Source organism: Amblyomma mixtum, chromosome 3 (assembly GCF_055824585.1).
Source record: "Amblyomma mixtum isolate Tamu chromosome 3, ASM5582458v1, whole genome shotgun sequence".
Classification (NCBI taxonomy): Eukaryota; Metazoa; Arthropoda; class Arachnida; order Ixodida; family Ixodidae; genus Amblyomma; species Amblyomma mixtum.
The window spans coordinates 267,399,619-267,471,707 of record NC_143014.1 but is presented as its reverse complement, the minus strand read 5'-3'; the positions used below and the strand labels follow the sequence as shown (position 1 = coordinate 267,471,707).

The 72,089-nt window shown below is 47.8% G+C and overlaps 1 protein-coding gene across 1 annotated transcript; it reads right to left on the bottom strand.

Annotated features, from left to right (window-relative positions):
- Positions 1–27,363: 27,363 nt before the first annotated feature.
- LOC149354674 (uncharacterized) lies at positions 27,364–71,813 on the bottom strand. Its single transcript, XM_089577538.1, has 8 exons — positions 71,709–71,813; positions 69,262–69,327; positions 44,290–46,199; positions 39,625–39,666; positions 37,878–37,943; positions 36,598–36,773; positions 32,383–32,476; positions 27,364–27,509 (listed from the first exon to the last, which is right to left on the bottom strand). The coding sequence occupies exons 1-8, from the start codon at positions 71,717–71,719 to the stop codon at positions 27,439–27,441; spliced, it is 2,436 nt and encodes an 811-aa protein (XP_089433664.1). The 5' UTR covers positions 71,720–71,813; the 3' UTR covers positions 27,364–27,438.
- Between the last annotated feature and the right edge of the window lie 276 nt (positions 71,814–72,089).

The following is a 72,089-nucleotide window of genomic DNA, read 5'->3' as shown; positions in this document are numbered from 1 at the left end:
GAAAAAAAAAAAGAACATTACTGTTTACGAGCTTTCCTTTCAACATGGCCCCTGACTGTCTTCTGGGTCTGTCTTCTGAGGTACATGTTTTCAAGCCTTGTGCTGGAAAAATTATATACTCACGGCCCTTCCACGCATGGCTTCTTTTTTATATTGTGTAGCTTCAAGTGAATTTAAGCGGTGTTCAGAGTAGGCTTCCCAGTCCTCAAGTGTTGCTGCTGAAGGGGCTCTGCTACTGTCACCCATCTGTTATGTATTATCGCGTTGATCGAATAACATCGATTCAGACAAAACATTACTTTGATAATCAGGGACTTTGACCTCTTTCCTCGTGGAAAGATTGTACTCCAATGAAAAGTCCCCCAGCAGTGTCGTCTGCTCTGTTGCACTCCTTGGGCAGTGACTACCGATCTGAATCCGCAAAGGTCCGGCGTCTGAAGTGGACTGCTGTACCCAGTATTTTTCCTGGATACCCGATCTACACGCAGCCGAAGACAGCAAAAAAACGGCGAAAGTTGGAGCGGGAACAACCACCTTGCGCAGATCCTTCCCCGCAACACACACCAAATGTTACGTGACGGCAAGCCGATGAAGACAGGACTACATGACCGATGGCGATGGATGGTATGATCTTAATGGCAGCGGGGCTAGTGCGAGCACTCCGTGCCGCGCCACTGCCCACTTTGTCGTCGTCTAGTCCGTGACAATATCGTCCCCCATAAACGTTCAGATGTAAGAGAAATAAAGCACTTAAGGGTGCACTTTTTCAGGAAAAGTAAAGCAAATTAAAAAATTCGCACAGAAAATGAAAGCTTGAAAAAACGCAGTGATTTTAAGTCCAATACAGTGCAATCTGCATTGAGCAAATGCTTGCAAAAAGTGGACGCAGCAAAGTTTCGCGTGGAAGACTGTATAGTTGAGCAGCTAGGAAACGCTTCAAGGAAGCGCTCTTCGTCAGGAGGAACCGTGATGAGCTCGTGTAATGACCATAAAAAAAATTGATAGCTCAGCGTGCAACATTGCTTGCCTATTTTCATAATAGTACAATTGCCATTTTCCTTCCAGGCCATTTTTGACTGGTAAACGCGTTCTGACCGAGCTAGTACGTCATGGACAAACGTTCATTAATTCACTGGAAAAAAATTATTTTTGCGTTGCCTCGTCAGTCGCGGCCCTTCTTTAATAAAGAAGCAATGCATTTATGTACTTTTATGCTTTCATTGGCCTGCTGTGCCCAAACCCGCAGATATGACTGTTTTCCGGGGAGATCTCGTTTCCTATAGCATCATGACTGCCCGCTTCGGGCAATATGCGGCCGCAGCGTCTGGAGCTTAGTAATAAAAAAATTACCTAGCCGCTGGAGGCATTGGTGTTCTTCTGTAGATTTTCTTCATCGTGGTTTTCCACCCCTTCTCTTCACGCCGCAAACCACCTCGTGCAAAGCCATAGCAGGGGAGGCGAGGAGTCGGAAACGCGCGCCGCGGTGCGGCGAAAGGAGCGGCTACAGGCGAAATTCTAGAGGCCCGTGTACTGTGCGATGTCAGTGCACGTTAAAGAACCCCAGGTGGTCGAAATTCCCGGAGCCCTTCACTACGGCGTCCCTCATAGCCTTAGTCGCTTTGGGACGTTAAACCCCATTACACACCCGCACACGCGCACACACGCACACGCGCACGCACAGACACATGCGCACGCACACGCGCACGCACACGCGCACACGCACACGCACACACACACGCACACACGCGCGCACACGCGCACACACGCGCACACACACACGCACGCACGCGCACACACACGCACCAAGTTCGGCACAGTCAGCGACGCCGACCACGCAGAATATTCACCACCTCTTCATGGCCCTCACTCTTCCCCTTACGCAGCCGAAGCCTGCAGGGCGCGTTAAAAAGCGCTGCGCGAATGGCTTCAGCCGGGCAACGTGAGTCCCTTCAGTTCGCGCTGAACAACGGCCGCTTGCCGTGAGACGCGCTATGCAGTAATTGAGCTCTCTAATTTGCTCAATAAAGACATAAGGCCCATCGTAGCGGCAGAGCAGCTTCTGAGGTTATCCCCGCTTTTTGATAGGCCGCCACAGCAATACTAAATCACCAGGCCAAACGTAACTTGACGGCGGTGGGCATGGTAGCGTGATTCCTGGTAGCGTGATTCATGGGAGCATGGTAGCGACTTCACTCCATAGTTACGGACTAGTACTGGGTACCCCGGAGCGAAACTCCAGCTGGCGTCGTCCGAAGTTCTCTTAGCTTCTCTGAACTGCACAGCTTTGTTCCTGGGAGAAAAACACATGTCGATCGAGTCGAGAGCGTAGTCAATAACCTAACAGTGTTTCTGAAGGGGAAAGGCTGGACTGCCGCGGGGCATTCCTGTAACGACACAAAACTCGCGCGAGTGCGGTTGAGAGATCCGCACCCGACATTTTCTTTAATACATCCTTCACCGTTCTGACTGCACGTTCTGCGAGCCCATTGCTTTGAGGATGGTAGGGCGGTGTCCGAATGTGGGCAATGCCGTTTCTTTCCATGAATGTGGCGAAATCCGACCCCGTAAAGGGCGTGCCATTATCGGTTACTACAATGCGCGGTAGTCCGAGCTGGCTGAAGAGCGTACGCAGCGCGTTTATTGTGCTGCTTGACGTTGCACGCGCTAGTGGAATTGCCTCGATCCACTTACTGTGGGTCTACCACGATGAGCAACATTTTATCTCTGATATGTCCAGCAAAATCCAGGTGGAGACGGTACCACTTTTCTTCGGTTGCTGGCCAGTTCACTCGCTCACGAGCTGGTGGCATTGGTAAAGCCTGGACAGAGTTTATGCATTGAGCGGGAATTCGGCAAATATCAAGGTCAATCTCGGGCCACCAAAATTTAGACCGCGCTACCTTCTTCATGGTGCAGACGTCCTGATGGGCTTCGTGCAGCATCAACAACAATCTAGCGCGTGCCTGTTTGGGGATCACTACACGATGTCCCCACAGTAGGAGACCATCCTGAACAGATAACTCCTGCAGCTTTTTGTAGAAAGCCTTCATCTCAGAGTTACCGGTTGAACATGCGTTGGGCCAACCCTCACGGAAGTGCCTGCATACAAGGGATAGCACCTCGTTCGTTGCTGTAAGTGACCGCATTTCTTTTATGGTGATGGCCGACAGGTCCCACTGATCGATGGCGAGAACAAATTCTGCGTCGCCTTCCGGTGCAGTCTCGGTTTCCTGCAAGGTTTGAGGTAAACGGCTCAGGACGTCCGCGTTGACCATCATTTTACCGTACTTGCAAAGCTGCTTGTATTTGTACGCTCCCAGTAAGAGCGTCCATCTCTGTATTCTGGCGGCGGCCATGACTGGGGTCTGGCGATCCATTCGCAGAAGGCCAGTCAGAGGACGGTGATCCGTGACCAGGGTGAACTCCCTGCCAAGTAGGTAGTCACGGAAACGTGATACACTGTAGACAAGAGCTAACGCTTCACGTTAAATCTGTGAATACTTCGTTTCAGCCGAAGTCAAGGTCCGGGACCGAAATCCAATGGGCCTGTTTTCTCCATTTATGCGATGGAACAGTGCCGCTCCTACCCCGTGAGGCGAGGCGTCGCATTCCAAAAGTAGCTCGAGCTTTGGATTGAAATACGTTAACACAGGAGCTGCGCAAAGCGCCTTTTTCGCCAGCTCGAATGCAGCTTGCTCTTTTTGCTCCACATCCACGTGGCTCCCTTCGTCAGCAGCTTGTACAAAGGAGCAAGTAATGTGGACAGATGTCGAGCTCTGAGGGGCGATCGCCAGCTGTGAAACGTCGCTGAACGGATGGGCTTTGCGCGCGTGATGAGCGGATGACACGACAGGTGTTCGCGCGGCCGAGCAACAAACTCCAGGAATGTGTCGGGCTTCTCGACGAGACACCCGTGTGTGTGTAGCGTCATTCTCATTCCTTTTGCATGCATGCTGGAAATGACTTTAAAACAAATGCAGGATGCATGCTGCGAATCCGAAATTTTTATTCGGCATTTCGTGTTTCTTTTTTGATCATACTGTTTTCAGGCTTTGCACACGGCTCAAGTTGAGAAAACAAAGTCTAGCATGCTAGTACGTTGGTCGATTTCTTTGTTTTTGGTGTTGATGAATGTGAAAGGCAGCATAGGTGAAATCAGCTGGAAGGCGTCGTTTCCTTAAGTGTGGGAAAAAAATTGTGTGAAACTCTAAAAGAACGCTATACCCTGGCTTAAGCATTATTAGTGAAGCACACAAAAGTGATTTTTCTATTCAAAGTAAAATTTTCATAACAGTGTTACATCATCAGTTACACAGCAGTCACGTGGAAATTTCAATTTCAATTTCATTTATTTTCCAGAAAATTCTGGCGGCTGCCTGGACTAAAAGCTGTAGGTATACAGCTTGACGAGGCCCAGGCAGCCGTTACAAGGCATAGGAGCAGACTTTGTTGAGAACATTGACATACACACAAAAAAATAAAAACGAACACATAGTCAGGTTACAGTTTTCACAAAAACAGGACATCCAGAAAGCACAAAATCATCAATAAATTACAATAGGGAAATACAGAAAACATCTTTGAATAAGATACAAGGGAGCAGCTGTATTTGGGCGCGAATTATACGTCAGGAATTATTTTTGAAGAAATAATTCACGCAATGCTTTCTTAGTAGGGTTATTTATGTCTTTATATCTATTTAAAATTACTGGAAGATTGTGCTGTAATGCTTGGAACTTATAGTCTGTGCGAAAATGGGCAACAAACCAAGTGTCTGTGTTGCGAGTATTAACTGTGTGACCGTTCTGTTTCAATAGCGCAGTGCCTTCTATCATAGACCTAAAGGATGACGACAGATGAAATGAAAGCAATATTCGGAATTCATACATACTTTGAATTTTTAACACAGTGAATGTTTCAAAAGCTTGCCGTGTGTGGCTTAGGTAATCAAGACTGGCAATGTGACGTAAAGCTTTCTTTTGCAGAAGGTAAATTTTTTCTAGGTTGGCCTTAGTTGTTGTCAACCAGACTAATGAGCAATAGCTTATTTGCGAGACAAATAATGCATTATATATTTGTAGCTTTAGTCTATCAGGAAGGAACGCGCGGCAACGAGCAATTGCACCTGTTACCAACGAGAGGTTTTTTATTATCTTCTCAACATGCGAATCCCATGTAAGGTGTGAAGAAAAAGTTACACCTAGTATGGTGTGTTCGTGAACAATTTCAATTTCTTACCACCACAAGTGATCTTTTTTTCTAGACGAAAAGTTTTGTTTCTTGCACAAAATAACATAACTTTTGTTTTTGCAGGATTAATTTTTAGTAGATTAATATCAGACCATTCATGAAGCCGATTAAGAAGTTGATTGCACTTGGTGACTAGTTCATTCACATCAGGACCAGAGAACAAAATCGTGCAGTCATCAACGTAAATAATGAATTTTAAACCTTGGTCAATGTTCACAATACTGTTGATGTAGACATTAAATAGCAGAGGGCCTAGTACACTTCCCTGAGGTACGCCTCTGATTATAGGTAGTAGAGATGATTGGTGGTTTCGAATACATACAGACTGTTGCCTGTCAGCTAAGTAAGATTTTATTAAAGATAAACGGTTGCCACGAATCCCATAGACTGAGAGCTTATGAGTTAGGATACTATGATCAAGGGAATCAAAAGCCTTACTAAAGTCTATGAAGAGGCCAAGGGTTATTAGTTTCATTTGTATATTATGCAGCACGTGTTCCTTTAACCCCAATAAAGCTAGCTCAGTTGAACGTCCTTTTCTGAAGCCGAATTGTGCATCAGAAATGAGATGATTCTTCTCAAAGAATCGGTTAAAACGATAGTGCATTATCCTTTCGAAACCTTTAGCAAACGTAGGTATTATTGATATTGGACGGTAATTTTTTGGTAAGTTTTTATCGCCTCCTTTATATATAACTGACACTCTAGACTTCTTCATTGCGGCGGGAAATTCTCCCGATTCAATAGATAGGTTGAAAATATATGTAAGTGGAGCAGTTATGTACTCTAAAATATACTTAATGGGTTTAATTTGGATATTATCAACATCAAGCGCTTTACTTTTGTTCAGGGACATAAACGTTCTGTACACTTCTGCCTGATCTGTTGGCTGAAGAAATATACTTTCAGCCCGTGAGTGTCCTATATCTTCGCTAGTTATGTAACTGCTAGAGTGTGCAGAAGATCCGATGAAATGTTTATTGAAAAAGTCGGCAAGAGCACGACCGGTAACTGGTAAAATGACTGTAGGAGGGTGAAAAAAATCATTTCTCTTAGGGCGCGCGAAAAACAAACATGTATGACTCTTGTACATTTTATTTACAGTGTGTTGTTCCTGCCGGTGAAGGTTCCAGCTCACATGAAGTCTGTGCGGGATCCATCCGTGACCAGTTTGTGTGCAATCTCTCTTCATGGGATGCCCGCATGGAAATCGTCAAACTGGTGAGGACGTGCTTAGTGTGTTGGGGCAAGCATTAAGGGATAACATGGTTGCCTTTAGTAAGATTGCGTACGGCTAATGATATGTGATTGCATTTATATATAGTTTATACAGCAAGCAAGAACTGTGTAAATAGAACCACATATGAAAATAACGTAAAATAATCACGTCTGTACTTTTCAGGTGACAGCGGAGATAGGTGGGCGTGACACGCAGTGTTGTTCTGTGGTTTTGAATTTCTCTCAGTGACCACAATGTCAAGGTAGCCCCATTTCGATTGTTGCAAAATGCGAAAGCATGCATATACTAAAAAACTCAAGGTAGTCATAAACAGTTAAACTTGTGCCCTTTCTTGCAGTGCATTGAGAATAAAAAGACTCTAGTAATTATTTCTGTGCATCAGTTTGGGAAATCTGCCATCAAGTACCTCTAGCTATATAGAAACAGTTTTCTTTGATACTAATGATTGGTTTTGCAGTGAGCGTATTTTACATTTGTACGTAAAACTAGACTATTTTTCCTGCCACTGAAATCGTTGGGAGATTTCAGTGCACAGCATAGATTAGTGTGCAGATGATGGTGTGCATCTTATGCAGACGTGGCAGACCACCCTCACCATGGGGTCTCATGTGCTCTGGAGCCAGGATACCAGATTCATGTTTGGTCACCTCCCAGCTGGTCTGGTTACCCAGCTGGGTGGCCATACCGGGCTCCTGAGGTGTCTGAAAAGGCCATGGTACAGCATGATCAAGAGTCCTCTGTGAAGGTCACCACAGCTTGCATTGTGCAACCCAACATGTTCATCTACACTCAGCTGCAGGACCATGACACCCCTGGCAAGTGGTGATAATAGCAGGAGCACCAAAATCTACAACAAGGAGGAGGACACAGCACCATTTGGATTCTGCCTGACAGACCGGAAGTGTATGATCAGCAGCTGCGTGCGGGAATTGCATTCACTGGCGCGGTTTTCACGTGTAGCTATGCCACAAGTAATCAGTGTACATTTGCTCTGCTTCAAGTTTGATGGCATACTGCTAGGAAGCCGGTGAAGTCTTCATCATTTTGGTGTTCTTCATTAAACTGGACCATATTGGTGGTATCCATGACAGTAGAAATCAGTTTTGTCTAGCGCTGCATTTTTTTGTGAGTCAGGAAGTGTCCCAAGTGTTTTCAGCCTACCGTCTGCCAACTTGCTGAGTGCGTGCTTCAACACATGCTTTGGTGATTGTGAAGAAGTGCTGTTCCTTCGTGTGGTGCCTTCCTATGTGTTCTGCTTGTACACAACGCACATTTTATTTGGTGCTTAAGTTCAGTGAAAGACAGGAAGCCATCAAAATGTTTTCCTTCTAGCACCAGGGTGTTTTCTGCACATGCGTTCACCAGTGCTTTTCTGTTTGCTTTAGTGTTTGTTGAGAGCCAGCAGTCCACAACATCCTCAACATACAGCATTGTCGCTGTGTCTCTAGTCATTCACAACATCTGTTCTTCAGGGTGCAACATGCCTTGTGTGATAAGCCGCCGCGGTGGCTCAGTGGCTATGGTGCTCGGCTGCTGACGCGAAAGACGCGGGTTCGATCCCGGCCGCGGCGGCTAGAATTTCTTTGGAGGAGAAATTCTAGAGGCCCGTGTACTGTGCGATGTCAGTGCACGTTAAAGAACCCCAGGTGGTCGAAATTTCCGGAGCCCTACACTACGGCGTCTCTCATAGCCTCAGTCGCTTTGGGACGTTAAACCCATAAACCATAAACCATGTTTGTGTGATAAGATCGCAACATGCTTTGTCTCATGGCATCTCGTTGCCTCTGTGTCCTTGCTTTCGACTGCCTCTTTCACACGCTGCAAGTAGTTATACAGCGGTGAACTATTTTTCCTGAAGGAAAAGTCACGTAATTGTTTCATGGTCATTTTACCAGATGAAAACGCAAAGCCTGGCCAGTGTCTTCACACTTGTACCCAATCCCATCTTCTAGCTGAAATTTGTACCCGTGACTAAAACCTACAAATTTTACACTAATTAATTTGAAGATAAATGTAGGTATAAATTATGCAGCTGGACGTAATTTGTGTTTCAATAATAAAGCTCCAAATGGCATTTTGTAGCTGGAAGGGCATGATCTGGTTCAATAATTCAACTGGAAATGGATCATAATAGTCGCAGTAGTAGTAGTAAACTTTATTGATCTTTCTGGGTTACTCAGGCGGTCTTCCCAGGTTTGGGATCTTTTTCTCTTTCCAGGATTTGTGGTCTGGGTTCTTTTTCTGTGCTGGGCCATCAACCTTGAATGCATGCACTGGAAGACCACTGCCCACCTGTCCTCCCAGTGAAACTCTGTTAGATCCCATTTTCATTGACTTGTCTCCTTGCACTTTGCTTCATGCAAATTGGGGTTGCTGTTTGGTCATTTTACGAAAAATCCTAGACAACCTGTTCACCCTCTGAACCCTTTGTGTGACTGGAACATATCAGTGTACGTGCTGCCATTTTTCTGTTTAGCAAAGGCGACTGCTGGCTACTTAAGTTTGCGAACTAGGCAACAATATGTGCTTGTACACCACTGTCAAATGGTTATGAAAGACGGGTCTGTCCCGAAAAAATTGTTATCTTTGTAGACAAGACATATTCGTCAATATGTAATGTTAGAGTAGGTAATGATTCGCAGTTAGGCTGTATAATGAATTCTAGGATGCATGAAGTTCAGTGATGAAAATAAATTATTTTGCCAGTAATGGCTTCCACAAACTTTTCACTGTGCATGTAAAAGACACCTCACGTTTTTAAGCAAATTGCAACACCTAAGAGGCAATGCAACTTGTCTCGCTCCCCAAAAATGTAGGGGCACACTTAAGCTCAGCATTCATGGGTATGACACAACAGTGTTTATGGCTCCCTGCAGTGGTTTCTCTTCACACGCACAGTCACTGTTCTTCATTCGTGTTCACAGATTTATCACAATTGCCTCAACACAGGTTCCACATCTTGTCTTTGAACTCTTCCACACTGCAATTCACGTACATAATGTTACTGTAATTAGTTTCTCACCAATTGGCACATCTCTGGTTCACTGCAGTGATTACATTACTAAGTTTCAAATTAAGCCAACAGCACCCACATGTCACTCCCCCCCCCCCCCCCCCCCCTTTTGTACCTCAGCAAAGTCAATGTGCCTACACTGCCTAGTTGGTAGCGTGCCTGGCTGGCGATGCAGGGGTCATGGGTTTCAAGGCAGACAGAAATTTATTAATTTTTTGTACGTAAAATATAAAGTAGTTTCAGACATGTGCTGTCGTTTGATTCAGATTACAAATCCTCTTTTCAGTTACTTTCACTGCGGACATCCACGCGTGAAGCTTGTTTTTGACACAATGCCGGCTGGATAACACTGGGTTTTCTGCTGAATGGCAGCCTCTCTCCTTGCCAGTGGTGTGTGCAGGATTTCCGTACCTTTCTTTCCTGGTTGTACAGGGTCGTACACTCTTAGTTAGAACACGCTAGCGCATGGCCGTGCTCTTTGGAGGGTCACTGCGTCCGAAATGGCTGCGCATCGAAGCGAAGCGGCAGATGACGCGAAGCACCACGTCCAGGTACACCTTCTCGTGCGCCTTTGTGCTGCGATGAGCGACTGTGTCGCACGTGGTGGCCCTCTGAAGAGTGCGGCCATGCGCAAGCATGTTCTAACTAAGAGTGGACGACCCTTGTAACTAAGAGTGTACTTCTCACCCAATAACTTCAAAGCACTAATTGAGATGCCATCACATACCATGCAGCACTAATGATATTACTTGGTGGTAATCAGAAAAAAAATTATTTTATAGTGTGAAAAAAGAATAGCAGCCTGTTTCCACCTGACTTGGTTTGGTTTCATACTTCTGCTTTAACTTGAAGAGAAATTAGCCAGCAAAGCTGTACAAGACGATAATTTTTCAGGGGGCTTAATTTTTATACACAGGCACTTGCAATGACTCCGATTTCATCAACATTTTGCAACCTGTTCTATCATTATATTGGTGATGAATAGTTCCGGCTCATTAATTTAACACTCTCCTCGTGGAAACTCTGAGTTTGACTTGCTTACTATTTATCAAGCTGCTTTAATCATGCTCAAAAAACCAATTTACACTCCATGTGCACACACCACTAGGCATTTTAAGTGTTCTATTTTTTTTTTCATGCAGTGAAGGTGTGTAATACATACATAGAGGGGAGAAATCTCCAACCTGTCACTTATGCCCGAGCACCAGAGCGGATTTTAAACGCACCTATCAGGCTTGCCCAAACAAACCGAAACCTCCTTTCCAAGGGATGAAATCACAGGAGCGATGGGAGGCTGCTCTGCGCAGCTCACAGACAGGGCTACAGCTGTGCACCATGGCCTGGGCCTTGAAGATCGTCGCAGTCAAACAGTGCCTGGTCACCTAGAGTGGCCTGAGGGCCGTCGCCGACCTGTTCAACACCCCTTCACCCACCCTCACCTGATCCAATGAAGTGAGACTAATAAAGTTATTACCAACCAAGGGCTGTAATAGCCTTCTTGCCAACGCACTTCATTACGGTAATTTTGAACTGGTCCGTTGAACAAATAATCTCTGAGCTGTATGCAAGCTTTGTTCTCAGTACAGGTAGGCCCTTTGTTATTGGAATGTGGTACTAATCTACTGTTGGAGAGCAACTTCGATTGGTCCTCAGTGTCCTTTCAGACATTTGCGCCATTTCAGCACCTACATCTGGTATAGTGCCCTTCACTGAACTGTAGACGTCATGTTTTTAGTGTACATAGAGGGTTGTCTATTTTAGTGCACAGTAAAGGAAACTACTTTGAAAGTGAACGCATTTCATTGAACATTACTCTCCTGCAGTGCACAATAGTGGCATCACAGGGTCTTTATTGCATCAGTGTATGATGTAAAAGTTGCCTAACGACATTGTGATCCACCGCTCAAAGAGAACCAACAATGACCCTGATATGTATGTGGTCAGGAGTGTGCACAGAGGGAAGGTCATGCACTTGCACATCAGGCAAGAAACATGACTGAGGCCTCTTGCAGATTGCTCGTGGAGTGCTAAGGCTTGCCAAAACCAATCCACATCATCCAGTGTTGTCATGCTGCATTAATGGACCTTTTGCCAGAATACGACTGCTTGTCTGTGATGCTGCCTCCCTCAAATACTCTGGGCCATGTTAGCCTTGCATTTCTTGCCCCCTTTGTGTGTTATCTTGCTGGTGTGCATGCTTGTGCTTTTCTTGTTGTGTTGCTGTTCTTCCTTCTTAACTCACCATTGTTTTTATTCTCCTTCAGCTCCTTGACCTGACCCTGAGACATGTTCAGGCTTAATATGACATGTGCACTAGATAATACGCTTGTATGTGCAGGCTATGACAATAACTTGCATGAAGCTAATAAAGCAAGTGTCTTGCACACTGCATTAAGCTGTTTGTAATGTGGCATCACCCTCCACCTTCACTATCCACCTCTATATCCGTGCCGTTCCCCAATGTTGGGCAGCATATATGTGAAGACATTTTTCGCCAGCCAACTTCACCTCTTGAAATCAAACCTTGCCCTCTTACAAGGAATCTTGCTGCATTGCAAAGGATGTGCCTGGTGCTGCTGTAGATGCATTGCTGTTGTCCTACAGCAAAGGAATTGTAGGGATGGGCATGGCAAATTTTGTTTCACCTCTCACATTTTGGTGCGTACTTGCATCACACGAGTGGTGTAGCTGCCTATATGCCTTTGGTAAGTGTTATGTACTCATTGTTAGACAGAATTAACGAGATTGAGGGCATTTTCAAACATTGAAATTAAATTGCATTATTGAGAGCTTTTTTATATGAATGAAATAATGTTCCTGCCACTACGCCATGCATTCGTGAGGTGCTTTTATATAAAGTCCGCGAAGTCTGCTTGCAGGCAGACTTCATAGTTAATGTTCACAAAGCAAAATATGAGTGCCTCAGAGCATGCGAATGAGGTATATGTCCTATTCAGATTAAGTGAAACGCCAACACTGAAATACATGCTTCTGTCGACAGCGGACTTTTAGCTGTGTCTGTTTTTCTTTAAGTACTGGTGGGAAACAATATCTCCCTATTTTGCTTTCGCATTTGACGCTTTTGATAATAAGACGTACGCGCTCATAGCGCTGCGCTTGCAGCGATTCACAGTCGCGTTTCGTGCGCGGCCGCTTGCAAACGTAACCAAGGGTAGCGTTAAGTTCTATGCACCTCGATTCCTAAAATGTATAACGGATTGCCGTGCTAGGCATGGCTTTTTTTCGCAGCCAACACTCGCTGTGTAAGGCCCCGAGCGCTACGCCGCTGAAGACGTGACACGGTGAGGTAAAGCTTTCCAATAACGCCACTGACGCCTTGAGGTTACGATCGAGAGCCAGTCGTTTCTCCCCCAATTCCTCTCCCCCGTCACGCTGATCGCATCTCACAAGTGCGGAATCACCGCATGTGATGGCTTCGGGCGATAAGCGGTCGCTTCATGCAGTATAATTACCGCTAAACTCTTATTTCCGTGACGACCGGCCCGCAGGGTCTTTCGCGTCGCATTCAGCACAATCATTCAGATAATGTGTGTGGCGTGCACGCCGAGACCGCCACCGCAACGCATTTCACCGTCCATCTCTACGGCGCTACTGTGCGACGCGTACACACCTACGCGCCGCAGCTCGGCGGTGTTTTTTGCACTTGGCGCCAAGTAGCAGACGACACTGTTTATTTTTTTCATACTTTTTTCTTTATTCTTCAATGTCGTCATTCTATTCTGCTGTTACACATTTTCGCACCGCCCCGATTCACACGTCACGGGTACGCCCCGCTCATGGCGGATTGGCGAATATCGAGAATCGGGCCCCAGGTTGCATTCAACTGTCGCTGCTTGATAAGACACGTCCATGCTCATTACCCCAAGCACGGGTAGCTTGCCGAGATAGCGCGACAACTTTATCGGAGATTTCGCAAGCGGAGGCCATTCCTTACGATGCTTGTCATAGATAGCTTTTGAAATGACGCAGACTGGGGATCCGGTATCAATGTCCATTTTTAGGTCAACGCCGTTCCATGTGAATGTTTTCTGAATTGGCGGTAGCAGTGTCTGCTTCGTGCGGAGAGACCAAATCTGCGATGTACTGCTATCACTCTCCTCCGATTCCTGCTGCGTTTGCGCTTCCATGGTACCGGTTCTGTTAATGACATCCTCGCTAGATGACCGTACTGTCTGCATTTGAAACATTGCCGTCTGTGAAAGCGACACGCTGCCGTCTTGTGGCCATGGTTCCCGCAGCACTGGCATTGCTTTTGTGGCCTGAACTTCGGCTTTTCTCTCTCTGGTTTGCGCCGACGAGTTACATTGAGCACGTTAGCACCCTGAGCTTGTCTGGTTATGCCCCGTGAATCAATTTCGGCGCTTTCTGCAGCTATAGCGAGCCTCTACTTCCTTTAGCGACAGGTCCTTTTTCGCCAGAAGCTGCTTTTGCAAACTTTTCGATCTGACGCCGCACACGATGCGGTCTCTGATCATTCTGTCTAGCATAGACGAAAAATTGCAGTTCTGTGCTATTTGCCGTACAGCAACAATAAATTCTTGTACGGATTCCTCTTCTTTCTGCTAGCGGTTGAAGAACTTGAAACTTTCTGCTATTTCGTTCCGTGTAGGATCATAGTAGCTGTTCAAGGTGTTGACCACCTCATCGTAGCTCAGCGAACTTGTTTTTGCTGGCGCTACTTTACTGCATAAAACTTGAACTGTCTTTGTTCCAAGGGCGGCTACGAGCAAGGCCCTTTTCTTTGCGTCAACTGTGATTTCATTGGCCTCCAAGTACGCTTCAACTTTCACTAGGTAAGCTTGCCACTTATATTTTTCATCATGGATGTCCGGTAGCCTGTGACCCATGTGTGCCGCTCTCCTGGGCCCGATGTCCTGCTTCAGCCTCGTCGCCAGTGTTGTAACGGCGTTGTCTGTGGACAAGCCGCTCCCGGTCGATGCATCAGACAGCGTAGCCAGGGCGGAGAATGACGCTTTATTCTCGGATCAAGGGGTATTATATAGGCAGAGGGGCGAGGGAAAGAGGGAAAGAAAGAATGAAAGATCGTTGTCGGCACGGGTTCATAGTTGGTGGCTTATCGCTTCTGCTATCAGCAGCAGTTAACCATCGTGCTAGTTGCACAGCTTAGCTCTATTCTGACGTACTACACCACTGACAATGTTATGCCGAAAAAAAGCGCTCTTCTAACTCAAAAAGCCTATTTTTGAAAATTGTGTAAAATCTTAGGTGAGATACCCTGTATATCGCATATGTGGGACTCTCGGGCTAGTAGCGCTTGCTAGTTAACTAGCGCACTTATTTGGTTCATTTTTCACTGCAGAGATAGCAGAAATGATTTATGCAGTTCAGCAGATTAAGCTGCTGATAGTTCTTATTATAACCTAATTCATTTTGCCTTGTTTGTCAAATATGTAGGTGTTCACATGAACATATTGGGTACAGATGGTCACATCAATTGGATGCGATTGGTAAGAACAGTTGAGCTTACCATTTCGCAAAGACTGATCGAACTGAGTATCCAATTGTAATGTTACCTACCAATTAGACTGCTGCTGTATCTAACTGGCACTCGATTTAGACTATCTAATTGGAGCAGGATTTCCAATCAGAATCTGTTGCAAACTCATTGGTCCAGTTGAGGGCCCATTTCGACTGTGCAAATGGAACATCATTCCAATTGTAACCACTTGGAAACTGAATTGGTCTAATCGGGAGTCCATTTGGACTATCTAGTAAGAACACCTTTACAACTGGAACCGGTTGGAAACTCATTCAGTCCAGTTGGGGCCAGTTGAAACTAGTTGGAAGCCTAATTGGCTTCATTTTTTTTTTGACTCGGCGATGTTTCTGAATGCTTTACGCACGAACCTCAGAACATGACTGTCGATCACATTGACGTCAGATTAGGGCTATCACAGGTTCAACACCACGATTTGCGTGCCTTACTACGTCAATACTCAGCCTGCTTCGCGACTTCTTCGAAATTTCAACAGACGGACATTAGGAAACACCGCATCATCACGTGCGACGATGCCCGCCCCATACGACAACAGCTGTACCGTATTTCACCTATAGAACGCGAAGCCATCCAAACGCAAGTAAAGGAGAAGCTTAATGACGGCATTATTCTACCATCTCCGTGGTCCGTGGTAGTCGCCTGGCGTTCTAGTTAAGAACGAGGATGGAACACTGCGCTTTTGCGTAGATTACAGGAAGTTGAACGCCATAACTTAAAAGGACGTATGCCCACTCCTCCGCATCGACGATTCGAGCGACAGATTTCGCCACGCCAAATATTTTGCCTCGATTGATTTAAGGAGCGGGTACTTGGCAGATTGAGGTTAATGAACGGGCCGGAAAAAACTGCCTTCATCACTCCCGATGGATTATATGAATTTAAGGTGTTGACCTTCGGTCCCTGTTCAGCGCCGGTGACGTTTCAGCGAACGATGGATACTGTACTAACTGTCCTCAAATGACAAACCTGTTAGTTTACCTGTATGACGTGGTCGTGTTCTCTGAAACATTTGACGAACGTCTTGAACGCCTGCGGACTGTGCTCTGCGGTCGGCCAGTTTAATGCTCAAGCCTGAAAAATGCCCCTTCGGCAGCGATCAACTAAAGTTTCTCAGCCACCTTGTGAGCGCCGATGGTGTCCAACCCTATCCCGACAAAACTGCCATTGTAGCCGAATTTCTGGTTCTCTACTACAAAGAAATCGCTCACACGCTTCCTTGGTCTATGCGCCTACTGCCGTCGCTTTGTCGCCGACTTCTCCATATTGCCGATCCCTTGACCCGTTCAACGCGTGACGATACACCGCTTGTCTGGACTACCGAGCAACAGGAGCCTTTTCACATAGTTCCGCCGACGTCTGCACGCAAGCCCCGTTCTTGCTCACTTTGATGAGGACGCTACCACCGAGATCCACACCGACGCTAGCAGCATCGGCCTGGGTGCATGCTGACCTAGTCCAACACCAAGATGGCGTGAAACGAGTGACTGTGTATGCGAGTCGCGTTCTGTCTCACGCCGAAATAAACTACTCTACCTCGTAAAAGGAGTGCCTCGTGGTTGTGTGAGCCACGATGAAATTTCGACCTGATCTCTACGGCCGCCATTTCAAAGTCGTGACAGACCACCATTCCTTGTGCTGGATGGCCAATCTACGGGATCTATCGGGCCGCCTAGCAAGGTGGAGCCTCCGCTTCCAGGAATTTGATTAAACAATTGTGTATAAATCTGGACGCAAGCACGAAGATGACGACACGCTGTCCCGCGCACCGGTCGAGTTAAATGATGACAGCACGGAGGACGACAGTCGTTTCCTTGGAGTGGTTAGCTATTCCGGCGTAATGGCGAGGCAGCGAGCTCACACTAACTTACGATTTACCATTGACGGTCCATTTGGAGGGCCGCACTGCTACCGTACCCCGAGAGTTTTCCCGGAATCTACAGGTCCTCCTGTTGCATGTGCAGTGGCATCCTGTCGAAGAAAAACTCGAGCCACAGTGACCGCACCTACCTCCTCGTCGTGCTGTCAGACGACCTCCGTGCCGACATCCTTTCTGCCTCTAACGACGAGCCCATATCTGTTCATTTGGGATTTACACCCACCATTGCTCGAGTGCGCCAGGCCTATTATTGGCCAAAACTTGGTGTCGCCATCCGCCGCTACGTCCGAGGTTGCCGTGAATGCCAGTGCCAAGCCCGCGGGTTTGCTCCAACCAGTTGCATCGCTTCGCACATCCTTTGATCAAGTAGGCATGGATCTTCTGGGCCCCTTCTCTATATCATCGGCAGGTAATAAGTGGATAATTGTCGCGACTAACTATCTGACACGTTACGCACCGCATTGTTTTATGACATGGCGCCCCGTCCTACGTAATCACTGATCGAGAACGGCTTTCACGGTGTAGGCTCACCCACGAGGTATTCAAGTTGAGTCACACGAGCCATCGCACGACTACTGCCTACCACCCGCAGTCAAATTGGCTCATTGAGCGACTCAACAAGACCATAGCGGTTATGCTAGCAATGCACAGCGTTTCTAAAAATTTGGAGCCCAGGAGGTTTGCTTCTGAGCCACACTGTGTGGTTCGTAATGCATCTTCAGCGCTCCAAATTTCCTGAAGATAAGGAGATTTCTGTTCCTGCCTCCTACAATGGGTAGGACATCCATGAATGCGTCAGGAGTCCCACAACAACGCTTAGAAACAAACCCCTCGGGCTATAAACTTTTGACTAAGACTGCACGTAGACGTCCAGCATAAGACTTGGGAAGAGATCCTCCCATGCGTGACTTTCGCGTACTACACGGCCGTACAAGAAACAACTAAATTAACGCTATTTCGCCTCGTTTATAGGCTTGATGTACACACAATGCTGGGTGTCATGTTTTGCGTGCACTGCCCACGTCGAGGCGCTCACGCCACACGCCGAGGAATTTGTCCAAAACCAAAACGCGGAGGAAGCCCGCCAACTCGTCCGCATGCACATCAGGCGACAAAAGGGGACAGTATGCATGTCGCTAAAATCAACGACATCGAACCGTCGAGTACCAACCCGATGGCGAAGTGTGAGTGTGAATCCCTGTTCGTCGCCCAGGCTTGTCGGAGAAACTCCTATGCCGCAACTTTGGACCCTATAGAGTGTTGCGTCGCATCACGGATGCGGATTATGAAGCCCTGCCCTACGGTTCTGTGCATAGTGCGGGCCGTCGACCCCAGCTTGAAGTAGTGAACATGCTACGTATTTCACGCAATAAAGAACAGCGCTTCTGCAGTTCGTTTGCTTGTGTCGCACGGAGACCGTTTGCCTCCTGTCTCTCCTGTCATTTTCACCTTTCGTTTGTTGCCCCCTCCAGCGCATTGTGGCTGCTCGGGCGAGTTGGTATGTCATGACAAAAATTTCAGCGCATGCAAAGGAGGACGAACATGAAGAAGGCAACACGTGCGCTAACCGTGCTCTGCAGACAGCGGTTGCTATGTGCGACGCCGTGTCACTGTGTCGCACATAGCAACAGCTGTCTGCAGAGCAAGGTTAGCGCACATGTTGTATTCTGCATGTGCGCCCTCGTTTGCATGCGCTTAAATTTTTGTCTCTCCAGTTACCTCGTAGTGCCCTAATGGTTTTCAGTTGTTGTTTTTTTCCGGGAGGTGGAGGGGGGGATAGTGCCACCAGGCACAGGTCGCACCAAAAGACAAACAAGGAGGCTGAAGTTTGCTTTTCTAGGAACGCTTCCGGTGAACGGCGTCTCGGTCCTTAAATTGTTCCGTGACCGCATATGTATACATACATGCACATACATACACATAAGGCAAGGCAAGTATTTTATTGTTCCAGTTAGGAAACCCCGCTTCAAACTAATTCTATTTACACTTACAAATTCAGTTCTAGTCTTCTTTCTAGACAATCCTAAGTTGCGACGACGTGGGGTTTTCGCTCCAACGAGGCCTCTTTGCTAGCTATCGCACAAAATGGTCCGCAAGTCTCACTCGTGCGTGCACCATGGACCTAAATCTGGATGACAGCCTCTTCTGATAGAAACACAGCTCCACACAGGGCTACCGGAATATGAACTAGCTGCCGGAACCAAACAACTGCACAGTCAGGTAAAGAAGAACTTAAACCAAAACACTCACTCAAAATAAAAAAAAAAGGCTGAAGCGACAAAAAAAAAAGACACTTGTGGCGTCATCTATTGTCAAATAGCTAATTCCTTTTGTCTCATGGTACGGGAAGTGTGAAAAAAAAAGTATTGGCTCTTATTGCCTCTCACAAGTGTTCATTTCCCCGCGCTGTTTCCGAGCCGAGCCGCTAGCGCCGCTAGTGGCAACAAGATGGGGACAGCAGCAGGAGTCATTGTTCAGATGGTTGGGCGCTTGCAGGTAGTTGTGTATAGTGTTCTGTGGGAAATGGGGACACGCCGCGATGGCTCAGTGGTTAGAGCGCTCGTCTACTGATCCAGAGTACCCGGGTTCAAATCCGGCAACGGTGGCCGTATTTCGATTGAGTAGTGACGCGTCACATTCAGCAGATAGAGATGACAAGTTAATCTAGCTAAGCGGAAAGACGCGTCGAATTACCTCTCCAAAAACAGCACTTTCTGGCCGTCTTCACCCTCGGCACGGATCTTGGGCTCGCCCGCTTGTCAAGCAGTTGCGCACTGTCATAGATATATGTACGTTTCAATTTCTTGGCCTGTCGGCAAACTTAAGCCGTGCACAAGGCGGGCCTCGATATCGGCGAATTCAACGCGCGGTAGCAGTCCTGTACGTCGCACACCACGCCGGCGCCTCGGCGTTCCTTCGGGTCAACGTTTTCACAAAGTGGAACCTTTTCAGCGTGCCCGCTTTTTTCTGTGTCGCGCGGTTCATGGCGTATCCACTCAGCCACATGGTTTACGGATCGGACAGGAATTATCTGTGGCGAGACGCGAAATACACGCATATACCATAGATAATCTGCGAGTTAAATGCTGCGGCTGGACGCGGTGGCGGCCGCGCGCACGGCCACTAAAACGGCGAATGTCGCCCCGACCGCTAGCGTCCCCTGCGGATGATGTCACGCGCCACTCTAGGCGGCGCGTGCGTCCCCGTCAGGAAGGCGGTGGTGGTCCGACGGCTCTGGCCGCGTTGTGCACGTCGTCACGTAGAGGCTGCACGCCTTCTTCTTGGTCATCTATAGCAATAAAAAATAGGTGGACGCATTCCTCTATTACAGGGTGCAACCATACGTTCAAAAATTCGCTCAGAAGCGCAATTGACGGGTTACTACCCGACAGTAGAAGACACAATCGAGTGCTGGATTCTACTCGTTCGTTGTCGGAATCAATTTTCCGTTGTAATTTTATCCTCCATATAACTTTAAGGACATAGATATTAGCTAGATTTCTAAAATTTTTCAGTAAGCTAGCTTGTGGCACTACAGGGGGGGTACGAGTGCGCACCTTCAGTCTTCAGCTGTGTGCAGACGGCTAGCCGCTCGCTCAATCGATCCTTCCCACTTGGGTCCCTGAAGGCAGCATAAAATCTTTTTTAAATTCCAAATGTCCGCCTTCTATTCATAGCGAGGAAGCAGCTTGGAACAGCTGCCTTTCTTCCCCTGGTCGCGACTGCCATACGTGGCCTACTATAGACGGATGCACAGCCGCCGCGGTGGCTCTATGTCGTTCGACTGCTCACCCAAAAGACGCGGGCTCGATCCTGGCCGTGGCGGTCGAATTTCGATGGAGGGGAAATTCTAGAGGCCCGTGTACTGTGCGCTGTCAGTGCACGTTAACGAACACCAGGTGGTCGAAATTTCCAGAGCCCTCCACTACGGCATCCCTCATAGCCTGAGTCGCTTTGGGACGTTAAACCGCAATAAAACAGTAAAATAAACAATAGTCGGATACAAGTTAAATCTGCATTGACGCTCCGCACACATTCAAGACCACCGCAAGGAATTACTCCACGACAAAAACGTAGTCTATTGCTAAAACTTTCCTTGTTCCCGAAACAAGAGGCTAATCACAATAAAAAAAATTATAAGCTCTAGAATTCTGATACCTGGCTTGTTTAATAAAGTCAAGCATTAAAAAGCTGATTTTGTTTGCTGTTGTGGTTGGCTAGTGGAGTAATACAGGAAGCCTCGGACCCTGGCCCAGTGTTAACTGCTGAATTTTTTTAGTTGTATACTGATATAGACTGCAATACGCACCAGGAATGTGCAGAAAATACAGGATCCGTTATTCCTAATATCCTACTCCAGAACGCTTTAGCGCTGCAGCCGTAATTTCCTCCCCCAAAACAAGCAAGGTCGCTACGGAGAAGGAATTTTTTTTTGCACAAGAAACGTAAACAAAACTTGAGCACGCTTTCATTTTAAGCTCGAAGCACTGGAAACCCCAAGAATAATGTTACGACTTCAGGGCCGATCCAAATTTGCCTCTGCGCCTTAGATACGACGGTTTTCTCATCTCATGTGACGCGAGTGTTTTTTTCTCGAGAACGTCGAATAAACCCGTCATGCAGCTTCTTGCAACGGAGAGAAAGCTATCCAAATGCGATGCAACGCGCGAGGTAAACGAATTAGCTACACGCACTCCTCAAAGCCGACGGCTTAATTGCGCCGACTCGCAAAAACTTCGGTGCGCAGCATGAAAGTGTTAGTTGGAGCATTAGACCCTCTTTAGACCCTCAGTCGACTTGTGGGCGGCTGGTTTCCGAAAGAAAGTCACTGGGCTCGAAGATGGAAAGAGCGGCGACGTGCTGGAGCTACGCGACACCTGCATTACCGCTTCTGTTCGTACCATTAAAGTGGCTGCAGGGGAATAGCTGCGACAACAAATGATAAATATGAGGTGTGAGCGCTTACAAAATGGCTTTGACATGTTTTCATTGCCGTGAGCTTATCTTCTTTGACGGAACACTGTTGCGTGTTTTCGCAACACACCGGTCGGACGCATCACTCCTGGGATCTGGGTTTCGACTTGAGTAGCGTCCACAACGTTCTGCCGCCTATGAGCATCTCCTCGGGCGAACGACCAGTGCGCTACTCTACTCTTCACACTGCCACCGTTCCCTCCATCTCCGCTTTCATCCTCACGCTGTCTTCGCTATCGCAGTAGTCGGAGGGACCAGACCATCGTTAGTGGAATGCTCCATAAGTTTCTGCACGTGCGCCAGAAAAAAAAAAAGCATTGAAAGAAAGACTAAATAGAGATGACGCGTATCATGGGTATTTTTATTTTTAATTAAGCTGGCTCTCTTTATTTAATTTTTGTTTTTTCTCACATCGGCTGTCACTAAACTGGCACATCTCCGATCGTCCCGTCATTATGAGGCCGGCTACATGAGACCCGTGAGTTACTTGCGTAGGCCAATCTGCCTTTTCTCGATTTCTCTAAATTCGCTCCTCTGTCAATGAAAAAAAAAATGTAAATTTCAAATGGAATAAATTGGACATTTCAATCGGCTCCAGCTCTGTTTTAGCCACCTGACCAATTGGAACCAAGCGGATCCAACTGGACTAACTAACTGGACTCATTAGGCCGTAGGCACTCATTGCATCCAGAAAATATTCACAAAATATATCTCACAATTATGTTGCGCAAAATACGCAACGTGAGAAATATTTCTACAAGTTATCATATTATTAATGTGCAAAAGGAAAACTGATTTGTGAGGTGTGCAGGGAGAGACTCTGCCTGGTGCCAATCAACATTTTTACTACAGAATTGAAAATCACACGCTTTTACGGAAATCAAGGCCAAAAAACACGCATACTTAACGCAGGAAACACTAAACATTCAGACACTAATCGCATATATTAGCTCAATATATACATGCAGAGAACACACCTCCGCTCCAGCTTATATACCCCATTTATGAGGCTCTCATGTTGGGGCCGCGTTTTGGCTCGCGAAAACGGAAAGAATAAAATAAAAATAAATTAAATTGGTTTTTGAGGAAAGGAAATGGCGCAGTATTTGTCTCGCATATCTCGGCGGACACCTGAACCGCGCCGTAAGGGAAGGGAGGAGTGAAAGAAGAAAGAGAGAAAGGGGTGCTGTAGTGGAGGTCTCCGGAATAATTTCGACCACCTGGGGATCTTTAACGTGCACTGACAACGCACAGCACACGGGTGCCTCTTGCGTTTCGCCTCCATCGAAACGCGGCCGCCGCGGTCGGGTTCGAACCCGGGTACTTTCGCTCGGATGCCCATTCTTTTTTTTTGTCTGTCCTCCGCGCAACGGCAGAGAAGGGAGTGAGTCGCAGTCGCTACATGGCGCGATATGGGAAGCCTGAAAGCGGAGGATTTCGATAATACGGGAAAGGTCAAGCTCCTCCAGGAGTGTTTACATCAGGTCGCATCCCACTGTGCACGTTCTTGCGGCGAGGCGGGCGTACGCGGGCGGTGACGAGCCATCATAATCCGCGTAGCATCGCGTGGGTTTTGCCCCATGTCTGCGGCGCCGCTGCTCAAAGCGTAGGGTGCAGTGCTCTACAACCTTTGGCACTGTACGTAGGGTGTCTATGGCGGCGCCCGTTGACAGCTTGAGGCGCAGTCAACATGACATTGTCCCGCTAGCTGGAGACATAGAGGATGCCTGCTCATTAGCACGAGTCAACCTCAGTTCACATGCACAGGGAAAGGACACGTGATAGACGCTCTTTGTACGAGAGTTTGTGTCCGTCCAACTACGGTGCATGATGACAGCTTATGAGGGATGGCGCCGAACAGATGGGCCTTGAAGAGTGCCTTTCTTCGAAACTGGGTTTACAAGAGGTTGAAACAACGCGTACCGGTGGGGAAGCGAGAATGTTCGCGAAGCTCGCGGGAGGTAGGGACAATCCTCTGAAATCTCTATGGTGGAAAGTGTACATATTTGTACAGTGTTGGTCGAGATAAGTCATCTTCTTTCCCCAATCATTGACCGGCTGTGTTTTCCTTTCCCCATTGATTTATTGGGTGGATGTTCGTGTAGTTCCTAATTGGTTACTCTCCCCATCGAGGGCGGGGACATTGGGTTTAAAACCATCTGTTTCGGTTGGACCGAGTACTGGTTTCCTCAGGTAAAACTACGAGTAAGTAATATCTATAACTTTTCTCTGCTTGTATCTTTCTTTTTTTGATTAATTGTTAATAAAGAGTTACCCTCTCTAGAAGTGTTCTTGAGCAACGTGATTGAGCAATAGCGAATCTACAAGACGTGAAGCACTCCTTAACCATCTTCATCAACCTTATTTCATCAGCTTTATTAAACATACACGCACCTGTCATTAAAATAAGGCTTGACAACCCACTCATACCCACAGTAAAAGAAAAACTGATTATTTGGCCTGCACATATAGCTAGACACCAAGGCGACAGACACCGTACATCTCCTAAGGACTCAAATAAGTCAAATAACACACCTCATCAGACGCATATCCAAACACATTAACAGACGCCAGGAAAACGACACCTTGCGCATCATTGACGCTCTAAGACTGACATACCACCTGCCATATCACAACCTTAATAAAACGCAACTGACTAAACGCAACACAAATACTCCGAACAGCTGTCAAGGCCGTGCTACACCTACCCCGACACGCTAACACCACGAAACTGCTACAGCTGGGGTTACATAACAAGGCAGAGGAAATAAGTAAAGCCCACCTAGTGAATCAGCAACGCACACTCAAACACCCACTGGGCTCCACTTACTCAGAACACTGATTGTAACAAGCCAAGTAACAGGAGTAGGTATTTTTATGTAGAACGTTATCGAACGCTCCTTTCAACTCAAGTGCCGGGATGGCCCTTGTCTCTGTCTTGGGAGGTGTCTCAAGGAGGTCTTTGTACAAGTACAAGAGGGCGTTCTTTGTCGATAGGTGAGGGCGAAAGCCGAATTGAGTGTTAGGAGGTTGTTATCTTCTAAGTATCTACAGTCTCGTGTTGATGACCAACTCTATGAGCTTCCCCAAACACGAGGTCAGAGATATCGGTCTTAGATTATCCAGTTTAAGGGGTCTGTTCGGCTTCGGAATGAACCGAACCTCGGCTGTCTTCCAGGATATTAGTAACGTTCCTGTAGCCCAATGCTGCTCGTTGAAGCATTCCACTAGCGAGGTGATGGTGTCATCGTTGAGGTTAAATAAGAGCTTCGCTGTTATTTGTTCTGGACCTAGAGCTGCATTTTTTCTTATTTTTTTCCCCTCGGAGGAGCAGAGGGAGGCTATTCTGCTCAGCGATGATCCTGACCGTCAGCACTGGCTGGTGGGGAGGGCCAGCGCAGCAGCAGCAGCCAGTGGACTACCGGACTAGGCGGCCCACCCACATGTTCTAAGAATATTAGGCAAATAAAGATGTTTTTAATCAATCAACACGAGTTGAACAGGGCAAGCTGATTGACCGGGCGAGACTGGAGGGGAAGTCCAGATGGCTCTTAGACTGAGGAAGCCTCCCGGGAAGGTAATCTGTATTACTAAATAAAGTTTATCATCTTCCTCCTCCTTCTTCTGGAAGATCAGTGACGCCTGGTGGATTGGGCGAGAGCTACTGCAGTCTCCGTAGGGGTCCTTGACTGGGGGTTCCACCCAAACTCCATAGAAGGCGTCTGTTTTTTATAAATTCATTCACTTCGTTCGCGCGCACGGAGTGCAGCGACAGCGATGTAGACAGGCGAGAGTCGCAATACCACTTTATTCCATTCTAGTACATAGGCTCCTTCCTTCACCGTATCGGGCCGTAAATCAGAGCACCAGATCCCCGTTCACTGCAAAACCGCTTTCTTTCTCTCCTCCCACGGTGCGCACATGTTAACTAGCGCCTTATACACAGACACGGACAGAGCGGTGGGGCAGGACGCACGCTAGTTCTGTACCCTTCTGTCCCACCTCTTTGTCCGTGTCTGTGTATAAGCGCTAGTTAACATGTGCGATAACAACAACCAACTAGCCTTGCCACTCACGGCGCGGAGGGAGGAGGGGGGGGGAAGGATCGGTCAATCGGTCAGCACGGCGGCAGTGCTGCAGCGCAGGCGCATCTCCTCGGTTCACTACAGTAGTACTTCTGTCGTTTCGCTGTGCCCTTTAGTGCTGAAATAATTCCTTTGGTTACTTGGAAATTGATTTTATGGTGAAATTCGTACATATGTGACTTAATTTACGGGACATTTTCGAAAAAAAAAGAGCAGTTGCTCAAGAAACATCGCAAACATTTCATTATGACTCACCATTGGCCAGGTTAAGTCCACCGCAGGACCGAGCCTTTTTAGAGAGGTCCAAACAGCCCCATCTTGCATGGCGTCCTCAGCCTGCGCCATTGGTTGGTAACAACTTTATTCATAGTCCTGCAGAGCTTTCGCCGACGGGGCCTTAGGTCTCCCACGTGGGGACGTCGAGGCGCTGCCTCGCCGTCGCCTCGCGGGCCTGCTGGACGGCCCAGAGTTGGTCCCCGAGGCTGGGGCTGCGCAAGGCAGCGGCCAACCGCGGCTGGAGGGTTCCGGAATTAGCACTGTGAAGGTTTTTGTTACAGTCCCAGAGCATGTGAGTTAAAGTGGCTACATTGGCGTTGCAGGCCTTGCATATATTTGTCGGGTATGTACCGGGGTAAAGCCTGTGGTATAGCTCCGGGTTGGGGTACGTGAGCGTCTGCAGTTGTCTGAGGGTCACCGCGTGCGCCATCCTGGGTTTTATTTCACTTTTCTTGAGCCCCCCATCGAGAGAGATCAACTATATGCCCCTGGCATGTGTTCCATTACGAGAATCACCATTGTATGGAATTCACAATAGCTATTCTCTAGTGAGCAAGGGTAAGGTCGATACAAGTAGATACATGTACAATTTACGCCGCCTCTGCTAGCGTACTGCACCCAAAACATGTGTGAATTTTTCATGTTCGCATAGCATGACGCTGAAAATCCCCCAATTCAAACTAGGCTAATAATTGCAAAGGTCCACTAGCATGCTTCAGTCAGAATCAATGATCCGAATTTCCGTTTAAAAGTTACAAAATGTGCATATCTGTGCAAATGTGCATAGTGAATTTATTGCTGGAAATTATTTTCTCCTGAAGTCTGTTGCTAAAGGCTTAAAGTTCACATAAAGTCAATATGCCATATCCTCATGCTTCTGTTTCCTGTTTCATGAGAAACGTGTTTCAGTATCCTCATGTTTCTCTGGATGATGTTGAATAGATAACTACCTTGTCATAAGAAACAGCTATCTAAATACAAGCGTGCAGAAAATGTCCTGTGTAAGAAAAAAAAGACTATCGAACAGATTTTCCTATCATGAGGCGTGTGTTGCTTCCGAAAATAAACTACACAGACTCACAGCCGCAGCAGATTAAATTACCCCCATTTAATGCTCACACACAAAAAAAAACTGAGCAGTGCATAAAAAAAAAACTTGGAGGCATTTCAGCGATTCTCCCAGATTCAAGGATCTGAGAGCACATACAGGACCTTGGCCATGGAGACCCCCACATTCTTGAGAGAAAATGGCATGCCTGCATAGAAATGACAAAAAAGTGCTCTGAGCCGCTGGTGCATCACTTCTACAAACACAAAAAAAAACGCGCTTTCAGGAATGAATAATTGAGTGCGAAGAGCTTAGCATTGCAATTGCGAAGGAAAAAAAAAACAGCGAATTTAGCCACTGCAGTAAATGGTTCAGTGACTAAAGGGCAATCAAAGTGTTTTTATAATGCTGTGTAAACAAAGAAAATGTCTGGCGCTAAGTCCCTGTAGGCGCGACGAGTGATTAGCGCTCGCTGGTTAGCGCCATCACCGATGTGACTGCGTCAGCAACAAGACATTGTGTTTACGTTATCCGAGGGTTACAATGAGTGGCAATGAATTCGACGATGTAAAGATGATTTAGTTTATTTTGTTTAACGTCCGAAAGTAACTCAGGCTATGAGGGGCGGCAGAACGGAGGCCTCCAACTAATTCTGAACGCCTGGAGTTCTTTTAACTTGCACTGACATCGTACAGTACAACGGTCTCTAGCATTTCGCTCCATCGAAGAGCGACCGCCGTGGCCGAACCACTGAGCCACCATGGTGGCCTCGACCATACGAATTACAGGCGCTGCTTAACAAATGGACGCATTCGTGGCTGAGGGGAGGTATAACGGTACTGCTGTACTGTGCATCATCGTTACGGGTAGAGTCTCCGGTTCACATTTGGTTGCCCGCTTTGGCCTTCGCCTGGACGCGGAGACCAAGGGGCCGTCTTTCTTGCGTTGTCTACCTATGCTGGTGCATTCCTAAGCTGGGGGAGCGTACGGACGGGACGAACACACCAACGATGGCAACGAAACGAAACCAAGGGAAAGAGGCTTAATAAAGCTAGCACTGACAAAAACAATTGAGAATGCGGAAAATCGACGCTAACAGGTACACGATGATCACCTACAGAAGGATGCATCCCGTGCGGGATGCTCATGCGGAGTCCCTGTCCCCCTCACCCCAGTCATTCTAGGATACATGGATTCGAAATGACTGCAACCACAAACATGGCTCGCCCGGAAGCCTGTGCTCTCTGTTGGGAAAGTTAACGCGAGGGGCAACGCACAGGCTAGGTTCAAGGGGTGGTCACGTGATCGCGCCCCCTAACCCCGCCTGTTCCCTGCGCCCCCGCCTCTCGTTCACGCTCGGTTGCACGGAAGCATTTTGACTATTACCACTACGACGACGATGGCGACCTATGGAAACATTCACCAGGGAGCTAACGCCGCAATTAACAGTGTTCCGTAATAGGCAATAAAAAAAAAGCTCACATATCCTCACTATGTAGCAATTTCAAACTAAGCAGGGAAACTATAGTGAAATTGACCGCGCCCCCTTCCGTGCCGACTGTGTCCTTTTATATTTATTTCTGACTCTTGCTGATAGCAGCGGGGATGAGAAACATGCAGCCGCGACAGAAGACCGTCAAGAAAGGTAAGGTTTGGGTCACTTGTTCCGAAATGCTCGTATAGAATAACCATGACTTCAAACAGGACGAAGACGAGAACTGCACAGGACCGCTCATCCAGAGCACTTTTCGTCGTCGTCCTGTTTCAAGTCGTCGTTTTTCCCTACAAGAAGTACGTCACGGGAGAGGCGACGTGCCGTTGTCTTCGTCGACCGGAGTTGCCTAATCAGGCCACTTTGGCTCATATGTGCAGCAAATAAGAGCTGTGTGTTGGCATACGTGAGCAGCGCGTACTACGGTATCTATGTGCTGGAGTGACTGTGCGGCCATTCCCCCGGTTCCAAATGAAGTACATTGCCAGAGTAAATGGGTAAGGTACACGTGGCAGTGAGCCCCGTAGTGCGAGCACGTTACTGCGGCGAAGTCGGGCCGTAACCATTTAGCCAGAGTGAGGTATATGCGGAGTCAGAGTAAACCTTATTGATGATGACCTCTTGGGAACGTGCAAGGCGGGTCCTACACGAAAAGAGAACCGGTGGAATGAGTTCTTTCAGGCGGGAACGACTTCAAGTACGGAGAGACGCACGGGCATAGTGCACGATAGCTACTTAGGAGATCGTACGGGTTTGCCCTGAGGGGTGGGGGTAATGAAGAATTGACTTCCCACCTGCGGAAGCAGCAGTGGCATTCGCCGCCATAGTGCCCACAGGTAAACCCTTATGCCCCGGAGTCCAAATGACTTAGATCTGATTAAGCAAACAAGGGAAGGGGAATGAGGAGCTCGTTATAAATATGACAGAAGCCAACAGCCACAGAAACCAAGGGGCACAGGGGAATTTTTTTAAACTAATTTATTTATTTTGTGGTGTTGATCAATTCAGAATATTACTGAATATGTTATCGCTTAAAGCTAATTGATTAGAAAAGCAGAAGAAAAAACAACCATGTGCCGCCGGTGGGATCCGAACCCACGACCTCCGAATTACGCGTCCGGTGCTCTACCTCTGAGCTACGGCGACGGCTTTCAAACCTTCTGCTTTCGGGGGTATTTATGTTTACAAGTAACCTAACCTTGAGAGTGTTCATCAGCGCCACCCACGTTCATAAGCGGCGGACGTAGAACGCCCTGAGTAACCGCAGGTGTGACGTAGAACGTCATCGAACGGAGAGGGTGGAAGCTGCGTGAGAACCCTCTTATGCTTCCTATGGCATCAAGATCTGATTAGCTCTGATTAGCAACGTGTGCGTGCCTGCGGAGAATGGATTGGGTGGCCGTGGCCGTTCTATCCTCCGAGGCAGGGCGAAGAATGTCTGAGTAAGTAGCGTGCGAATCAGTGAAGAGTGACTGGTGTGATACCAGCGTGTGGGAGGGAGGCAGTGGCTCCAGATTGCGAGGAGCTCAGCGTGCAGGGGGGTACTGGAAGGACGGTGACTCGTGTATACGCCCCCGGGTGGACGGAGGTTAGCGTACAAAACCACACGCCATTCGAGCCTGGTCGCCAGAGAGCGGCATCAGTGCAGATGTCGAGGGTATCTGAGTGCGGATCCGTAAGCTTACGCGCTGTAAGAAGCTTCAAGCGCAGATACTTCGTTGTGCTTAGGCAGCCCTACGATGGTTCGCTGTGTAGACCTATAAAGCCGTTCGAGATTCTTGATGTCGGTCAGAGAGAATGGATGTACGGGAATATCTTCCCACTGCAACAGCCATAGGTTGGGTGCGACAAGCATGTTTTCTTGCTCCTGCGAACTTGTTCCGAACTCCGAACCCACTTTTGGAGCCTGCTACAGCTCGCAGTAGGCAAACCGAGTGTCCTAATCTGTCTCGATTGTCTCTGACTCAAGCGGCGCGTCATCAATCGCACTGCACGCACGGCCCTGCCCATTACTTGCTGGCCATCGATACGCACAAAGCGTTCGATAACATTGGCCACGATGTTATCCACGAAGAGCTGGCTTATTGCTATCGTAACCAACCTGACCAGAATTGGATAAGGAATTGCCTTGCAGCCCGACCAGATTGTTCACATGGCATGGCACCTGTATAGACCTCAAGAACCTGTTCCTTAGATAGGGGTGTTCCCCAGTGTTCCATCCTGGGGCCCATGTTGTTTAATCCGGCTCTGTGCAGAGTCGCAGGGAACCTCCAACGTGACACGGCGGCTCGATTTACGATCTACACTGATGACCTCAGCATCTGGACCGAAGCGGAGAACTACACTGATAAAAAAAGCATGCAGGTCGAATTACAGGCAGCTCTCCTCACTCTGGAGACCACCCTGTGGAAATAAGCTTGCGACTTTACCCTCAGAAAACGAAACTTAACAGCACAGATGGTAAGCATCGGACCAATCCTGACATGCGCATCTCGCTCCATATTGGGCCGCACACCATAAATTGAGGTGGAAGCAGGAAATGTTTCAACTGGACACGATCCTCGATTTAATGATCCAGCTGGAAACAGGCGTCATTTCAGCTGGAATTCAATGTTGGCAGCTGGAAAGTTTGATTTCGAGTTCAATACTGGGTTGGTAGAACATAGCATGCGACACGCTTAGATTTAAGGTTCGGCCCCAGCCCGTGGCATGTCACAACTTCCAATAGAGACCGCGGGCTCATTTTGCTGCCTTATCCAAGTCGCTTTCCTCGAAAGGGTGTCATTTGTAGGAATTTTGCCGCGACTAGCGCGAAAATGTCGCACTTACCTGTTTATAGCTACATTCATTTTCCAGGACACACTTGTAGCCTGGTAATGGTCTTTAGAGCAGTTTTTAATGTAGTAAGCAATGTTGGTTGACACCGTAAAGATAGTTCAGTAAGTGCATTACGGCAACGAGAAAGCTGCACGGCAAGGTTTGGATGCACTGAAGCACCAGCGCTTGTGCTTTCTTTTCTCTACTGCGTCCCTGGGTTTAATTACGCTTTTGTGCTCATCAAACTGCTGCACAACTATTACTGGATGGGAGGATCAAATTCGCCCCTTGTGCAGCATGCTGCGAAGGCACAAATGACAGGCTAAGCATTGATTCCCATGCCTTACCAGTACAAATAGCGCCACTCAGTGGTTAATGTGATGAAAAATTGCGAAGTCACCGCAACCGAGCCATTTGCTCAAGATGCCTGCGCTACTGACTGAAGTGTAGGCAAGTAGAAAACATGGTGTCAGTCTCCGCACAGGTCAGTCCAGAAGTGTAACTGGCCCGTAGAGGTCAAGGGAGCGGCGCCTCTGCAGCAACAACCATATTCTTTTCTATTGCATTTTAATTTAACGCCTGCGAACGAAGTCGATTTTTCACTTGAAAGCTGCTCTTGCCCTCAATGTTTGCTGATTGCTTTTCTGGGCTATACTATACTATTCCACTGGTGATGTCGGGAACTTTGGGGCATTACAGGTGTAAAATAATGGAAGGACAAGAAGACAAACTAGGACAAGACATCTTACGGCTCTAAAGGCATACAGCGCACCTTTTTCGATCATAAATGTGGATCGTTTGGCCAACAATGTCCAGGCGTCTCCAATGAGTGTGAGCATCACTCCACTGTCCAGGGCATACAAGAACTGAAAGAAATTGAATGGCGAGAGTTAGAAGTCTGCAGAACTTTTCTGCGTGAGCAGAATACTGGATATGCAAATATGAGTGTGTAAAAAATGACACTCGACGTTTAAGTAATTGCCCTGGTATAGAGTGCTCTGAGAAACAGGAACATACGTTAGCCAACAGAGACTGCGCGTCTTCAGTTATTCACATAACAGTTTAGCTGACAAATATTTCTTTGACCATTTGTTGGTAGCACTAAAACATAAAGTCCTAAGTGGCCTCAATTAATCTAAACGTTGAATTTATGCAAGAAATTCTTAGGATTTTCTCTGCGCAGGATAACTATTTTAGCTTGTTACTGACAGTAAATTTACACATACGTTTTTCACAAGTCCGTTACCGTAATGCACGACGTCAGTTGAGATATCAGCACTTTTCCAGCCGAGAGGCAGGGTTGCAAAGGGCCTCAGAGGAAAGACAAATACGTAGCGTAACACTTAACAGACGGCAGTCTTTCCTGTCTTCGGCCTACGCGTTTTCTTGGCTTACATTTGTTGCAAGCTAAGCCTCCGCGTTGAAGTTTTCTCAGCTTACCATGTGAAGTGCAGTGAAAAATAAAAGTCACCGGCTCTTACCTCGCACTGCATTTCGCACATTTTCTCAACGCACCAGCGAATTAGCGCTACCATTTCTAGGCTTGTTATAACCTGTCTCGCCTAACTACATGCGTTTAATTTTGCGCCGTTTTCCCATCAAGGAAATAAACCAAACGGACAGCTCTATCAAGCAGCGAAAGCCATGTCCGCAGAACCTTGCCTGCGGCACCCCTTATGTGTGCTGCCATCTACTTGAGAAAGGCAACCCTAACGTTTTTTCAAGTTTGAAACAGTATCATGATGTGGTGTATACGGCCTAAGAAAACTCACGTTTTGTAGAGGCAGCCAGTGCATTACGGCAACGAGAAAGCTGCACTGCAAGGTTTGGTGGCATTGAAGCACCATCGCTTGTGCCCTCTTTTCTCTACTGCGTCCCTGGGATGAATTTCGCTTTTGTGCTCATCAAAGTGCTGCACAACTATTACTGGATGGCAGGATCAAATTCGCCCCTTGTGCAGCATGCCGCGAAGGCACAACTGACTGATCCTTGATTCCCATGTCTTACCACTACAAATAGCACCACTTAGTGGTTAATGGCATAAAAAATTGCCAAGTCACCACAACCAAGCCGCTTGCTCAGAGTCCCTTTGCCAGTGACTGAAGTGTAGGCAAGTACGAAACATGGTGAGACTTCAGAGCTTCATGGCAACAGTATTTTTGACTTAGCAGATCTATGGAAAAATAGTAATCTTGTAGGTGAACAAGAAGCGTAAACAGAGAAAACAAAGGGAGAAAAAAACGGTAAGGCAAGCAGTGACTCATCAGTCTATTCAAAAGAAAAAACACCACAGGATGCGCATCGCCAAGGACAAGACCTCTGCCGCACACAAAACGAAGCCCTACCATGCCACTGGAACAGCTTTTATCCCTTCTAGCCGCCCTAGTTGGGAGTTTGCTGAAGCATCTTCGATGCAAATGAGGGGGAACGCCTGTGTTAGCCGCTGTTCCCTGCCCGTGGCTGATAGTGAATTGCGCGTGCGCAGCGGTGGTGATAGACGTAGAGCTACTTTCGATGCGCCCTAGCTGTTGCTCATGGCGTTTGGTCTGCAAAAGGGGAAGAGCAGCTGGTATATCTCTGATAACTGTTCCCAATTTAGTTTTGGTTTCCTAAATTAAAAACTTCGCGCAATACTGTCATCATAACAGGGAGGAGTTTCGCGCCTATCGACACCGCCTGGCATGGGTAATTGAATTGAACTTTGGAGGCGAATATGTCCGAGCATGGGTGTGGTACGAAAATTCTACCAAATTTATAGACTAGCGATATGATCACCTCCAATATTTCCAATATAAACAGGCACGCTAAGCGCAGTGCAAGAAGTTTATTAGTGACCTCACTTTCTGCATGCCTCATCGCAAAACCTAAGCGCGGAATGGCCTTTCGTGCGCAGCTCATCGTTTAGTTTTAAAAATAATAAAACCTAATTTCAAACACCCTGTATATAAATATACATACACAGTAGAGCACGGACATAATGAACATAGATATTTTGGTTTATCGGATGTACCGAGTACATAGATTACCCCGTTGACAATCATGTGCAAAATAATGAGTAATTTCGCCGTCATTCGATACATCGAACTTCGCGTAGCGCCACTGCAAGAGGCGCTTCTCCTAACGGCGCCCTCCGATCAATTTTCGTGCGTGGAGATTGGTTAGCTGCGCCGGCTTTAGGCAACCGCACCCAACACAGGGAACGTGAAATGCGTGACGAGGTGAACGTGGGGTCCGCTTGAGGGTGGTCTTCGGTCCCTTGTACTCCATTTCCATGCCACATCATTGTTATGTGGTGAAGCCAACGTAACTAACTAAATCTTAGCTGCGGCTCTTGCGTGGCGTGCTTCGCTCCAAAAGGTTCTGTGGAAATCAACTGTGCCTTATTTTAATGAGTGGTTATTTGATATATAGCGACTAGAAACAGGATTAGACATATTATGATAGTTACTGGCTTGTTCCATACACTGTCCGGTGCGGCTTCAATGTGAAGCAGGTTAGGCTTAGCAATGGTTAGCCAGCGGTGCACTGCCAGCCTGCCAATGGGCGGCAGAGCCACTCTCTTGGATTGAGTGCGCACGAATTCTCCTATATATCGGTACAATTGTACAAGATTCACCGCGCCACCTCACCTGTGTGTACACTGTGATGTGTGTGATGTGAACTATTTCGTTTTTGCGTGCTCGTGTTTTTTGCAGAGCGCGAGGGACTCCTGGAAAACCCGAGGAAAATTATTGTATAACGATCACTACGGAACTTTTTAGAAGACACTGGCCTTACGAGTAAGTGGTTGAAACGCAATCACTTAGATCAGTGACTCAGGCTGAGCAAATGCCGACAGGCCACTGTACGGCTAATCCAGCCTGCACATTTACACCACCACCACGGCCACAATATCACTGGGGCATGGAGATGGTACATATGGCGAGGAAGCAACACAAGGCAGAGCGAGGCTAGGCTGTAGGGGGAGGGAGTACTCAAATGACTGACGACATTGACAAAGCCATATTAAGATCCGGACATCCAAAGTTGCATTCGTATATCTAGGGAGATAATAAAACACACCCGAAAAACGGACGTCAACATCGGGACGACCGCGGTGCAGACAGGCGACTTCCCTGCCCGGAATCAGTTCAATGTGTGGCCGAGAAGGCAGAATAAGTAGAATAAATCACTTTGCCTGGCGGCAGTGAGCCGGCAGGTAGTGTCCGTATGCTGAGACGAGGGGGTATGGATCAAAGACCAAGAGAAGAGAACTTTCAACGGACGCTGTTAGTGTTTCAAGCATTGTGTCCAGCACCTTTTCTCACTGTGCCCAAATAATGACCTTCAAATAAAAAAAAATGCTTGTAGGCCGTTTGTATTCTGCTTTCCATGACAGCATACTTAGCGCGGAAGTTTCAGTACACAACCCTACTCGTTCACAATCCACCATTACCGCTTCAGAGACACCCTTCATAGTTGGGTATGTAAGGATGAGCCCACAATATCAGCTCTAAGGGGAGCGCATGTATGAGTTGCCCGCATTAGTGCTGTACTGCAATGTTCTATTCTCAGCTTTGAGCCTTGCAGATCACTCGGCAGTTGTTATTTGGTGGGCAAGACAAACTGAGGACTTTCTCGCCGTTTCTATCTTGAAATTTTATAACAATTTTTTACTTTGTGTTTAAACTGTACATTGTAAGTAGGGAATCTGCTCCTGCGATGGGAAACTGAACGAATATTTGGAGTTATCCGCACATTTATTTCTTCAAGGTACTGGCTAGGGTTTGCAGTGTGCACTGTATTCAGGTTAATTGCACATTGTCATTTCTATGCATGAGCAGGCGCTATATTATGTAAAGTTTATCTTAGTTCAAGCAGCAAGCGCATCTTATGCATTTTGCACGTAGCAGGTGGCTGAAATCTGAAAGTAGTTGCCGAACTGTCGACTAAAATCTGATGCAGTATGTAAAGAAAAACCAAGACTGCCACATGTGCAGGGACTAACCAGGTTGTGTTCGTTGTTGCAAGCCATCTGCTTTTCTTGGTCTGGGTTGATTTTTAACATTCCAAAACTAGCAGAGCTAGTGGACGCGATGGTACCAAATGTGAACGGAGCCCTGTTTTCGTCGGGCGCAGACATCCAATCGATGAACTGCAGGTCCTTCTCCCTTAAGATAAGAGCTGTAAACGCAAGAAAGGCTCATTAAAAGAACAGTAAAGCTGCACAGTGGCGCGTAGGACCTGCCTATATAATCACTCAGGACGAAGCTTTTACTTTTTTCCAGAGTTTCTAGAGAAAAGAAACAACCGTAGAAAAGCCACGAGTAATTAGCAAAGATAGCAACGGTGCGCACTGCATGCGTTTCTTCCCTGGCTAATGCAAAAACGAATTTTTCCGATCGCGCAGTTGCCCGCTCGCCGCTCACAGTAGGGCGCTGCGAAAGGAGAACGTCACATCCGCACCGGTGCGTAACGTGAGCTCGTACGCGTGGCTAGCGCTCTTGTTGGCCACTGTGTTGCTTTCGCTCATGTGCGCCCTCAAAATTCCTTGCTCTGGGGCGGTAACAAGATTCGCATTTTCAGTTTAGTTTAGTTTATGGGGTTTAACGTCCCAAAGCGACTGAGGCTATGAGAGACGCCGTAGTGAAGGGCTCCGGAAATTTCGACCACCTGGGGTTCTTTAACGTGCACTGACATCGCACAGTACACGGGCCTCTAGAATTTCTCCTCCAAAGAAATTCCAGCCGCCGCGGCCGGGATCGAACCCGCGTCTTTCGGGTCAGCAGCCGAGCACCATAGCCACTGAGCCACCGCGGCGGCGATTCGCATTTTCAACTTATAAAAGCTGAAAAGAATATTATGGTGCCTTACAAGCCTTTCAATAAATAAGGAGGTTAACAGTACCAGATAAACACTTAACTATTCAATATTAGCTGGGCTGCTAGTTAGCACGTCTTAGCTGTATTCTGATTCCATCCACAGCTGACAATGCTGTGCCGAAAAAGCGCTCAACTCGAAAAGCCTATTTTGAAAAATTGCTCACAGTACTAGGTTAAACACGCTGTACACTCCATTTTATGACTTGCTCTGAGATGAGTGGAAGCTGCGTGTGCGAGGCGACGACTTCTGGACCCATCCGATTGGCTCGCGAGGGCGTGACAACAATTCTCTTGTGGAAGCCATTCCCTCGCACTCGTCATCTCTGCTCGCCTACGAAAACTTGTGGGACAGTACAAAGGTGCACATGAGGCAGAAAAGAAAAGAAGACTGAGAACAACCACTTACTGTTAGGCACGGGCCTATCCGCTTCGCTCCCGGTGTTGACCCTTTTCCCAAACATGCACTGAAATGCTGCAAGAGACACTTTCTGTTAATTTGGTTGAAGATCGCAGACCGGCACAATCTCCAAATGATAAAAGTTGCTGCGAGTTAAACGTCTCACTTAGGCAAGGGAAGAACGAGAAGTTTTAATGAAGCTGCAGCAAATCTCATTTTATATACCTGAGGCTTTCAGAGAGGTATCTTCTAGATGCCAGGCGAGTTTGTGATTGGTCAAGTTTGTTTAGGCCAGCCAGGGAATGTAAGATACCATTAGATGCCACATGAGCCTTCCTGAACTTTACTGTCGCTAATGTGAGTATTACAAAAATTTTGAAGGACGACGTGCTCCGATCAGTAGGTGAGCAGCATTGTTAATATTAATTAGAATTAACTTGCCGATTCTTTATTTTGTTCGGATATTAGAAAGCATCAAGAACAAAAAAATGAAGCAAGTACGGCACAATTTGGCAGCTCAGAATAAGTTATTTGTGTTTGCTTAAAAAATAGGTGAGTAGAGAGCCTCAGGGTGAGGTAGATATGTTTGTTTCAGTCACGTATTCCAAGAGAGGGAGACACCCCACATGCAGTGAATGAATATAAAGTATCAAACGAAAGTAGTACCACGTAAGCATGGGATATATGCCAGAGAAAAAAGAGGAACGGCAAGAAGGTTTCTGGGCAATGCTCGTCTGAGTAAGCTACGTGATACATTGAAAACTACCTGCTTCAGAGCTGTTCTGCGGCAGAGGTGCCACGTCGAGATCATGATAGTGACCTGAACAGGGATGTGTATTTGCTCAACAGCCCATATTCGTGTTTCTTCTCCAGGTTCCCTCGTGAACAGTTACAAGTTTCAATATCCCTTCCAAAAAACCAACTAGCTGCGTGCTGCAGCCCGAGAACTTATTCATTTGCACTATGTGAGCCGTTTTGCTGCGGATCGACAATATATGGCGGCTTCAGAGTTCATTGAAGATATTTTCTAGATGACCTGGGATAGCCTTCCGTGTCCATGATAAATTTTCCTTCGTTTGAATGCTGTGTGTCCCTTAGATTGATTCCGGCATAGTGGAAGCTCATGTAATGACTGAGTCCAAAAAAGCAGCTGTGGACAAAAATCACCCTACCCTTAGTAGAACCAGAGTCCTTCATTACTCTGGCATAACTTGTGACATTAAATTATTGCCAATGATTGCTTAATAAAATAGTAGCATGAGAACAGATACTTTTCGTTACTATAAAACAGGAATACATTGCGACCTTTTTTCGCTATGGTGGTGAGATTCATGTCTGAAGAAAAATCAGCCACCGAAACAAGCCAATGCAGCTATCAATGGGCAGAAAGAATGCGCAGGTCGCAATGAAACGCTCATACAAGTCATTGCTGGCATAACAGATTGAATATTACCCTTCTAGAACAAGATGACACAGAAAAGAAGCCTGGCGCACTGAACACCGAACTTTGTAATACATTGAGACTGGAGTAGTGTTAAAAGCTTTTTAGGCGACACACTCGACGTTCACTTTCCCGTCACTGAGCTCTCCTATCCTTCCAGCGAAAAGCTCTGGTGCAATTTTCAGATGTCTGGATCTATAGCACTACAGCGTTGTCCCCTTGCAAGCAGTCATCCATGAAGTCATCCATGAAGTCATCCATGAAATGCACAGCAGGACACATATTAGGAGCATTGCACTGAGTTCAATTACTCACATGTCTGTGTACCGGCGTTCTGATATTCAGCCTGGGTACGGCCTGGAACAGGACAGCAAACAAAATATAGAACAATCGATAGGTAGAAAACGCTTTACCTAGCTTTCTTTGATGGCCCATTTACACCCACAATGAACTTGCTTCTACACCACGAATTACAATGTTCACAGGCAGCAGCAAGTGACAGAAGCGAGTCTTCACAATAGCGCACGTAAGTAGGACCATAGGCCATGTCAGGCTATCTACAGAGTAGCTCCACTGCAGGTTATCTACACTTAGCTTGCCAAGAGGGCTTGGCAATGGTACGTCACAATGAAAAAAAAATGTACGCGAAAATAAAAATCAGATATACGCGACTTTCTTTCTCAAAAAATTGTTTTCAAGCGAGTGATTTTTTCATTCAACTTATGCTAGGAGTGAGGAAAGCTTGCACTACATGAATGGTTGAGAGTCGATTATTCATACGAGCTTAACAGCGCGAAACCAGGACGGGATAAGGGCACTCAGAGAGCGAGAGTTGGAGGAAGCACGAAAACCTACGTCGCGTTTGACTTCTTTGCTCACCGCACGCAGCATAATGAAAATTAGGTGCTTCGCTGATGCCTGTTGAAAACTAACCTTGGCATAGTATTGGACAGTGAAAAGCCAAACAAAGTAGAACAGTACAATGGCAGGAAAAATAGTACACAACCCATAACTTCAATGCTGCGAAAAATGCCATAAACCAGTGTTTGCGTTATTGTTAAAAGACATGCAGCACGAAACAGCCCAGTTGTCTACTGTATGCCATAAAGAAGCCATCCAAGAATTACAACAAACACGGAATGATGGACTAGTGTTCCCGAATTTTTCCTATTAATACATAGGAAAACTTTGCCCACAATCACATGGCGAATGGACAGAAACGTGGAGCTTTTTCTAGATCATTGTATTGCTATTTTCAGAACATAACTTTGGTTATATTATCACAAAACTTCATTTATTTGCGACCTTTTATAGTGCCTGCTGCAATAAATCTTATGTATGTAACACAGGAATGTTTTCAGCTCGAACATCGCAAATGATTTCACTTATAAGGAAGGCTTAACAAGAGATTATTTTTGCTCCTGGAAAATTAAAACCATGTTATAAAAACACAGAAACCTTCCACGAGAACACTGCATGCATTTCAATTGCTGTAAAGCCGGATACACTGATGAAACTTGGTACTGCTCTTTCCTCATTACTATACTAAGGCTCAGGTTTTCTACGCCACTCAGTTCAAGGTAATTGCCAGTTAAATGATTATCTCTCGCTGCCTCTTTAGAGTAATGCATGATGAATGAGGATAATTGCATCCACTCGTGTGCATAATTCTCCGGCATGCTTTCATAAACAATATGAATAGTTTAGTATATGAAATACGTAAGCGAATTTGTCAGTCTTATCAGACAGATTACACTTGTGTGCCCCGTTAAAAGTCATCATAGGCATGAATTTAACATACGGAACGTATTCGCAATAGTAGTAGTAGTAGTAGTAAAAGACTTTTAATCAACCATAATTTACAGGCCGAGCATTTCGACCGCCTGGGCGACCAGAAGCCGCTGTTCTTCTTCCCCTTCAGCGCCAAGCCAGTCGAGCCAGGTGGTGATGGATAGAGAGGGTGGGGGGAAGGAACCCGACTGCTGAGCAGCCGGGCAATAGAATAGGCAATGGGCCAGGTCCGCATAGATACAGGGGCAGTTGGGACAGGAAGGGTCCGATCGATAGCGATAGAGGAAGAGGCGGGACGGGGTGATAACTGCATTCATCTGAATGTGCCGAAGAAGGCGAGACTCCGGCACCATGAGTGATGGATGAGGGGGAGGGTAAAGGCGTTTGTCGAGGCGGAGCTCAAGGTAGACCTCTTTTATGGTGCGGCGAAGGGTGAGTCTCCCACCGTCCTCCGAGGGCTTGGGCCAGGGGATCAACGGTGCCCGGAAAAGTGTGTCGCGGGCGAGCTGATGGGCCAGCTCATTGCCGTCAATCCCTGAATGCCCAGGGACCCAGCGGAGGAAAACGATGGAAGGCTGCAGTGCGGAGACCGCTCGTTCGACCTCCTGTTGGAGAGAAGGGGTCAGGGTGCGTTTCTGTATGTGGTGTATAGCGGCTTGTGAGTCCGAATAGACTGTGTACTCTTGGAGAGAGGGAAGGAGGGAAAATGACTGGAGGGCATGCGCAATGGCGAGGACCTCGAGGGACAATGCGTAATAAAAGTTTTCTAAGCTCTAGCAAATGTCTGCCCTACAGCAATCCGCCGTGAAGCTAAATGGAACGGGGCAGAAAAAATTCGAGGGGACAATTAAGCTCCGCCGCAGGGGTACGGCGCGGTAGCATATTGGGTCAGTTCCCAAATATGAAGAAGGCTACTTTACATTCATAGATCCCTGCGAGTCCTGATGCCCATCCTGGTGCAGTGGTGCAGCGGTTAAGCGATGCACCACCGCCCTGCGATGGCAGGTGCTCACAATGGTGGGACTTATGCTACGCAGGTTGCCCAGCGACCAATCAATAATTTAACTGCTACCTGCTATGGTGTGCAGTTTACTAACTATCCGGTGGGTAGTTGTGATGACGCAGCAAGGACCTAGGTGGCCCACCTGCCTCCTAGGCTGCCCTCAGGGCACCACCTGTCAGAGCCATGCTCAGAACGCCCACGCCGACAAAGCCAACGTCGACAACACCGACGCCTGATTTTCTGCATAACGGGGCTTTAACGCTATCGCGTTAAAATAACCTGCCGCGAGGAGCAACAGTTCATTACTTAGTACTCACTAATAAAGCAAATTTTTTCTTGTACTTTTCTTATGCTATTTTTTGTGTGCTTAAACACATCAGACTTTTTACCTCCCTGGACTGCACAATAAACTTTAAGGCATAAAGGATGAACCCATTAATTCTCACCCACTGAAAAAGTTATCAATTTCCAGGACTTCATGATTAGGGCTCCTTGAAAACAAAAATGCAAGAACCTTGACATTCATTAAGAAAAAAATTATTTACATTTCAGTCGGTTTAGCTAACTTTTATATCTGAGCGCCTAAGGTCCACGAAAACCTTGTGTTAACACCAAGGCGCATGCAGGAATTCAAGTGAAAAATTCAGAACTGCTCTTTCGTCTGTGAATGCAGCATTAAGACCGCATAAATTTCAGGCTGTTTTAGGTTAGGGCTACCTTTTTCACGAATTTATGTTACCGCGGGCGTCCTGCATCTCTGGCAGCTTATACTCTGGCCTTGCGTTGATAAATATGTGGGGGAGAGCGTTACTTGAAGTATGGTAGATATGAGGGCAGAAATTAAAATTATTTACATTTTTGCTCTTTGCATCATATGCTTGGTTTGGTTCATTGGGGTTTAACGTTCCAAAGCAACTCAGGCTATGAGGGACGCCGTAGTGAAGGGCTCCGGAAATTTCCACCAGCTGTGGTTCTTTAACGTGCACTCACATCGCACAGCACACAGGCCTCTAGAATTTCGCCTACATCGAAATTCAGCCGCCGCGGCCGGGATCGAACCCGCGTCTTTCGGGCCAGCAGCCGAGAACCGTAACCACTGAGCCACCACGGCGGCCCGTAGTGAAGGAGTTACGACATACTACAAAACTTCATTTCCGGTCACAACTTACTGCGACACTTCATTACATCCGGTCTTCTCGTAACGACACACTACACCCTTTCTTACACTACAGCTCATTCCATACATCAGGTGACTTGGTACAACGATCTGTGGATACTTTCTGCGGACGCCTTTTCCGTTGTATAAGCTATGCAATGTTTTCGCATTCATAAGGGCGAGGGAAAGCAGTGCTGCAGTGGGGGGCTTCGCAATAATTTCAACACCACGCGGGCGCCTTTTGTAATTTGCCTTAAGTCAAAGGGGGCCGCCAAGGCCGAGAATAAATCCACGCCCTCGAGCTCGGCAGCCAACAGACTTAACGATACAGAAACAATCCATAGCACTTAAAGCACAAAAGCGTGCGTTCAAGCGAATTATAACTAACTTGTGCCTTCTCCATATCATTTTTCCCATAAACGTGATATACTCGGACACAAGTTCGAATAGTTCCGCGTTAGCGTATTCCTTTGCGGGACTGCGTCTACGGTTATGCACGCGACTTTTAAAACTTTTTTTTAGCTGCTTTCAGCTAGCGGGTGATGCGGCTGCATTTGAAATCCATGCTAGACAGAATCGTAGGGCCACTTCGTGCCTAGAAAAAAGGATCCCTTTTAAAACAAGAAATAATGATGAGCGTCGCGTAATTCTGTGGTGCGCCTAGGAGGTGCTGTGTGATGCTACCACTGTTTTCGTTGTCATCACGTGGTGGGATCTTTTACTAAAAGGCCCTGTACCTGTTTAGTTGCGGAAGCTGCTTCGGGTGATGAAAAAAATAACTGAACATAAATGCCTTTCATTTTTTTTAGGAATAGAACAAATTTTATGGCAGTGAATATTTAATTCTTTTTGAGCTATCATATATCTGTGAAATAGCCTGTTGGGGGTTACGATGACAGGTTTTAAGTGCGTAAGACCAGCTTTGTCCAAAAAGCCACTGTCCACGGCGGCACTGGGAAGGGAGGCGCGGAATCAAGCCCCGCACCTCCCGCATGCCAGGCGGATGCTTAGGCGGAGAAAGAGCACTTACCGTTCACTGCTTCAGTGGACTGCCGGCTCTGCTGTTCAGCAGGTGCAGGCTGTTTGGGATCGACTTTCATAGGCGGAGCTCCTGAAGTTTTTTTAGTCTTCCAGCTGAAACGTGGCAAGTAAGCTCGGTGCTCATCCTTCTGACGTGGCTCAACTTCACCGCTGCTCTCATCAGAGAGCCATCCCCAAGCTGCAAACAGCTTTGAAAATCGCCTCTGCTTCTTCTCCCTTGCCCCGGCCACGTTTTCTTTGTGCTGGCGGACTTTCTCCGGTGTGGTCGCGGCTGAACACGAGACTTTCGCAGGCATGATAGAAGCTTCAGGAGCATCCTCTGCATTGCTCGATCGTGGGCTGGGCTGGTCTCCTTTCTTCTGAGCTGACCCTAACAACTTCACGTATTCTCCATACTTCTCAATGAATGTTGGTTCACGTGACCGAGAAGGTGTTTTTATGGCCCGTATTATTTGCGTGCTTTCTTTAAACTTTTTTTTTACTGAAACGAAACCATCACCTGAAAATAGGCCTTTGCGTGGCTTCTCATGCAAGTCGTGCTGCTGATCTTCACTTCGCAGCATTCCTGCATTTTCTGCCGTCTGTGAACTGTCTCTGCGTAGGGACGTATTCAGAGAGTGATAATCTGCCAAGCCTTTTTCTTTGCTGCTGCAAAGCTCTTCTCCCTTGGATGAAGCTGTGCTCTTCGTTGGTTCTCCATCCACTTGCCGTACGTCAGTGAGAGCCTTTGACCGTTCTTTAGGTTGCTTCTTAAAACGCGCAGAGGGCTTAGAAATCTTCGTTCTTCCAAGTACTGAAGCTAGGCTTTTTTTCGGTGCACGAAATTCTTCGAAACATGGTCTTCTTTCTGGTGAGGGAGTCTTTGGTCTAGCGAATACACTTTTTCGTTCAACGAGTGTGGGAGAGAGTGCGGTCCAGGGCTCACTATGTAAAAATTGTTCCATGTACCCTGTCCGATCTCGCGGCGTACAATTCTCAGCAAAATTACTTGAGGACCTCGTATTTACATAGCGTGCTCTACCTTGACCTGCCTCAGTATCAGTTTCAGTAGCAGGAAATGTGTGCTGCGTCATATTTGCATGCTGCTCAAAATGTGGGCGACTTGAGCTAGCCCCAGTAGGTGGTTCGAAAGGTCCTTGTTTCTTGCCGTTGTTGCATGGTTTTTTAGCGTTAGCTGTAGTGCTTGATGAATTGACAGCTGCTAATGGCACCCTATGTGGCTTTCTACCCTGTGGTAAGCTGTATGAACGGTGACAGCTTGAGGCCTTCAAAAAGTCACTGTCCAATTCGTAAGACTCTCCTTTACTTTCTTCCACCACGTGATCCAGGTGTGGTGTATTCTCTTTATCTGGCGCGGAAGGCAATTTTTGACGGGTGCGCTGCTGTGGTTGCGCATCACGGCCCTTAAGGACTTTCGTTTCAGAATTTTTGACTGGTTTTGGGTCTAGATGGAGTACGGCTCCATGCTTTCTTAAAGGGTATCTGTAACGGACTGGTCGCATCCTGATAATTCCATCCACCATTCTTGGTTCCGAGGGGAGTAGTCCTCCTTCGGCTGTGCGACGACGGACTTGCTCTACGAAACTCGAATCTTTTGGCAAAGTGTACAGCAGATCCGTATCTTCGGAGTATATATGTACCCATACACAGTCGGTGTATTTTGACTTCAGAGGCTCCAGGTCTGCCTCCTTGAGAGCAACAATGGGAACTCCTAAGTCACTAGGGATGTTTATGGTCACAGCCTTTTTTTTTACTTCTTTCTGTGGACTTGTTTCCGTATTGGTAGCGGCACCTTTGCGTGCAAGGTTGTCGGTGTGGGATAAATCCATTTCTGCTTCTTGTTTCTTTCCTTCGAAAGGCGTTACGGGTGAATCCGCGCCGTCACGTTGAGCCGCCAGACTGAGGAAAAAAAAACGTACAGCACGATGAAATGCTGAACAGAACTCACGAGATTCACTGTTACGTCATAATACTCGTCCTGGGATTTAATTCGACATTTAATTTCATTTCAAATTATTCCATGACTCAAAATAGACGATTTTATTCTGGGTTCTTCCCAAGACAGGAAAGCTACAAAAAATTTTAACAAATTAAGTACACAAGAAAGAAAGTTCGTTTTTTTCTGCACTCAAAAATTGAGCATTTCTCATACCTGCTTCTAGAACCTTAGACTCGAAAACAATTCGACTACGGTAATTAACTTGAGCACATACTTGTTGAAAGCCATCCGGCGCATGAACAACGAACCAGAGGTTTTTGAAATCCAAAACAAATTCTCACCTGATAGGGCTGAATTCTGTTCTGAAAATTTTCGACTATTCACTTCGCATAATTTATGAAAAACCTTCTAGCGAAAACCTCATCAAGGCTGGATGGAGAACATGTTGGTTGGCACAGAAAAGTTGTTCCCTCGCTTTTCCGCAACCCCCTCACTAATTCTTGATGTAATGCTCGCGTTCTCTCAGTGAACATGCAGACACAAAGGACCAACTGGCAAGATGTTCTGGGGATTAAAGGGTCCACGGCGCTGTCGTTCGACATACTGCCGTTTTTCATTTAGGGTACAATTTCGAAAGCCAACTATTTTTTTCCAAAGTTTGAGGGCACTCGGCACGCTGGTTATTCCGATCATGATGGCGGACGGACGATTATGCCGCAAAAGCAGCTGTGACCGAAGAGTGCCAAGGAGAAAGGCAAATTGTCGGCATTGATCATTAAGATGTTTTATGGTATATGGGGTATAACGTCCCGAAGCTTCCCGTTGGCTACGTGGGCGCCGTGGTGGAGGAACCCGAATTTCGACCACGTCGAGTCCGATGCGCACTGACACTGCACAGTATACAGGCGCCTTGAGTTCGCCTCTATTGTATCGCAGGCGCCTCGGACAGGCGACAGCACATTCTCAAGATTATTAAGATGATCCCGGGGTGAATTTGTCTAAGCCTTCTAACCAATGAGTGGAGTGCATGGGGCCCACAAAATGGCTGTCAATAGATCACTAGATCGGTGCGCATTAAGGAGCTGGTAAGTCGAGAATAGAAGCACGCCCTGCGAACCGTCGAACATTCTCGTACGATCGCGAGGGTTCATCTAATCACCGGCAGCAGTGCGTAGCGTTGCGTTTAGTGTGGCGACGCCCCTTCCTCTCCGCTTGCAGGCCAGAGCAATTGCCGCCGGGGAAGTGCCTTTGTCTAACGTTTCCTTTTCGTGGCCAATAGCGCGTGCAGACAGGAGGTTGCAAAAGGACGACTGCGGCGTCAAGCCTATATTTGTTCCCCGTTTTGGAGCTAGACTACGACCAGACGCGGTGCCCTTTAAGCAAAAAAAAGGCTGCTTGCTACAAGAGAGTCCGTGCCGTAATGTCTCTTCTCCGACTGTGTATTTCGAACTAACGTGTACCGCAGAACTTCCCGGACAACCCCACTGCCGCTCAGCGTATCGAGCCAGCGATGAAAGCGCGTGACTTTGGAAGCCAACGTCTACGGACGAGGTCTTCCAGCATCCTCTCGTCGAAAGGCTGCGGTAGCTACGGGAAATATTTCTAGTGTTGCTTAATGCATCTGTCTATTGGTGTAGTGTTGTGCCGCTATTAAGATCTCTCTGTACGCTGCAATTTGTTGCTTTGAGCTCTGTATTTATCTGTGGTGCTACTACGGTGCATATCGCCACTCTTTCTACTCTGTAAAGGACTTACAGGTATAATCATCATCAGCCCGACTACGTCCACTGCAGAACAAAGGCCTCTCGCGCCTCTCTCCAAGTAACCCTGTCTTGTGCCAGCCCCGACCACCATATCCCCGCTAACTTAATCTCATCCGTCCACATACGTTTCTTCCGACTCCTACGCTTTTGCTTCTCTTGAAATCCAGTTCGTTACCCTTAACGACAACCCGTTATCTTGCCTTCGCATTACATGCCTGGCCCAAGCCCATTTCTTTTTTTTTTAAGGCGGAAGCCTTTAATGCCTCATCGTTGTAAGCAGGACTTGTCGACAGAAATGTCACGCTTTTTAATTGGTCGAAATGGTCGTGACGTCACAGTGCGCGAATTTCAAACGGGCCAATTGTAATTTGGCTATTAACCATGCAACCAATTAAAGGTATGGTATAGTGATGCTCCAAGTAAGTGGGACAGAGGTTAGTTAATTGCTTAATTGACCAAGTAGCCTAATTAACCTTTCTAGTTAGACCAGATAAATAAATAAAACCGAGTAGGAAATTGGTCGAGTTGGGGAATCGAACCAGGGATTCCGAAGTGCGAGACGAGCACGCTACCACTGCGCCATGCCAGCTCGATGGTTTGAAATGAACAAAGGGGCGTCTAGTAAATATGGTGTCTTTGTTCACTCCCATCTTCCTCCCTTCCCGTTACGGCGAGCTTCAGGTATCCACCGAGATATGCGAGACTGATACCTTTCCTCAAAAACCAATTTACCAACGAGCAAGGCGTAGAGCCGAACGGGCGATGGCGTTCTGTGAACTCCCTGGCAGCGTTGAAAGACGCTGTCGCGTTCCACTCTTAGAGGTGAAGCTTAACACGTTAACCACACATCAGTGACACAAGCAGCACCACCGCGCTTAAAGCTTCCGGCTCACCGCTCTTTAGGTCAACAAAGCCCCCCCCCCCCCCCCTGAATTTTTATTGATTTCGATTAGGATGTCATTAAATCATGTTTGTTACCTGATGCACTCTGCTCTCTTCCTGTCCCGTCCTCTCTGGCCTTTTAAATATCTCACTCTGCCTTACGGTCAGCAAAACATGAACATCAAACGCTCACCCCGTTCCAGTGACTAGGAGTCGGCAGTCATGTTTTGGCGGAAGTTAGCCTGCTTAAGTAGAGACTCCTACCCAGGTTGACCGGAACAGACTCCTATCATCCACTCGCTCTAAGGATTTCAGGTGTGTGATACTGATTATGCAGTGATTCAGAAAGATGTGTTAGTGATGGTGATTCTGCAGCATGCGAAGAATTCTCCCCGGTATGCAGCTTTTGCCGCTCTTAAAAAAAGCCATGTCCAGACAGCGAATCAAATGGAACTCTATCGTCCCCGTTTTCCCACGCTACGCCGCAATCCAGGAATCGCGATTATATTTTTTTTATAAGGGGTGGGGAGGGGGGGGGGGGGAGCAGTGCGTGGCAGCATGCTGAAAAGAGTTTAGAAGGTCCCAAAAGTTCCCCCGTTCAGCAAACTGTTTCACGCAGACAGCGACGAGCGCGCTGTGCTTCTCAAATCGCTTGTGCTGTTTATTTTCGAGCCACGGCCGCATGGTTTGACCGTTTGGCAATGCGTTTGGTGTGCTTGACGGTTCTAACTTCCTCTGGCTACAAAGCGAACCGTGATGAGTGACAGCTGTGGAAATTTAAAGCGCGAGAAGATTTTCATTGTCCAAAGGGCAGCCATGATCAGACAAGTGATAGCCTTCGGTTTAATGTACCCTATCCCACAAGACAGCGTGGTGAAGACAAAATATTGGCAATGGTTAAACTCTGTTAAACCTACTTAGAAGAGCGTAGTTGTGTGCTTATGATTGGTTTTGGTTTTAATTTAGATTAACTCATTAACGCTAACTAATTCGGGTCGCTAACTAGGACAGTGCATTCACACTTCACCTAAGCTTTCCAACGGTATTTGACTGCGTGCTATAGCGCAAAGTTTGGTTTTAACTGCAGTTAACTAATTAACTGTAATTACTTCTGGTCGCTAAATGGCACAGCGCATTTCCACTCTACCTAAGCTTTCCGACGGTATATGACTCAATTCAATAGTGCAAAATTTAGTTTTAAATGCAATTAACTAATTCGCGAATTCATTCGGCCCATTAATTAGTCGACATAACTGCATAATTATGCAATAGTCCCAACTCATGTTTGATCACGTGACATATACTACGCCTAGACAAATACCCAAACAGTAGCAAAATCGACTAATTCCCGCTTTTACCTTGGCTGTTCTTGAAGCTCAAAGTACCGGCGTGAGGCGCTTTCCGGAGTGTACCGCCGTGAGTAGAGCTAACTTTCTAAAAGATGCTCGCAGCGGAATTACCTCCGCGTGCCCACTTTTTCCGCAGCCCGTATCGACTCATAGGCCAAGGAAACGGGGCTAATTATTCTGGACAAGTCTCCCGCCGTTTATTACAACATTCCTCCAAGACCCTTTTCTAAGCGGTGAAGTCAATACGGATAGCGGAAAAAAAGGAGTCGCGCGTAGTCGAGGATGGCAGTCCGGCAGGTGTACCTAAATTCGGCCATGTCTTGGGCCGTGCGTGTGTTGATAGCGCCCTGAACAACAATCGCGGTATACTAAGGCTGGCTAGGCTGTCCACGGTCAACAGGAAGACATGTGAGCTCGTTGGCATGCGCTAGAGTTGCGGCCAAGGCCATGCACAGCTGTAAAGAACGAATCGTTACATTTAAGAGATCAAGGGGCTCCTTCAGTGACAGTGGTAAGACACTTGAGTAAGAGGTGAAGCAGAAAAAGACTAATTACACACTCTGAACACTGCGATTCTCACTTACTGCTAAAAATGTGCTAGTGGGCGAAGTGCGTATGCCTTCATATCAGCCTGGAGAGCATGTGTTGTGCTTGCATTCCTTTTCAATTGTTTTTGCCTTTTTGTGGTTTGATGGCATGGATTTATTTAATTGCTTGTACCACTGACTCGTTTTATCCAGAGTTCTCTGCGTATCTATCGTTTGAAGTCCTGGTATGAGGAAGTGTTCACTGTGTATGGTTTCACGAAGGGTGGCTGATGCAGCATTTTTGGTCAGTTATATCTCAATACAAGCCATGTTGCGGTGTCCAGGTATCTAGCAGACTTACCCCGAAGCCCCTAAAATGCACTTTAGTGACGTGCTGAGGATGGGATTCTTAAACTTCCTTGATTTGAGTGCGGATACTATGCTCAGTCTGTAAATATAATGAAATTTGGAGTTTAGCGTTCAGAGATATGTCGCACTGGCTTTAGGCTTTCTTTTGTGGAAAAAGAAGCGACTTATTTGATTTATGACTATGCGCTCAAAATACCTGCGTTGGCGTTCATCGTCCTAGTTTAATTCAAATTGGGCTCATGCAGCACTGGGCAGTATACTAGACTTGGTCTTTTGTATATTTAAAGTATAAAACTCGGAACAGCTATGTTCAGTTGAGGGAATATGATGTGCTGATAGCCTGGATGAGAGCCATCTCGCATACTTCAAGGAAGGGCATATCCATTGAATACCACATCCTTCCCAACGGTCAATCATATCGCTCATAGTGGTGGTAACTGTTTCTACATAAGCTATCAGCACACCGCTAAACACTCAGTGTCGCCATGTAGCCTAACTGCATTTTTTGACCTGCTAGAGTTTTGTTTACGCTTGGACATCTCGATTACTACCCTCGTGCCAATGTTCGACTGCGACCACATGTACTCGTAATGAGTTCACCGTTTACCGCTGAGATTTATTGCAAATGTGCGAGGCCTAGTGGCTCACGTACGTCTGTCGTGAAGAGGCCGACGCAGACTTGCAATGTATGGATAGGATCAGTGCCCACAACGTGAGCCTGTTGTACGTGGCCTATCTGCAGTGTTTGATGGTATCACAACAACTCCGAGAACGATATCCTTGACGGCAAGGCAAGCAAGACAGCTGGCAGGGAGTTCCCAGAAGCTCTTGCTCCACGCACCGCGCGCACCAACACCCTTTCTCAGCTACAAGGCCGAGGCCGTTGGAGTTTATGGGGTTCAACGTACCAAAGCGACTGAGGCTGTGAGGGACGCTGTAGTAGACGGCTTCGGGTAATTTCGACCGCCTGGGGATCTTTAACATGCACTGGCTTCGCACCGTACATGGGCTTGTGGCATTTTGCTTCCATTTGAATGCGACTGCCGCGGCCCGGATAGAACCCGCGTCTTTCGGGTCAGCAGCCGAGCACCGTAATCACTGAGCCACTTCGTCGGCTCGTTGAAGGTTGATAGTTTCGACAGTGTGGCGAAAAATGCATTCTTTGCACTACAGGACAGCTAAACTGTGGTTTCATAACAATGAGTCTTCGAATGACCAGCAAGCTTCTTGTCGGCAGCTGCTCACCACGTTCCCGACCAAGAAAAGAAAAGGGCCGTAATGAGCCTCCAGTCTCTAGCGCAGCGAATGGAGGATCGTGTTGCCATGTTCGTGGAGGACATGACGCGCCTGTCTAATGGAGCCGACCGTGCTATACCCAAAACGAACACGAGCGGCGCCTGATGTGAGGCGTGGAGGAACAACTGTTTGAAGGGTGCGATCCACCGAAGGACTGCCGCCTTCGCCAGAAAAGCGGCCAGCACGGAAGGCGCGCTATGCCAGCAATTCGAGCAGTACAGCTGTCAGGCTGATACGGTGGCCGTAGACTACCGTACGCGGGCACTCGCTGATGCGAGCTAACTTCAGGAGATTACAAGAAGCACCTTGTGCGAAGAACTAGAGCAACTCCACCCCGAAAGTCAACCGGTGATGAAAAATCCGGCGAGCGGTGGGTGCGGCCACTTGTAACTCCTTACCCTAGTCTGCACGTCATACCGCACATTGAGGTATGCGCAGTCAGGACCTGGCGACGCGAGCATTCCGGCGGTATCCCAAACCTGCCTGTTGCGATGAGGAACTTCATACTTTTCGCATAGTGCGTACCGTCATCGCTATCACAGAGCATCACGTGCCTTTCTTGGGATGGTGTTGCACACACGAACAAATATACACAGGAAGGAGCAGAAGAAAGAAAGAGCGCAATTGCGCTCTTTCTGTCTTCTGCTCCTTCCTGTGTATGTTTGTTCGCGTGCGCAACACCATCCCAAGAAAGCTATGCACCAATTCGCCCAGCAAGAAGTTCCTCTACATCACGTGCCGTCACTGCGCATGCGCAATAGCTTCGATGCGGCAGATGTGCCCACAGCTGGCTACAGTTGGTCGGCGCTTGGTGCCTGCAGGACGACCTGTATGCGCAGTGGTGGCGCGCGGTACGCGGTAAGCTGTTCAAGCGATGGTGCGCGCTATGCCAAATGCTTCTACTGAATTCTCTCTACTTAAGTCTGAAAGGGTGCGTGCCGGCGGGTTCACGCATGAACAGACAACTATTTATAAGTTTCGCGGTCCTGTATATTGTCCTATGGCACCAAAATAAGCGCCCGTTCTATCACCAGCTGTGTCTGCGTCTGCTTGCACCAGCGCTCATGCCGGTGTGGCAATGGAACACACTTATTGTCTGCAAGAGATCTCAGAGCAATCGTTTTTGATGGTGTCCGGACCCTTGAGCTCACGAAGAGGTACGAAGTGTCATCTACTTTGGCAACGAACTCTTCTTCCAGAAAGAAAACAGACCTACAGAGCCTATATTAGAAAGCCAGAAGGCTCGAGAGAATGAAAGTTCATCGATAAACGCGCCACATGGTGGAGCAAGTTTTATGAGCGCTTCATTGGATCAGTCAGACTTTCTCTACAAAATGCCACTGGCCGCAGGAAGTTTGGCCTTCGACGAGCTAGCAACAAGAGTAGCTGAAATCTAGACCTATGCGGCACGTTTACGGTGGGCCCGTAGGACCAGAACCTCTTTGCCCATCCCGACTGGTAAGCGACTTAGGACGCTGCCAAGCGTGTACCCTGAGGCGAGACGCGCCGTGAGCCGTCTGGCGTAGGTGCAGTAAAGTACCTCGAACTCCTAAATCTGCATTTTTCGTAAATTGTCCATTATCCCAACGCTGAGGCGCAGATGCAACAGGTCCCGTGAACACGATATCAGCAATATCGATGGCAACGCCCGAAAGCTCTCCCATTTTGAGCGAAATAATAAACATTGCAGAATGCAACGGAGGCGGAAGAGGCAGCCTTGGCTTTTGCCATCCTGTGGAACCGGAATGCAGCAGTGATGTCCGATTCTCTAACAGCAATGCGGAATTTCATCTGCGGGCGAGTAAGCCAACCGTAGTGGAATATGCTAAAAGAAGCAGAAGCGAGCAATGTTTTGCTACTGAGAACCCACGGCCCACGAACACGCCCAGAGGAAATCAGACGGGTGGCTCTGAGGCTCAAGTCACACTTTTCCAAGCCCTTATTTACGCAGCCGTCACACTCTTTTGGCGACCCGTCAAACCCGCTATGAAGGTATGCGGACATCACAGAAATACTACAGGGTGAACAGAAGAGTTTTTCGCATAGACAGTAAGAATCTGAATAAGGGAGCACACATAATTGGGAGAATGCAAACTAACATTCTGCCTAATCCAGACACTTTGAACGGGACATACAATGTTTCACATTGCATGGCTTTTCGAAATAAGCTTAAACTCGGAAGAAACATTTTACACAACCTGTGACCGTTGGCAGGCCACCCTGAGCACCAATTAATTAGCCCGGTGTTCAGAAGATCCTGGCGGAAAGGGGACCATTGGGCTCACCAAGGGGCCATTGGGCTCACGGGCTGAGATCTGAGATCAACCAACTTTTTAGCTGTCAATGAATGTTTTCCTCCTCGTCTGAAGTTTGTGGAAGAAAGAACGTACAAGAAAGCGACCAAGGAAGGCTATTTGATCGCACTGCAAGACAGTCTTAAATCAGGGGAGCATAGGAAGATCAGAGATTTCGAGAATGTTTCGAGAAGCGACTAATACGGATTTAGCAGTGAATAGAATTAGCGTAAAAATTTTCCGACTAATTTCCGGGAGAGTGCATGTAGTTCGCTCAACCGAAGCCGAAGAAAGACAGCCTCAAGTAGGAGAGCCAGCTGGGGAAGGCAAATTTCGAATAGGCAGCTCCGGAGGCCACCGAGCGCTGTTTGGGGAGCCAGTCGCTTCATGTATCTTGGAATAAGCGAATGCCCTAATTCCACCCAACGAAATGGCCCGATTTCGAACGAACGCTGCGAATTAAGCTCACATATTGCGGTGGACACTTCTGGAGAAAATAAAGGGTATTTGCTAAGCCAAAACAGTTTCCAAGAAGTCACCGTTCAAGGCGTGACCCCAACGTAGTGTGCAACGTACTATCGTGCGTAGTATGACTTGCAACGCTCCAGAGCATGCCACAGAGCGCTGAGAAGTGAGCTCACAGCTAAGCATGCGACGTGCGCGAAAAAAAAGGCGAGGGTATGGCCATTACAGAGATGCGCTCCCCCCCCCCGCTATGAGAGACGCCGTAGTGGAGGGCTCAGAAAATTTCGACCACCTGGGGTTCTATAACGTGCACTGACATCGCACAGTACACGGGCCTCTAGAATTTCTCCTCCAAAGAAATTCACCCGCCGCGGCCGGGATCGAACCCGCGTCTTTCGGGTCAGCAGCCGAGCACCATAACCACTGAGCCACCGCGGCGGGGCTGATCACGTATCGCTGATCCAGAAAAACGCTCTATGATTCTGCGTGACGAAACGTTTCGACAGGGGTTCACAGCACAAGCGACCTGCCCTCTTCAACGGCCGAAAGCCGACTGCCGATTTTCCCCAGCATTCCCGATATCCCCCTTCAACGATCCTGCACGCGCAGATCGCCTCTCGTCCACCCGTTTGTCCAGGAAAAAACCAGTCCTACTACTTTCAGAACAGACCCTGTAAGATCAAGCATAAGATCAAAGGGGGAAACGAGGAGCTGCTGGAGACGGCTGCTTGCGCTGCGGCAATGTTTTCGGAATTTGAAGTTGCCGCGCCATTTGGAGAGTTTGCTTTGGACGATGTTTGGCAGTACAGAGGTGGAGCCCGAGACATTAAAGGCGTTTTTACATATACATGTCAGGATTCCAGCCGCCTCTACCTAGCTATACTGGGCCCGAGAATAAGGCCATAGATGCTCCTATTGAAATGGCAGAAATTAGGGCGGCCCTGCAGGATCTCAAAACGAGATCTGCTCCAGGACCAGACAGTATCACAAACACCATGCTTAAAGATATAGACGATCACTCCTTACACTTCATTTGCGAACTAATGAATAAAATTTGGGAAGGGGCTGAAATTCTAGAGGAGTGGAAATTCTCAAAATTGGTCCTTATCCCTAAACCGAGCAAGAAACGAACTATCCAACATGAGGCCCATATCTCTCACCTCTTGTCTGGGAAAGTTCATGGAAAAAGTGGTCCAACTCACGATCTCTCAACATATAGAAACCAAGGAACTCTGGCCAGTGGAGATGGTAGGGTACAGGCCGGGATTAAGTGTTCATGTCATGCTCAGATTACAGCACGACATCCTGGACGCTCCCGAGGACGACAAATCATATAGAGCCATACTGGGACTTGATCGCACTAGGGCTTTTGAGAATGTTGAGCAGAGAGCGGTTCTCGAAGGCCTCAACTCGGTGGGAATGGGAAGCAAGTGCTTCAACTATGTCAGATTTCCTCACCTGCAGGAAAACTGAAGTTAGCTTCGTGGGACTCAGATCCGATCCAATAAGTACCGGGGGCAGAGTGACGCCCCAGGATCTGTCCTCTCCCCATTACTTTTCAATTTTGAAGTGAAATATCTCTCGTCCCAGCTGAATACAATAGAATGCATCAAGCATAGCATCTATGCAGACAACATCACAATTTGGACCGAAGGAGGCTCCAGCGCCAATATTTCGCGTAGACTGCAAGAAGCGGCGTATATAGTTGAGAACTACGCCCTAGATAGAGGACTATCTTGCTCTCATCAGAAATCTGAACTGTTCTCAATGTGCAGCAAAGCACAACTAACCAGAGAATCCCGGCTACCGCACCTACACAAACCAGTGAAGTTATACGTGGGAGAGAATAAGGTTCCAAAAGTCAGCACTATTAGGATTCCGGGGTATTTTCTACAGAAGAATGGGCAAAACACCACTATCCTTAAAAAGCTTCAGACGTATATCGACAAAGTAACGGGGATATTCAGGCGAATCTCCCTCATGAACAAAGGCCTCAGAGAACACTGCCTAATAAGGCTGGTTCGTGCCTTCATAATCATCAGGATAGCTTATGCCTCTTCCTTTCTCAATCTCAATTCTGGCGAAGCGGAAAAGTTTGAGATAATGATCAGAACGTCATAAAAAGGGCTTTAGGCATCCCCCCAAATCGTCTACAGAGGAGGTCCTAGCTATGGGAATGCATAATACCTGGGAAGAGATTGCCAAAGCGGTCAAGGAGGCGCAGATCTAGCGGCTCAACTCCATTGTAGCCGGCCGAAAAATACTACAAGAACTACGGCTTCCGTCAGGAGAACCACCCTATGTAGCTGAACCCCTGGAGCTTGAAACGCTTAACCTACTCAAAATTGCACCGATTCCTAAGAATATGCACCCGATCGACGACAAGGAAAGAAAGGGGCATAAAGCAAAACTTATTCAAAGTATACTAATGAAAGACCCTCCTCATCAATCTGCCTATTGTGATGCTGCCTGCGGGCTAGAAGGGGCCGCAGTCATAGCGGTATTAGATGGGAACCACTCCAGAAGGTAATTGGATCCATTAATACGCATAACGCTTTAATAGCTGAAGGGGCTGCGATAGAGCTAGCATGCGCACGTACCAGAGCCAAAACTCTTCTCTAAGACAATAAGGCGGCTGTTAGGAACTTCGGCAAAGGCCTAATTTCCAGGCACGCGGCCAGTCTACTGAAGAAGCACCCGTTAAACCGGGAGGTTTCAGTCATCTGGGTTCCAGCTCATGAGGGTCTCCCAGGCAATGAAGCTGCCCATCGCCTCGCTCGAGATGTATACACCCGAGCGGCCGTAGAGACCCCGCTACCCGGAGACAAGGACCCCCTCATCATGGGCGCAGCCAAGGAAGGGGGGGGGGGGTTATAGGGCATCAGCCCCCCCCCCCCCCCCCCCCTAAATTTTTTCGAACTGTCACGCGCCGCTGACCAAAACAACCACCGGCGCCGGAAGTCATTCTGGATTTTGTCACCTACAATATCTTTTTAAGACTACAAAAGACATTTCGGCGCGAACATTGCTAACTTGGGTTGGATTCCGTGGCAACGCCCATGCGCCTGGAGTCACGTAACGCAAGCATCAGTTGGCATCATGATCAAAATTACCACGCGAATACGAGAATTTTGAGGACATCAATAACTGATCTTTATTGACCTTTCTTATTGAAAGCCCTGCCAAAGCGGCGTTTCCCGACATCTACACTCGGATATTGGTTATTTCAAGTTGCGGTATCATTCGTGGCTTTCGTTTATCCTTTTTTCTTTTTAGCTAACTGGTTTTACTTTTTTTTTGAACGAAAGGAATGCCCTTCTGTAATTATGGGGGCAGAATAATTGTCGCCATGCAGGCAGTTAAAAAATACGTACTTTCGTATTGATTTCTGCATTGCTCCTGTATTATTCTAACCATATAGTGCTGTCGCGACCACAGCATGGCCCAAGTACAATCGCGACTTCTGCTATCATAGTTTTGTTCTTGCCTGGATCGTCTGTCTTTCCGTGTGTAAAGTTTACTATCCGTGATTGCGCAAGATGTTTATTTGCCTTGTTTGACACATTATATAGAGTGACTTTGGCTTAGATACTTAGAGTTAATCGAGTTATAGGTGTATTTAAATATCTTGTTGCGATGTTTTGTGTATACATACTGTGACTTTGTTTACATTGACACTTTTTGTCCATTATCAAGTGGTATCATCGCATTTCTAATAATTCTTTTTATCTTCGCACTTCTATTGAATATTTTGCAAAACTCCTCGTTTATACATGTGCTCGTTGTTGCAACAAAATTTCGGTGCAATTACTCGCAATACATGACCACTGATAGCTGCTGCTGCGCAGTACACTGGAACGAAGGACAGCGCAGTTGAGATTTATTCCAGGCCGTTGAATAAGTACAAGAATGTAAAGGTACTTGAACGACAAAGATTCATTAAAATATTTTTCCTCTACTTGCTCTTTTGATGCCCTTTACGTTTTTCATATCAGCAGCATGCATTGGTTTGCTGGTTTCGGTCTGATATAGTTCTAGACTTCGTGTGATATTTAATATGCAAAAACATGGAAGAATTGGTATCAGTTATATCTGCCACGGTTTTTAATACATACGAATGCATTCTTTTATTTAAAAAAATATATATTTCCGTATGTAAAGTTTACTATCTGTGATTGCGCAAGATGTTTATTTGCCTTGTTTGACACATTATATAGAGTGACTTTGGGTTATATACGTAGATTTAATGGAGTTATAGGTGTAGAGTGCGTAGCGTTATCTAATACACAATGGCATTGTCAATGGCAATGCAGTTATTATTCTTGCGTTTGATCCCTCCACAAATTCTATGACGAGGCCGCTATGCAACATGAGCGCCCCCCCCCCCCCCCCCGAACAAAATTTCTGGCTACGCCACTGCCCCTCATCACCTACAAGGAGTTTTCTGAGACTCCCAGACTAGGCCAAAGGATCTATCCATCACGAGATAGTCCCTAACACCGTCAGAATGTATGGACTGGCGAAAAATTCAGGCCAATTGCTTCTTCCCTTATGTTACTCTGCATACTGATCTTACAGGCGACTGCAATCGCTCTGCAACGTACCTCTGAGTCAAAATCATCTAATCTGGCAATGCCCCGAATCTCCGGGAGCTAAAAAGACTGATCCCCTTGGTCATGTTGCCTGGGAGTCCTACATCCGGAACCCAAATGCGGACGTACAAAAGATGCAAAGATCCGGAGCCCAAATGCGGACGTCCTACACCTGGCGGAGGAGGCTTACTCCGAGACCTTTTCTGCGGTCGCGGCGCAGGAGGGCCGGCAAGGGGGAGACCCTTCCTCTGGCTGAGCCCCTGCCCCGAGGCCCATGTCGGTGTGAATAAAGTCGTCTCTCTCTCTCTCAGCCTCAGTCGAAGATGCCTTCTCCGCCGAGGAGTACGCTGCGAAGCCGCCTGGGCCATATGCACACAACCCTCCTCCTCCAGAGTTAACCCGGCCTTTTCTAAAGCGGGGAGAGCACCCTCCTCCACACCTTTTGACGCTCAAGTCTCACAGCTCCCCACAGATCGCGCTTCCCAAACCCACCGATCCGAGGGCGCGCAGACGCAGGCGCCAAAATGCCCCGCGCACCGCAAGAAGCGGCGGCTCGCCTTTCGCCCGTTTGAGCAGGCCCTTCCTCCTCGTGCATCGTCTGGTAGCGGAAATGCGCTTTCAGATGGAGCTGCTTCCTCTACTGTCGCATCTCATGAAACCACACATCACTCTTCTCAGCGACTTTCTTCGACAGGTCGTCGTCATGCCCCTCCTGGCTTTACCACCATACTCTTCCCGTACGGCAAGAAGGACAATTTCCTAGGCTACACCAGAGATGTCATTGCATCATTCCTTTCTAAACAACCTGGCGTTGTTGCTGTACGCGTAAATCAGCGCCGCAATGTTTGCGCTGAAAACAATTTTCGGAAATTTCGGAAATTTTTGGAAAACAATTCAAGACCCCTTTAATGAGTAAATTGTATCCAGACACGATCCGTCCTGTCCCCTCTGTGGAGCAGTTGGCACACTTTTTCCCACAGTTTGGGAATGTCAAGAAAACCCAGACTTGGACAGCAATCCCGATCCGACATATGAACGCTGGGAGGCAACCCTTCATAGCAACAGGCCCCTCGTCCAGAAATCGTTGGTTCAGAGGGACCGGAATACGATGGCCGCCAATGGGGTCTCCCACCGAACCAACCGAGTATTTCAGCTGTAATGAGCTCTTACACAGCTCTTAATAAATGTTTTTCCTCCTCCTTACTTGTTTATTTAGTGTCACGCTTCTACTTTCGCTGCCCCAAGCTGCATTCCACGACGATCCAGAAACATTCGCAGGCGCCGCTAATGCTATTAATATGCGAAATGCGCAGCGCCATCTCTCGGCGCTCCGAGAACTAAGTCCATGTTGGTTCGGTACAGAAAACGAAACCGCTGCCCAGCGTTGGGCTAAAACGGCTGCGCTTCGTTTGAAAAGTAAAATGCCGATGCAGTGTTGCGCTACCCTCTCCCCTGTGAAAAGACACTAATGCCACGTATCATTGTAGTGTTTGTTCGTTCACGCTCAAGGCTGCAGGAAACGGTTGTTATCACTTTTGTTCGTGGCGCGAGAAGCGACCAGACTAATCTCGATTGATCGCAGCCATGAAGGGCTGCATCTAGGTTTTTCTAGATTACTGTAGATGATCTTGTCCTGTTATCTGGAAGTTTCCTTGCCGCCTTTAAATTGAGCGATGCCGCGAGCGGCGGACATTCGTAGTTCGACGACCGCCAAGCACGCCTGTTGCTTACGCCGCCGCCGAGTGACTCAGTTCTTTTAAGGGCGCAAGTCAGCCCAAATAAAGAGCTTCGTTTGCAAGTATTTCTGGTGTCTTCCTGACCGCTGGACTGCCGTCACTACAACGTGACACTATGATGCGTGCCAGAACTAGGTGCGTTCCAGCTTTTCGCTTTTCTGTTTTTTTATTCCGTCCCAACGTTTTAGTAACACAAAACACCATGCGAGGTATCATGTGTCAGCACGCGGATCAGTGCGCAGCTTTCTCTTCCTGCGCTGATTTTTGACAAAGCTTTCGAGGTGATTTGCGTTTAAATTAAGATAGGGACCGCAGCCTTTGTTGTCTCTGATAAAAAATTAGAAGCCGATTTCGTGCATTTATCAACTCTCCGGTCGGGCGTGAATATATATAGACGCATACTTGAACAACGTAATAGAGAAGGTAATTTTTTTGAACGGGCCAATCGCTCGTGCCATGGCGAAATAAGTGCCTGTCTAATTCATTGATCATGCTTTGCAGTTCATGTCCTGCGTGACTTAGCAAGGCAATGTCATCATCGAATCGCAAATTAGTCAGGTATTCTCCATTAACTCTTGTCCCCAACTGTTCCTATTTCAGGCCCCGGAATACCTCCTGTAAACAGGCAGTGAATAGTATAGGCGAGATTGAGATCCACTTATACCACCGGCAAAAATGGCGCACGAATTCGCTCCACGTGTTTTTCTATGACCAGCATTTGTGCGACCGGACACGCGACGCGATGAACTGCAGGCGAATAATTAATACATAGCAAAATAAACAACCTAAGTCGCTTTGTTTGGGGGAATGAGGCTCTATCTTCGGCTACCCTCTACGGGGATCACTGCTCAGAGCCATGAGGGGGAGAGGATATGGGGGGATGGCGTAGTCGGCGAGCGGATCCAGGGCGCGCGCGAAGGAAAATAATACAATACCCCCTATGCATTAAGCTGCGAAAGCACTGCCGATTGGCGCTACTGCTCCTAGGGTGCCTCGATGCCTGCCCGCCGCGGGCAGGCATCGAGGCACCCTAACTGCTCCTGACAGGGAGCGCCATCTCTGACAGAAAGAAACTGGGGATACCCAACGCGCACTTTCGCCTTTTTCCGCCGCATTCCCTCTCTCTTCCGTGCAGGTGCAGACCTCTCGTGATGAATCTGCAGCGCGTCGCGGTACAGCTTCAACAAGATCTGGAAAGCGAACTTGATTAAACGAGAAAAGCTCGTTAATCCCGTGTAGTCTGTGGAACACACGCTTCTCAATGACAAAGCACGACTGAATGGGAAATGCGTTTCACAAGTCAGCGATCAGACTGTTTACGACGTATACCTCCATGTGAATCTCATTTCGTTACATGCTCAAAATATCGAACGTTCTATAAGCACTGAGAAACAAAGCAGTGCACTCGACCGACTTTCTGTGTCGTCGAACATGAGCCGCATGCTTCAGCTGTTTATGTTGGCATCCTTGCACAAGTAATCGTGAACTGCCATAAGTTCTCGGCGTGCAAGAAAAAAAATTAGCTGAGGTTTAGCTCTGGTTAAACCGGGCAAGTTGCGTAAGCAGAGTGGAGCCTGGTGGAGCGCGGCTGAAACGGTTTCTATGGCAGCAGCCAGCCTCAGAAATGGGGCAAGCCGAGTGGGAAGGGATGATGCACCTATAACAGTATATCTTCACATACTGGTAGTTTAACAAGTGCACTGCGTCACTTGGTCTTCTCTGCACTCTTTTGGCAGCCCACGATGCAGCCCGCTCCTACTCAGTGCGAAAATGTCGCTTCGCTCAACACGCTTGTCGAGTGAGCGCACCAGAGTAGCGATGCGGCATCCAGTGCTGCGCCCTTGCGGACTGATGAGCGTGCGCGCTGCAGCGCCGTCGAACCGGCAGCGCCTCATCTCGATCGGCTACGGCTCGCCGCCAGAGGAGAAACACGGCGCTGTCGTCGCGCGATAAAACTTTAGCCTGAGTTTCCCAAAGTCTCGTAATGACTGCTGTCTTTAGAGCTGGGGGAGAAATCCGACTCTGTGGCCTGCTCGTGCCCCCCCCCCCCCCCCCCACCACCACCACCAGCAACCGGATATGGGCCGGTGTAGTTCCGGCTACTAGGCTTTGTTCCGGTGCAACGCCAGCGGTGGCGATGGGTATGGCCGGGACCCATCCTCTGGGGATGCGAACCCCATGGGAGTGGCAGCGACTCCCAAGCGACTGTGAGGGCCAGTCGCGCTCGTGAGGTCCGATGCCTGAACGGAGGCAGGCCTGGGTTTATACTCAGGTTTAACTCACGAAATCCGGCACCGAAAGCATGTCCTCAGTGAAAGGGTTTTCAAATACATATACTACTTTCCTCCTGGCTACCGACACGCCGGTTTATGGTTTCGGAGAAACCAGGTCAGCGCGGGGGTTCACAGTGGCCAAGCTCTAAAACAACACCTCTGGGAAGCGGCTTCACGGCCGGCCGCAGGGCTGTAATGGCCATTACAAGATGCCGAGGAAGGGGGGCGAAGTACGACCACGAAACGTCCAGTAAAAATTGTCAATGTTGTGGAGTACCGGAGTAGGCCCGCGTCATCTCACCCTAAGCCACGTCATTGGTCCTAGTCAGCCCAGCCTTGAACACTCCCTCCTCAGTACGAAAGGAGCAAGCTAGGGGAGAAAATAAGTGCATGGTTGGTTGGTTGGAAGCACAGGTGGGTCCCTCGCAGGTGTTAGGTCATGATGCCGAGGGCCGGTGGGCCGACAGGCTGACGACCTAAGCCTCTACTGGTCGGATCACATCACACATACTTCCGGTGTCTGACAAAACCGCGAAAAGCACTCAACGATTAGTAGCTGGCAGGCCGAAAACAAACCCCGAAGTCGTGGAGGGGCTCTAGGTATATGACTCTGAGTTAGGTTCTCCTCTCTCCGGCGGTCGGAGCCCTTTGCGTTTGGTGGGTGTCCGGGCATCGCATCAGTGGAGCCGCACCATTGGGCGATATTGACGCCCTCCCTTCCCTGGCCAGGCACCGGGCCAGCAATGGAATAGAGATAATTGAAGGATCAGATCTAACGGCGTGCTGTTCCTATTCCCACCTTAAATCCCATAACCCATTTCCTGACAACCATTTATCCCATACATTTTGCCCATCCTTTTCGCTACTTCCCAGGGAGATCAGCGGAGTCTCCCCGGGCCCGCTCCCCTGGCTGTGGGTCGCCACAGTAGTTCCCTCCACCCCATTTTTTTGGTCCTTTTTTCCCACCTACGGGTAGTAAAATTATTATTTGCCCTTGGGCCTTTTCTTCTATCATTAAATTGGATTAAGCCTGTTGTAAGTATGTGGTGCATGCAGGAAGAAGCTTATATTTCATTTTTTTTAGGTTGCCCCAACCTCATATATAATTGTCTTTACAGTTTAAATAAATGAAAATTACCGGCGGCACATAAGAAACTTACGTGCGAGTAATGCGAACGCATTTCAATTCTCTTCCAATCCTATTCAAATTCTATTCCTTTGTAGTTGGTGCAGTTATGAGTGCTAGTACTGACTGCAGTCGAGCCCGGAGTTGGATATATCGATAATTTGATACACGAAAAATGGCAGTGCGCAAGCTTATCTCCAACCTAGACGCAGTAATACATTGCACCAACGCTAGTGACGCGCTTCTTGCAGCGACGTGCCGCCCGCCGGCACGCTCGCAGTGCACCTCTCGATATGCTTTGGTAGGCCTAAGAAGATTCGCATCAAATCCGCAGTGGGCGGTTCTTCGGAACTAACCACTGCCTATCATAACAGGTCTAGTTTTGTCACCACTACACTATAAGTAAAATTAGATTTCAGCAGATTTCAGCAACGCCTTTGGCTGCGATGCGAGCCGCCTCGAGTCTTTACTCAGGCTGGCTTCACCGCATCCAAGCCATGCGTTATTAAAAAAGCGTACAAGAGATCGAAGATCACCCTCAAGGGCACCACACGTTCATCTCGTCATGCGGTTTTACGCAGCTAGCATGTGTCCCGAGCCCACAAAGACCACCCGTCTTCGCGCGCGAAAAGTGATCGCAGAGTGCCGTTTGGAAAAGCCCCACTTCCAGGGGCACGTCATGTAGTTCGCTATATCGAATGGCCGGCGAAATTGCAGTTTCATAGTTTGAATAGAGTGCGACTTTCCTATACTTTTATCCCGGATTTTCAAAGTATGGTCTGCTCGACATACGCAAAGATTTGAAATATTCGGGTTCGATATATCAGGGAATGACTCTTTTTCTAGGCAACATTTCGTATTTTCACGCCTTTGATGACGTTACACCGTTCCGACTAATCCCGAGTTTTGTAACGCCGCAACTTTTTGGGTGACTCCGGACTTTCGTGTGGATAAGCCATCTAATGTTCTCGCGTTAACAACTAAGTGCTGTGTTAGTATCTCGTAGGCCCTCCCGCAGATGCACGTGTAGACCCTGCATGCATAAGCATCAAGCAAACGACGTGGTCCTGATTACCTGCATCTTTGAGTGTGGGTTCAGAGATCGCTCCTGCCAATGCGCTCTAGCTAGACGAAGCCAGTGCAGCCCATAACTATCGCCCGAATGTTAGCCCATCCAGCAATTGTAAAATAATGTGCACGAAGATCGAAGCAAGCGTGCTACGAGCATTTCGCGGAGCTGCGGGTTCAAGAATACATCCCTTGTTGCCCGGATGTCTACTATTAATGCTATAGCATTATGTGTCCCATTAGCACAAAAGCAGCCCTCTACCGTCTCTCGCCGTCCATGGCACGAGCTTTCTCACTGACTTCTACAGCAAGGAAAAAAAAATAAAATCTCTTCCGAAGGTGCGGGGAATTGAAGAAAGGGGCTTCGATTGTGAGGCAAGCACGCAACCCGTGGGATACAAAATCGCGGCACTTCTTCGCAAATAAACATCACCCTAGTGTACGCGTTTCCTTACTATTGTAGATAATCATTAGGCGTGTCATTCGAAAGGAAGGAATCTTTAATGAACCTAGCTACAGTGTTTCCGAACCATCGGAAATTTTCCATATCGTGGGAAAAACAAGGCACAAAGGAAAAAAGGGAAATTTATTTTTTACGCAATAAAAATGTGGGAAATTTTCGGTGCCACTGAAAACTGCTCTTCCACATTTGTTTTCTCGGGAAAATGCGTAGGGATACAGTGTAATGTCTCATGATGGCGGTCTGACCAGCCTTGGGAGCAGAAATTTGACCGGTCTTCTTTTTCCTGCCTAGCCTTGGCTACAGAACCAGAAAAAGTTGTCTAGGAGTATAATTAATCGCGGGCTCAGCACGGGTATACACTGCACTGCACTGGACTTTGTATATAATTTTATCGGACTGATTTTTTATACTAATTTCCTTCGTGGCATTCACTTTAAAGCGAATAAATATTTTGTCGGAAAGAAAGGGCAATTTTGAGTTCAGAAATGGTTTGGTTTACTGGGGTTTAACGTTCCAAAGCGACTTAGGCAATGAGGGACGCCGTAGTGCAGGGCTCCGGAAATTTCGACCACCTGGGGTTCTTTAACGTGCACTGACATCGCACACTACACGGGCCTCTAGAATATCGCCTCCATCAAAATTCGGCCGCCGCGACCGGGATCGAACCCACGACTTTCGGGTCAGCAGTCGAGCGCCGTAACCACTGAGCCACCACGGCGGGTTGAGTTCAGAAGTGGGAAAAGCCAACTAACGAATGCGGCAAAACTGCCTAGCAACAGAGCTCACGATCAGAAAATGCATTCGCATTCAAAGCACGTAAGCAGTCTTAAGTGCTGGTGAAACGTTAAGGGGAATCTCTCCAAGCTGGAGTAGATTTGTGGTAAGGGAGTAATTGCTTGCATCTTAGATGCCGGGTGACTCAGTGGTTACGGCCCTCGGCTGCTGCTGGTTTGATCCTGGCCGCTGCGGTCCCATTTTGATCGAGGCGAAATGCTAGACGCCTATGTACTGGCGCCCATGTACTGGTGATGTTAGTTGCACGTTAAAGAACCCCAGGTGGCCGAAATTATCCGGAGCCCTCCACTACAGCGTCCCTCATAGCCTGAGTCGCTCTGGGACGTTAAACCTTACGAACTAATTGATGGCATCCACCCTATCCCAGCCATGCCGCTACGAACTTATTGATCCCTTCGAATTACTGACAATTCGCCTTGCCTTCCTATAACCTTGCCGTCCCGGTTGCTCAGTTGGTAGAGCGACTGCTCCGAAGAAGCAATGGTACAGGGTTCGAGCCGCGGACCCGGAATAATTTTTCTAACTACGAAGTTTCTGAGAAAGCTGTATAGCTTTCCCTTGTAGCTGTTTGGCTGTGCTTAGGTGGATGCCAATGAGTAATTACGTCCTTATTGCACTCGTAAGTGCCCTCCGCTTTTTTCGACCGCGGTGTGGATTCAGTCGTGGGATGCATGGGCGACGCATGGTCTACCCCATGTGACCAGTCCGCTGTCCATTGAGTGGTCCGTCATCTGGATACACCGTTACAGGTATCTCATAAAACGTGAGCTGAGCAAAAAAAGCGGCCTTTGGACGGTTTGTGATATTAATTGGGCATGCGGTAGAATGTTATCCGCTTCCCCCTGAACTTCCCTATCGGAAAACAGGAAATTTTCTGTTCTTACAACAGGTTTCCTGTAGTATTTTGAGACTTGAAAGATTCTAGCAACAACAGGATTTCCTGTAGTACTCAGAAGCCCACTGTCATAACGACAGTGCCAATTCTTTCCCGACAACACACAACTTCGCAATACTACAGGAAATTTCTAGTAACGGCAGGACGACAAATTTTTCGCCGTATCTGGTGGCCGGTTCTTCCGTATTTGTCGACTGGATTCACACCTAACTATGCACAAATGCGTAGTAAGCTAACAGCTACGCTGAACCTCTAGTGCTCAGTAAATTGTCAACAAAGCCATCCATGTGTCCACAGCTCGCTGCTTTTCCTTTGATTTTAAAGTGGTAAACCACAGATATCACATCGACAGTATGTGAGAATCTACTCATGTGCATTAAAACAACAGTCTTGTGAAGCCTCCGGGAAGAGCGGCGCTTGGCTATTTAATCGAATTCATTTTTTTACAACGGGTATCATTTGCAGAGCCTCCTCGTGCACGTTAGCCATTCGCGAAAGCTATGTCTTTTACAGTACAGGGGCCGAAAACTGAGAACGCAAGCGGCGCTGGAGCTGCATCGCAGTGTGTTCTAGCAGAGGCTGGTTGCTTTATGGGGTTTAACGTCCCAAAGCGACTAAGGCTATGAGGGACGCCGTAGTGGAGGGTTCCGGAAATTTCGACCACCTGGGGTTCTTTAACGTGCACTGACATCGCACAGTACACGGGCCTCGAATTTCTCCTCCAAAGAAATCCAACCGCCGCGGCCGGGATCGAACACGCGTCTTTCGGGACAGCAGCCGAGCACCATAGCCACTGAGCCACCGCGGCGGCTTTCTAGCAGAGGATACGCATGCATACAGCATACCGTGTTCGTCTTCCCTTCGGTTGCCCTGTCCTTTGCGTTACATAGTCGTGCATTCCAGTCGGTGATCCAGTGCAAGATTTCTTGCTGCGCGAACCGAAAAGTGGGCTTGAATGCGAGATTCGGATTCAAATCCGTTGTTCTTAATGGCTTAGATGAATTGTGGGCTCCTTCGCAGATTTAGAGCTCTGCTTCGCATCGTGGATTGTAACACACCATAAGATGAATGTGAAGCAGTGGCGCGGATGGCAGATTCCGCTGACCATAGCAGGTACTTTCGTTCTCACCTTATCGACGGTACGGCCGAAATAGCCATGTCCTCAGCAGTGTCCGCCAGGGGCACGCCGACCTCTCTGCGAAACGAAACGCGAACCACATCGTGCATCAGGCTGAATGTTATCACATTCATGACGAAGCATATGAACATGCGCAGCAGAACTTACTGCAGCCGCCAGAGTCATGAAACGCCAACTCTTTCGTTAAGAAATAAGATGTTTTATGGTTTGGTTTGTTTTACGGACTATGGTGTTTACCGTTCCAAAGCGACTCAGGCTACGAGGGATGCGTAGTGGAAACCTCTGGATAATTTCCACCACCTGTAATTCTTTAAAGTGCACTGACCTCGCACACTACATGAGGCTCCAGCATTTCACCATCGAAATGCGACCGCCGCGGCTGGGAACAAACCGGCGTCTTTCGGGTCGCCAGCCGAACACCATAACCACTGAGCCCTCCCGCGAGCCTTTCGGTAACAGACAAATGTTGCGTAAATTCTTCCATGGCGCGTCGAAAGTACCCCTGGACACATACTGCTGGAAGCGCAGCTGTTTCTGACCACCAGCAAAGCGACATGTAGTCAGCAGTAAAGCGCGGGCCCGCTGGATGTGCAACGTACATACTGCTGGGCCCATGCATAATGTTGGCGCGTCCGCTGCTAAAGCGCACCATGATGCCGTGTCCGCCACTCCCGTGGCGTGCTCCGTTTGACTTTGGGGACCGATACGTGCAGGTGCGGACGTAAGTAGAACGGAACACGCAGGTAAAATGAAAACAGCGTTCAGTGCCACCTAGCAGGGAGCAGAGGAAACCAATGCGCAGTGCTCACAAGCACGCCTCATACACGCGCGACCCGTATTCTACCGTCGTCGATGTGGCAAAGGCTTCTTTCTTGAAGCCTTGGAGATTGAGAAATTTGGGGCTGGGAAAAGTGTAATTGAGGCTCCGTCCACTTGTATAGTAATAGGAAACTCTAATTTATTTGTCCGGCGAGGTGACTGCATTTGATGGAACAGTGGGTTTGGTGCGCATGCGTTTTAATGCGAAAGCATTTCAAGGCTATGTCGGCAGGGTCGTGTCACCAAAACGTGTCCGCAACACGTGTCCGCAGTAAAACGGCGAGTTTTGCGAGTTGGTACACACTTGAAGAAAACAGCGCAGCAACAGGGACAAGAGAAAAGACGGGACAGGCGCCTGTCCCGTCTTCTCTCTTGTGCCTGTTGCAGCGCTGTTTTCTTCAAACGTGTCCGCAGCAGTTGTGACGTTCTCAAAAGAGGTAGCACCAAACGAATGGTTGCGACTGATAGAGGACGGTGTGCGCAAAAAAAAATATGTCGATAAGATGGCTAGCTAATTAATTAACGTTGAAATAGCGTGGACATCGATATAGTGAGTCGACGGGAAAACAGCCGTGGACGTCAGAATAGTGGAAAAATAAGCAGAGGAGTGAAAATTAAGTTTAAAACGAATTGAAATGTACTTGATGAGCGATAATTAATCAAACAAAAAGTTTCATTGACATAGATTAATTTATTATCCGCAACAACCATTGGACGGTTGAACAGGATGGACGGGGATATTGTAAATGGACGGGAAAGCAACCGCCAAGCCAAATTTTAAAAGCCAAAATGGTTGGTTGAGATAAAAGAAGGTGTGATCAGAGTAAATAAATCGATGTTTAATTAAAGCATACGACAACTACGCTAATTAAGAAGTTAAGTTAATTAACAAACAAAAAGAAAATTGCAAACAAAGGCAAAGAGAGGTGACGAGTGCCGAGGAGTCGTCATTGCTTTCGCTTTCTCTCAATGCGGGTAGCCGCAGTGATCTCTAAGTTTTCATTTTTGCTGTTAAACAACCAAGGAGGCGTTTGCGCAAATAAAACAGCGGTTACACTGCGCTCGTCGCGAGTGCTTTTCTGCGTCCCGTCTTTTGCGCGCGTTTTATGTCTACAGATTATCAGAGCGGCCACCGATACGCCGGGAATGGCGCCAGCTTGTCGACCCATTGTATTGGTTGCTTCTCGCACCAAACCCAAGAAAGACAGAGCAGGCCCGTCCAGACGAGCCACTCGGCGGGCGTCAAATGGACGCGCCATTCTCGGACCACAAGATGACCCCGCTTAGGCAGCATTGGATCTGAGCCAGCGGCAGCGCGTCCTGGCCACTTGTAGCCACGATAGCACTAGGTGGCAGGGCCAGCACCAGCGGCCATGCACGCGCTGGTTAGCGTTGCCGACTGGGAGCTCGCGTCAGAGCACCACCGGCCCGAGTGCCGTCACGTCTGAGTGCAGCTACCGCTACGGAAGGCTGCCGTCGGCGCTACGCGATGCCCTAATATCACGCAGTGCTCGACTGGCTGGGTTTGCACGAGAGGTGCGGCCGTCTGTTCGCATGGTGATAGGAGCGCGGAGAGAAGGCCGAAGCTCATGCGCACGGCGGAACAAAAGGGGACTCACTCGGACTCCATCGTGGACGAGTCCCGGCAGCCGCAGACCGAGAGGGCGACTCCCGGCTCGCAGCTCAAACAGGCAAGCCCAGAGCCCGATGCATCAGCGGTTGCCCGTAGCCGGAGCTGGAAGCGACGCCGACGCTGGCTCCGGGCCTGTCGTTCGGCTCGTGGCTCGTGCGGCACCGGCAGCGTTGGCGCTTCTTTTTTCTCTGCAGCTTCCGTTGGCCCGTGCTTTTCCGCTGAAGCGGAAGAAAGTATCTGGTAGTCGAGAGTAGATGTAACCACGAAATCCACTGAAGGAAAGGCGCCCCGTATTCTGAGTCGGCTAATAGTTCACGGTAATCTTTTTTTTTATTACGCGCTCGGCTATCTTCGTCACTTCTTCGAA

Bases quoted from the DNA above. Each gene is read 5' to 3' on its own strand.
- LOC149354674 (XM_089577538.1), bottom strand. The intron at 46,200-69,261 runs GTGAGAACGAAA...TTTTTTCCTCAG, and splicing joins TCGGCCGTACCGTCGATAAG to TCTGGCGGCTCAACGTGACG. The intron at 27,510-32,382 runs GTGCGCTGTATG...ATTTCTATGCAG, and splicing joins CACATTTATGATCGAAAAAG to GCATGCCATTTTCTCTCAAG.